Here is a 60,796-nt window from a genome sequence, read left to right on the forward strand (position 1 = left end):
ATTTAAGTATCAGTCATAGACTGATCTTTACGACATTTTACCTCTCACTAAGTACAATAAACTTTGAAAAATGTAAAGGTCTCTAAGAATACTAGAAGTGAAAAACAGACCCCATGAAATTTTCTCACCTTTACAGAATGGTTTTTTTTTTTTTCCCCCTTAAAAGGTTGACTGAAAGTTTTCCTCCTTCCAAATAATTTGAGTTTGGTAATTCTTTACTCTTCAGTATTAGCAATATTTACTAGGTGAGTAGCGAGCAGCCAAAGAGTAGGAGGCCATGAGACCAAAGACCAGTCACTATGTGCCCATTGAGGACATTTTTAAATTTCAAAGCCATTAGCCATTTTCAGTCTTAGAAATTTCTATCACCAGCAATTTCACATAGGATCTGACCTGCTACTTCTACTGAAAAGGTCTGAAAATTTAACAGGAACAATCTGGTAAGCTACATGAGCAGTCCTGGAAGTGTCACAGCATAGGGGTACTTAAGAGAGATGCAGAATATATTCCAAAATTCTTCAGGATGCTCTTATTTTTCATAATAGAGGTCTAGATAGTCCTAGGCTTGAAAAAAGAACAAAGCCAGTGTCCCTAAACTGGAAATATCCACGGGATACTTTCTGTTAATTTTTAATGCATGTCTGTTTCCTTGCAGATCCAATTCTTCTAACAGTTGTGGTGGGTTGACTCTGGCATCCACTGCCAAATGCCCCATGCTCTGTCAGTCTCCTGAACCGGACAGTAGTGACATAATAAAAGGGTCACAGGTAGAGATAAGGACAGGGAGAGAACGCTCACTAGTTAATGACAGGGACAAAACAGATTGAACTTCAGGAAAAAATTATTTTGTTTTATTGCCAGTTAAATCAGAGTGAGAATGAGAAATAAACGCAAAAATCTTAAAACTCCTCCCACCCCTCCCCTTTTCTCAGGCTCTTGATCTTCTCTACCTCCTGCCCACAGCAGCACAGGGGGACAGGGAATGGGAGCTGTAGCCCATGGGGGCTCTGGTCTATTCATCACACATGGGCGCTTCCCACAGGGTCAGCCTCCTTCGGGCACTTCCACCTGGTTTGGAGTGGGATGCTTCGTAGGCTGTAGGCGGATCCTGCCTCCCCATGGTCCTCCATGGGCTGCAGCGGCAGCGCTGCCGATCCACAGGCTGCCCCGCAGGGTGCAGGGGAATCTGAGCTCCGGACCTGCAGCAACGCCTCCTGCACCTCTCTCTCCACTGACCGTGGTGTCTGCAGGGCACTTGCCCTCACATTTTCACTCGTTTCTCCCGGCTGCTGTTTCACAGCCAGTTCTTTTCCCTTCTTAACTCTTTTATCCCAGAGGGGCTGTCACCATTCCTCATGGGCTCAGCCTTGGCCAGCAGTGGGTTCAGCTTGGAGATGCCTGGCATTGGCTTTATTGGACATGGGGGTAGCTTCTCACAGAAACCATCCTCTAGCCCCCACTGCAAAAACCTTGCCACACAAACCAAGTGCAACAATTTTCTAATTTCATTGATATTCATGATACATGACATCTATGAGTACAGTTCATCTGACTAGAATTAGGCATCACAATAAACTGTCCAGTGACATTAACACCATTTACACATACCACAGCTGTCTGTGGAGGAAAAATAATATTTTACAACTTTTTCTGAAGAAATATATTTCACTCTTTTTTCTCCCATTTCCAGAAGAATAAACTTTCCAACCTACTACATTCTAATCTACTTTTCTAATCTAATCTAATCTAATCTAATCTAATCTAATCTAATCTTTGAAAAGTGTCTTCAGCTTCACTTCTTCTTAAATTCAAATATCCTTTGTGTAAATGATGTTTTTTCTCCTTCAGGTGGATCAGTGATTCCCATTCTAAATTTTGCCTTTAAGACAGTATTTAAAATTTGTCTCTCATATTCAAACTTCATATAACATATGCTCTTACTGAGGCTGTTTTATAAGTAACAATAGAACACTTAAGAATACTTCCAAAGTACTCCAAAGTGTAACGAAACAACCATAAGAAGACTATTTTTAGAACATATATTCCACTTACATGCAATTTAAATCCCCACTAAAAAGGGGTAGAGCTATTTATTATTCTCTCTGCATGAATAATCTTCAAGTGCAAAAGGAGTTCCAAGACAGGTTAAATAAGAACTAATTAAATTATCCTAAGACAATTAGAAATGCAGCAAGTAAAAATCTTTCAATGTCAATATAAACACATTTTAAAATTTTTATGTAAGAGAATGAAGTAAAGAAGGCAGAATGAATAACTTTGTAAAATGAGATATAAGAAATGACATGGAGAAAAATTGACACGTCATGTCCATGGAAAACGAAGCTGTGACTGAAAAAAATAATCATGCCAAGAAAAATAATGTAATAATTAAGAACTGTTAAAATTAATAGGCTCTAAATAGAGACAAACATAAAAAGTGTTGATTAAAGCATTTAATAATTGCACTCATAAATTATTAACTCAATAATTAGTTTAACCATTGTCTATATGAGAAAACATTCGTAAATCAAACTTCTTGATATGATTTCATAAGCTGTCTTATAATATGTATTCACCTGAATTAATTATGTTGTTTCCTTAGATGTGGGATAAGTGAAGATAGTAATAAAGTAGAAGACATTGGACAGTTTCTATCATCTTCACAGAAATTTGAGTACAAATTGACAAATTAATACTTTAAGTGCTACAGTTCTAATTCTGTTGCTAAAAGAGAAGCATAATAACATTAGTTTGTTGAAGGTGCATTAAAGGATCAAAAACGGAAAAACACATTAATATAATGTAATAGAAACTGACTGTAGTTGAAACAGTCTGGTTTATGACTTGTTTTCAGTGGATTGGGTTTTTCTACAGGTGTATCTTGGAGGTTTTTAAGTCCATATAATTTCTGATCGATTAAAACAGTCTCAGAAATCAGGAAGAAGTGTGCTGAGTACCAATAATATATAAAATCTTTTTAATACCAGCATTGTCTTTATATTGTTGCATTTAGATGCCATTCCAAGTCTAGTACATTTATTGAAGTGTTGTAATGGTGTGTTTTTTGGTTTTATCAGTTTTCTGTATGTATTTATTCCTTGTTTTATATTGTTTTTTATAAGTTATAATGGTTTGTTCCACATACCCCTATGTTTAACCCTTTATGGTTTACCTGGTTATTGCTTTTAATCAATCATCATTTATGTGATACCTGGTTCCAGTCCATCACCTCAGAGCCTCACCCCGGGTCTAGAAGGTTCCAGTGAGGATGTTGAGTGATTGGACAGGGTCCTGGTTGTCCTCTCCCTTGCGTTATTGATTTGTTATAATACTTGTCATTTATGTTCAGAGTCACACCCTTCACACCCTGCATTGGTCCCAAGCTGTACCCTACCCCCTGCTCCTCTCCTGTTTATAAAGTGCTGTACAGAGAGGAACCCTGCTTTTGTGGGCAAACTCTCTGGGTGTGAAGAACTCCCTCGTGGGCTCAATAAACCCCAGCTGAAGTTCCCCATAAGAGTCCTTCCTTTATTCCCTCGCCACTGTTCAAGCATCTGTGCGGCAAGGACCCACAGGATCAGGGATGTATCCCAGGATACAGAACCGTACCTCTTCTGTGGCTCCAGTGCCAGGGCTGGCCACAATGTGGGACAGGGGCCCCGAGAGACAAACCGGACCACTGCAAAATATGAGAGTCATTAGGCTGTTCTTACTGTTCAGAGTTTTCCTTAGTTTGGAGTTAACAAATGCATTTAGAAAAGGATAAAACAAATTTTAAGAAAGCTTGTTTTACTCTTCAATCACTATTGTCAAGCTCTAGGTAATAGTCAAAATGCTCTGTAACATCTCCACTTCCTAATGAGGCCTCTCTTTTTCTGCTGATTCTAAGTAGCCACTTGTTGCAGCGTTCCAGAATCACGAGTAATCCCACCATTTTCCCACGATTGCTTACACTTGAATTTTTGGGCTTCACAATGTTTTCCATTGGTGTAGATGCATTTTAGTTGGGCTATCAACCCTGCCAACTTTTTAGGGGAAGAAAGCCTAATTCCTGCATGACTGTTCTCAGGTGCTTTCATGGTTTCTAACACTTCAAAACCCACCCCTGCTGCACAAATTAGTACAGGGGCAATTCAAATCTCCTAGTGTCTGTTTGCACACCACACTTGAATATTTTTGATCATCAGACCTGTTTCTGACAAATGGGGTGCACCTGTCTTAAAGGGAGAAAAGGATCTTCACTCAGGAGTTAACAGACCTCACTAAAGGAATTTTAAACTGGATTTGAAGAGGAAAGGGGATAAAAACAGGCTCACTAGAAATAAGCCTGGGAGCACCATGATGATCAACACCCACAAAATTCTGCCAGGGACCAGTCTGATCAGTCTCAGATTCAGATACTGATCTGTTATTCTCTTGATCAGCTTCCTGTTTCTTCCTTCATCATTCCCTGCAACTGGAACAATAGAAGTGAATTTTACATGCTCTCCTGATCTCTTAACCAGTTAGTCTCAAGGTGCTAAATTCCCTTTTTGATTGCATTAAGACTTCTCATTGCAATTTCATCACTGCCTGCTTGAAAAACTATTAATAGTTAATAATCTGAGGGCTGTACCAGAGTAGAACGTGTCCTCCTAATGTCTTTAACACAGGCTTTGCAGGACAGCAAACTTTCTTTAACAAGTGGATCCAGTGTGCGTATTGGGCTTTTCATTCCTCTCAAAAGGTCTCCTATGACACTGACACTTTTTTTTTTTTTTTTTCTCTTTTTCTGTATGGAAGCAGTCTTGACACAGGGGGTAGGCTGACTTAACCTCAGCGACACCTCTGACCTAGTTGGACAATCCTTTAAGCTGCACTTGCAGAGCTTTGTACCTGTTATGCCAGGGCACCTGGGAGGGTGGGTAGTAATGGAGTGAATGCTCTGCTGTGCAAGGCAGAAAGTTGTCACCACTTCCCCCTCTTTCTTAAGTTGTGATGTTCTGCAGATTAAAGATAGGATAGGGAATCCCCTGTATCATACACCCTGTGTGCCTGACAGATTTGTCCCTGGGAAGGCAGGCGGTTTTTCAAGTAGTCTGTCTCTCACTCAGACTCTCTGACATTGCTGAATTTACTCATCTCCTCCCACAGTTCTGTCACTAAGCAGAGGTGTTCCTCTACCTGGGCACACCTCCCACAGGAGTTCTCACTGCCAATGTTCTTGCACAGGGCACATCCTGCATCTGACACCTCGGCAGGCAAATGCACAAGATGAGATACAAGTTAGCAAGACTACCAATAGCATAATAAGAAAACAATCTTTGGGGGTTCTAGGATGAATAGATAAAGACTTGGTGTACTGCAAAGGAAACATAGATGATAAGACCATCCTATTGGTTCTATTGTCTTTTTAATGTCTCTTTTCTCTCCTGTCTCCTTTTATTTAATAAAAATAAAGTCTTTACCGGAAAGAGTTTATAGTGATGAGGCTCTTGGCACAGTTAATACCTGTAACATCAAGATAAAAGTCAGGTTAGAGCCAGGAGAGAACATCAAAGGATAAAGTTCCCTGAGGTAGGTGACCTGATTTAAAGGCTTGCTGTTACCAAAAGAGATTCCAGATGCTTTGCCATGTGCAAACATAAACACCCATAAACCAGGGTTGTTGGTCACATGCTCTCAGTCTTTTGTGCTGGCTCTGGCATCCGTCTGACCCCGTGTTGAACCAGTCCAGCTTGCTAAATAGGCAAAAAGCAAATCCATGAACAGTTACAAGAAGAAGTGATCAACAGTGGTTCACAAGAATATTATTTTCATGAATCACACCCAGAGAAATCAATTTTCAAATAAAAAAGCTGTACAGGTAAAATCTTGGGTTCTATGGTTTTCTCTCTCTGCCTGAGATTCCAAGGCTGGTGGTTCATGTGGGCTCGAGGGAGTGTTTTTCCCTCCTGACCTCTGAAGGATTTGAGTCTGACTCTGTGTCTCTGTGCTTGGCGCAGCGTGAGAAGGATGAGAAGTCTCAAGGTCTTGGTTTTCTTGGTTTCTCACGTTGTTTATTAGTTCTTATCTTACAATTCTCTGTGTCCGGCCAAGATGTTCACAGCAGCTTGGACACGAGGTGACTCCCCCTGTGATGGGAGGTCACTTACTTTTAGTCAGATAACCACATAGCTATTATTTACCATTTCATACCAACGCCTATCACCTATACTAACAGAGGCATTTCTACTTTGACCCAATCCACTGAAACTGCTTTGTGCCCATGTCACTGCAGAAGATGGATGCCAAGGGAGAAGAAGGAGAAGAACCCAGGGCACCGCCCTAAAATCACCATCTTGTCCCTTTGCATCTACATTCTAAAAATCCCAAAACTACAAAATATTCTGCACGATGATAAACTACACTACTCTCTGTTACATATTTGTGACTTGCAATTCTTCTCTGTGTTAGATGATTTTGTCATGGACTAAAATCAAAGTCTGTGTCTTCCTGGGCTCTGTGCCAGGCAAACGCCCCTGCACAGACCCCAGACTCTCTTTCTCGGGTCCCAGGCCTCTCTACCGAGGTCTGTGACCATCCAGGGTGCCCAGAGGGATGCCCTAGAATCCAACAGTAAAATTGTTTCTTTTTGTTATCGTCTGGGATCATGTTCCCTCACTAGTCCAAATGACTCACCTTTCAGAGGTCTGTCTCCAGGTTTTGTGTAAAAAGTATCTGTAAAAAGTATCTGTAAAAAGTACCTACAACCTGGCCTGCAGAAGGTGACAGTGATAGAAATTTAAGAATTCAGACTGTAGAGACAGAAAGTTGCTGTGCTGCCTGCAGTGTTATACACCTGAAGATGCCACAACAAAAAGGAGCAGCCAAAATTGAACTTGGGCAGATTCAACTCAGACACAAGAAAGTGTCTTTTTGTGAAGTGTTACAGAACCAGAATAAAATTCTTGCAAAAAGAAAACAGGTTCTCCCTCTCCTGGTATTCACAAATCGTGACTCAGCAACTCAGCAGAATACATGTGATACTAAAACTCAAGGATTTTATATCTACACAAAGATTTTGCTTGGCCATCTACTAAAAAAATACTGTAAACTTAAAAATAGGGGGGGGTTGCCTCACAGTCAAGACATATATATATATGTTTTACTTGGGATGCCGAGTACAGGGATGAACTATTTCGTGACATTGCTGCTTAACTATTACTTCGTATGGAAAGCGATACTCTAAAACATCAGCTAAGGCGGACAAAGCTGCATTTCACTACGACTGCATTCAAATTCTGCTCTGACGCTCATCACAGTGCGGGAAAAAAAACCGTAAAGAAATTTCCCCGCTTTAGCAGAAGGCACGTCTTTGAAGCAGCTGGCATTACTCCGCTGGCAATGCAGAGCGCTTGTGAAAAACCCTTTTTATTCTTTTATTTGTGAAGTTTTCGACTACAGCTCCCCGCCCGTTTGACACGACGCCCCACAGCCGTGCCGCTGATTCTGTGACCGTGGGGCGAGAGCGGGGCCGGGCCGTGGCCGAGGGGAGGCGGTGTCAGGGCAGTGCCGGGCCCGAGGGGAGGCGGTGTCAGGGCGGTGTCGGGGCGGTGTCGGGGCGGTGTCGGGGCGGTGCCGGGGCAGTGCCGGGCCCGAGGGGAGGCGGTGCCGGGGCGGTGCCGGGGTGGTGCCGGGCCCGAGAGGAGGCGGTGCCGGGGCGGTGTCGGGGCGGTGCCGGGCCCGAGGGGAGGCGGTGCCGGGGCGGTGCCGGGGTGGTGCCGGGCCCGAGGGGAGGCGGTGCCGGGGCGGTGCCAGGCCCGAGAGGAGGCGGTGCCGGGGCGGTGTCGGGGCGGTGCCGGGCCCGAGGGGAGGCGGTGCCGGGGCGGGGCCCGCGGCGGAAGCGGCGGAAGGGCGGGCGGCGTTGCCGGGCGGAAGCGGCGGCGGTTGGTGTTTAAAGGCTCCGCGGCGGCAAAAGGGCGGCGAGTGGCGGCAGCGCGGGCGGGCCGGGCCGGGGTTCGCGGTTTCCTCTGCTCCGCCTCGGGAGCGGCCGCGCTTCACGGCCCCGGTGCGCCCGGGCGGAGCGGGGAGATGGGCTCCAGGGCCGCCGATCGGCTGCTGATTGTCGTCTCCGTGCTGGAAGGTAACCGGGAGGGGCGGGAGGGTCGCGGCCTGCCGGCTGCTGCGGGTCCCCCTGTCCCGACAGGAAGGTGAGGGCTGCTCGCCGTCTCCCAGTGTTTTCTCTGGTGGCCTGAGCGGGGTAGGCCGGGCAGCGTTCTTTAAATCCATCTTATTAATGAAGCTTTGGCCGTACCCATCTTAAGGCCAGGGTTGGCTACATTAGGTTTTGGAGGTATTTATGCAATATGTTGTTTTAAATGAATGAGAAAAATAGCTGTCTTTCCCTGAGGACTTCGGCTTTGTTGAGGTTTTTTTTTTGTGGGTTTGGGTTTTTTTTTAACTAGTAATCCGGTGTCTCTATCCTTTCGTAGCAATCCTCTGTAAGCTTTTTTTGGTGGTGTTGACTCAAACGTATATCTAGTTGTTCATCATGCATTTATTTCTACAGGTTTTCGTTTCTATGGTCTAATTAGTGTGTGTGTGTGAGTTGGGATGTCTTCTTCTGTTTTGGGCTGTTTTGGAGATCAGTGGGGGTTTGGGTTATTTCGGCTGTGTGCTTTCTCTTTGTCAAGTAAATCCTATTATCTCTGTGTCCATTTATGTAGTTTGCAGAGGAGCTTAATAATGAGATCCTGTTGTCTGATACTCCAGTAATATCATCTCCCCACACTGTGATCTAAGTGGATTTTTACTACTTTTTGTCATTTTAAATCATAATATTGGGTGATCTTGAACCCAGGACCAGTCCTATGCTCTTTTAGGCACTCTCTTAATCTGATAATGATTTTTATTTTTTTCCCCCAGCAAGTGGCAGGGAAAACACCTTTTCCTACTTTTATAAGATCGTGTTTTTCTATTTTGTCAGACAGTCAATGTCTTCAATTGATATAAAACATTCACTCTCTTTCTCAGGCCTGCTCCCTTATCTATTGCCAGTCATAGATTTCTCAAGTAATTTTAATTGCTTGCTACTTTGTTCTTTGTTACTTAACATCCTATTTCTTCACAAATAGTCTGTCTCATGTTACCTTCTTTCATATTTCTGCATAATGCAAACACTTGCTTGAAAGAAAAGAGCAAGGAAGGTGATATAGGAAATTAATTTCACGTAACTGATTTGTGGCATAAATCTGAGCTCTTGCATTTCTTTTAGTGATGGTGCATGCAATGCCATTCTTTTACAGGGCGGTATTTCCCAAAGCGACCCAAGCACATGCTTATAGTCGAAGCTAAGTTAGATGGTGAGCAGTTGGCTACTGACCCTGTGGAGCATACTGATCAGCCAGAATTTGCTACAGAATTGGCCTGGGAACTTGATAGAAAAGCACTTCATCAGCACAGGTAATGTTAAAAAGTGAAGTCTAATTTCCAGATAAAATTTAATTTTCTTGTCTTTACAGTTAGTGAAGTACAATTTTTGTGTTACTGTCATCTGAATAGTTTTTTAGAAACTTTTGCAGCATTATGGTAGATAAAAGTAAAAGAAAAATTCTACTAATGTACAAAAAAAAGGCAGTATGTGACAAGATAAGTGATGCTTAAAAAATCTAAAGGGTATATTTTTATTCTATTAAAAAACACCCCACAGGCTCTTAGAGCAAATTAATAACGTTATAATTCAAACATTGCAGTCACATTTCCTTATGTATACCATGACAAAAAATTAACTTAACTTCTAATATGAAAACCTATGTAAATAGTTTTTGAAAATGTCAAGGATATAAGCTGAGAAATTGAATGTTTCCATAAAAGTTATTTGGTTTTCCAGGTCTTACAACTTGCAAGTTATAATATTACGATCATATTATCAAAGAAGTTTAAAAGGCTGTATCATTTTTATTTGACAGAGAAAGATGCCTGCATTTGCCATGTGCTAGACATCTTATCTGTGCTTCAAAGAAGTTATGTGCTTTACCCAACAATCTTCTCTACAAGTCCTGTTTTTAAGAAGCCCCTACATGGCATCTTATTCAAATTCAAATTTAGTGTATTTCTTTTATGTGGATGAGGTATTTATTTGTTGCTGATGTCTTTTTAATCATGCTTGAGGCTCCGAGGCTCCAAAGCACTCTTCTTAAAAAATTAAACCACTTGTTCAGTCTTTCACTTAATGATGACTTTATATGTTGAATAAAAATTCAGTTTCTGACCTAAAGAAATTAGTTATATAACAAATATATATAATTGGCCTGCTGGAAATTTACAAACTGTCTTTGAGAACTAATTGCAGAGATACATTTTATATTTAATATTTCAACTGAGTTACTTTTTCAGGCTGCAGCGTACACCTATCAAGCTACAGTGTTTTGCACTAGATCCTGTATCGTCAGCTAAAGAGAATATAGGGTATATTGTACTGGATTTAAGGTCTGCACAGGAAAAGAAACGGGTAAGTTATAAAGTATAATGGCTTAAAAATTTGTTTTGACAATAATGCTGTTACAGATAATGTAATTTGAATTAAAGTATAGGCTGAACTTTTGAGTCTCATTTTGGAATATGACTGATGATGTATGGAGTTTTGCTGCTTTTCTTATGAGGAGAAACATCTTGGCTCTTAAAATGTGTGCAAATGAAAAAATACTGTTGGTACTAATCTTACTTATTTCTGAATTGGGTAATTGGATCACTAGCAACCAATTAATCTACACAATCTCATTATTTAATCAACTGGAAAATTTTACCTAAGCAATAGGTATAGAGCAATTGGATTGAGTCTCCATCATCAAATCAAGTCTTAAGTTGTTTTTTTCAGTGGGTCTCCATGGAAGATGATGTATGAGGTGATCATTTCTAGCCCTTTAATAAAGTATAGAGTAAGCACAATATATTTCTTTATATTAATATAATTAGCAAGCATCATTGTAGCAAGCTTGAGAAAAACATAACTTCGATATGGGTCATACAAGGAGCCTGATGTCCTATTTTGACATCACTCTTCTAGATAATTTTCGATGCATATGACTTACTGTGCAGTTGAGGAGTTGAAGGTATTCTAAACAAAGATTTATGGTGTATTTCTCTAGCTTTTTCACCGTACAAGTCAGTGGAAAAAAAGAGTATGTTCAGTTAGTCATCCAGTAACCATTCTACAGAATATTTTAGTACAATAGTGTAGTAAATAGACCAAATCTTTAGAAATAAGAAACAAAGTGTATTTCTGTAGATGATGAAATAGAAGTGCTAGATTAAGACTAAGTTTTCTGTCATGGTACTATACTTTTTTTTTTCAAACACTCTTGGGTCTTATTTTTGTTTTTTACTACGTAGGCCCCTAAATGGTATCCTTTGCTTAGTAACAAGTACCCTAAGTTTAAACCTGAAATACAAATTGGTGTTGCATTGGAGACGGATTCAAAAGCACTGGTTGATGATTTTAAAGCAAAGGAGGCACCCCCTAGAGAAGGGAAGGGTGAGTAACATGACATTTCACTTCAAATTAAAAATCTTCCTGTGCCAGATGACATATCATTTTTTGTAAATGTGTTGCTCCACGTCTCAAGAGAATTTTAATTTCACAGCAATTCCAGTGCAAATCCTTTACAGCTGATTGATGTACCTTGTGGTAGTAAGTTTTTACGGATTCTTCACTGGGGACAAGTTGCAAACCAACTGGTATTTAAAATGACGATCAGGTGCTCATAGTTAACTCCCTTGGGTATTTAGTTTTTATTTATGGGCTTTGGAAAGGTATGAAAGAAATAGAAAAGTAAACTTCCAGTACCTTGGGTTTGGAACTGTAAAGTAGAAAAATGTCTAATTTGTTGGGTAGGCTGGCTTCTTTTTTGGTGGCTTCTTCTAATCTTTAGGTACTTAAATTATGTAGTGTTGTGAAGTTTTTCTGTAGTAACATCTGCTTACTGTTGGGACTCATTCCAGTTCTGGATTCTCTTATTCATTTTTCTCAGAAGAAATCAGTAAAATGTGTCAAAAATCTATTGGAAAACTCAAATGTTAACAGGAGTAGGTGCCTTTATGTGCTGTGCCTTTAAGTCACATTTTCATCTGTGAATTTTTTTTTAAATCCAAGTTAATAGTTGTGGAAAAAAAAAAAAACAAAAGCAAGATCTTAGAAACTTGTTTTAAAGAGCCCTAAAACAAAAACGTATTTCCATCTTGCCCTGATCTCTCACCCAAATGCCTATCTACTTAACTTCTGAAAAGTACAACTAGTGGATTTTCTCCTGCATACCTTACAATACTTGGTTCTTGCCCTGAAGATACGCTTTCCCTGACTCTAAATTCATCACCTATCTGCTGATGATCTGTGGATTTTGTAAAAGCAGAGTGGTCAGTGGCAGGAAGTGTTTTACAGGCTTCTGGCCCAGAATTCACTTACTTGGCTGCATTTCAAGATTGGTTAAGACAGTATTCAAGTTTCAGCATAAGATAGCTAACTCCTTTTTTTCAAGTTTACCACAAAACACAGGGAACTTCCCGTATTGTAAAATCTGTAAGGGAGGCAAAGAACCTACTGTAAATGATTCCTTAGTCTGCATTTCTATGTGGTCTTTGTCCCTGCAAGTTCTCCTAACTCTCATGACACTCACAAAAAATAAAAGACCTTTCTGCCTTTACTCAGCACTGTTTCTGATTTCAAGTTTTCTGTGGAATAATTGCTACAAACAAGTTTGCCAGCTTTACCCTTTCTTTCATCATGTCAATGGGGAAAAAAACAAACTTCTGAGTTTTCACAGTTGTACAGTTAATGTTCCAGTTATTGGGTATGACAAAGCTGGATTACCCAGTTCTAGTCTAGTCAGATACTTTTCAATTTAGTATTTCTATACCTTTTTTTCCTTTACTGGCCTAAGTTGTCTAAAGCTTCCAGTATTTGAAACGAAGGTTTTTTGTTCACAAAATACTGTGTCATAATTTGTATTTGGTGTAACCTGGTGTCTGTGTTGAATTACTGGCACAATAGAGCAGAAGCTAGCAAACTTCTTCATGCATTGAAGACTTCAGATGAAAAATCTTTGAATGAAACATTCTAAAGATCTGTGGAACGGCACACCATACTTGTTCCAATAGATTGCAATATGCATTTACTGTCCTGCATTTCCTTTAATGAGCCTGGTAAAGAAACAGGCATGGTTTCAACAGCACTCTAGCCTAGTGAAATAAATTTCCAGTCACTGTAATGTTTCTCATTGTAACACAAAATAAAAATAACAACTGGAATTCTGTCTGGCATGGTGTTCAGCATAACAGTTGTGAATAGAAGTTAATTTCAGAATTTTTTGTGGCTGTTCCGAAGCATACCTAGGGACTTTTGTATTGGCACCAGGCATCAAGATCTTTATTTGTAATTTTCTTTTCCACATGTAATTTCCATGTGTAATGCTTAAAAATAAAATTGCAATTATATATCAGATTGCTGCAGGAATTATGAAGACCACTAATTACTTAAGTTTATTTCTTCTCTCTTAGTACTCAACTTCTTTTCTGCGCTAGACCCTAAAAGTATTGTGCCAGTCTTGAATGAAGAAGAGGGCTATCATCAGATTGGACCAGCAGAATATTGCAGAGATCACTTTGTCATGTCAGTAACCATTGCATTTGCGACACAGTTGGAACAGGTCTGTTTACTTGCTATGTTTAGTTTTTAGAGGTGTTATCCCACATTATTTTCACCCTGCCATTCCTACATTTGTAGTGTTTTCTAACAATACATTTGTATTGTTTTCTAAGTTTATTTCAAGAAATAACCTTAATATAGTCCCAGAGTGAATTTTTATTAATTTTAAAACTTCATAAGGTCCTCAACATCAGACTGCAGATGAAATATAATTTTTTTTGAAGTGCTGAAGCTGTATTTACTTTAAATTATGCATTTTTATGAAATGCATACTTTTCTAATACAATCCAGTGTAAAATGTTAGTGTAGGGATAATACTAGTCTTCAGTATGGTGCCCCATGCACTGGAGTTCAAGCAGGGTGAAATACATTTCAAGTATGTAAGACAGAGTTTGTGTATTGCTGAGTGAAGGACTTACTAGCTTGGAGAAAGTGCCATACTGATGGTTGTTTCAGCTGTAGACCTCAGCTGCTGTGTTTATGCTGTACTGACAGCATGATTTTAATAGGTCTAGAACTCATGGTGTATGATATACTCTCATCAGTCTTGTCATCTTTCTTTTTTTAGGGAAGATACTTTTCTGTGTCAAAATTGTAGGACCTTAAGAAGTAAATTTTATTGTGGTCATTCTAGGGTTGGCTTGTGCCTCTGTAGGCATTGAGGTCACAGTTGCCTACAGGATGGAGTAGCTGTTGGTCTGTTTCAGTTTTTTATTCAATCACATATGTTATATAATAGTATCTAATCTGCATTATTATATTGAAAATATTCTATGAAGGCACAGTTTATTTCTGAGTATTTGTGCAGTACCTGATGCTATTAAATACATGCCAGTTACAGCCCTTGGTGCTGAGGAGTCCTAAAGGTAATTCCAAATATTTTGCAAGTTATTATGCTTGTAAGTTAAAGCTTGCTCTTTTTTATTTCAAAAAAAGAAAACATTTTTAATTCGAGTATTAATATAGTAAGTTATATGTGGAGTACAAGTTAGGGTTTAGGTCAGCTAGTCACTTTAAGCTCTAATTTCCAAACTAGTGCTTCAGAATTACTGTAACTCTGCATCAAGCAAAGATATCATTATTCTCTTCTGCATCTCTTTCAGTTAGTTCCTAGTACTATGAAGCTCCCTGATCGACAACCTGAATTTTTTTTTTACTACTCATTACTGGGTAATGATGTCACAAATGAACCCTTCACTGATTTAATTAATCCAAACTTTGAGCCAGAAAGAGCTTCAGTTCGAATACGTAGTACAGTAGATGTTCTTCAAGTTTATCTTTGTGCACAGTCAAAATTACAGGTAAGCTGTTTCATTTCAAATGTGAATGAAAATAAATAATTAAAATTAAAGAAATAGAATGTCTCAGGCTGTATCCATGAAGCATTTCTGTTTCCAAAGCTAAGATTGTATCATAGTATTCTGGCTCAGATATAAGTTTATTTTCTTGCTGATATGAGGGAAACTATAGCAGCAAGTTTCCTAGCTCAGGTGGAGTGCTGTCTTTTTTAATTAGTTGCTGTTACAGCAAGCTGGTTTACATGTCGTGATAAAAAGTATTGCTGAAATATGATCTTCCCAAAGAGATGATGTAGCACTTTCAAGAGCTCTGAGCTTTGAGCCTGCACTGCAATCAAACCATCTGCAACCCAGAGTCCTGGTTTGTGCTACCTATGGTAATCCCATGTCAGCTGCTCAGGTCACTCTTGACTAAGTTCTAAAATCACTGTCCTTAGCGCTGTTTGTGAATGATAAGGCAGGTCTGGCTTTTTTCCCTGCTCTGTAGCCAAATGCTGTTTCTAAGTACACTACAGACGTAGTTGGGTTGTTATGGGATTGCTTATCTTTAGCCTTGTCTTTAAATGGGGGACATGGTTTAGTGGTGGTTTGGCAGTTAGGTTAGTAGCTGGTCTCAGCAGTCTTAAGGGTCTTTTCCAGACTAAATGAATCTATGATTCTAAATATCAGATAAAACTGAGAGTGTTTGTGGCAGTCTGTGCATGGCTCAAATTAATTACAAAACGAGAGTGCTTTGTTGAGTGTGGGTGGTGTAGGGTTTCTGATAATGTAGCTGGTAGACAGGACAGTATTATTTTTACAAAGTAATTTGTAGATCTGGACCTTTTAAAAGTTATTTTATGCAGGGTGCTTTAGGAATGTTTTTGTTTAAATCTTGTATTGTTTCAGATTTTTTCCCCCTCAATTTTAAGTATTTTTGGTTCAACGTGTGCATTGGTGTGTTTGGAATTTGTTCTTACTCTACAGTCTTAAAATATTTAATATAACATACATGATACATGTGTACAAATATGATACATGTGTACATATCTAGGGAATTATGCATGTTTGCATTGTGTGTAAAGAACAACTTTTTGAGCAAAATTTCTTGTGCAGTCAAAGCCACATTTTGATTTACTTAAATCTTAAATCCTTAAATCTTAGGATATAGGATCAGAGCACTGTGTTTTCATTCTTAATTTTAACATATATTTCCAAAAATGAAGACTTTGGTTGTAAAAGGTACTAGTGGCCAGACTAGAATGTGTGTATATATGTATTGCATGACTGTATTTGTATGTATGTACATATATATACACACCTAGGTATGTCTACTGGCAGCTCACACCTTTCAGCACAACAGTTTTCCTTAAGTGCAAAAAATATTAAGGATGGGGATACAGTGTTCTGATCTGCTAAATCATTACTTAAGTGACTCCTTTTTGGGAAAAAGCAAGTTAGTATTTAAGTTTCAAAAAGTAACTGAGGAAAATAGATTGCCTTAGTGTGTGTTGGTTTTTGTAACATCCATCTTTCACTCATATGTGTAACTATTAAGCTGAGTAAGGAATAAGCAGTTGAGTCAAGCTTTCAAATAATTGTATTTACCAGGAATTAAAACCACAGTTATTTAATTCCAAAAATCCTTGCTACTTAAGTGGTGTCTAAATATATGCCCAAAGCCTTCAAGTAATCTTTTTCATTACTTTGCAGTCATTCATTTTATATGCCTGTACATTAAGGGCAAGAATCTGTGCTGTGTTTAGAAGCCACAGAGTACTGAACCTATCCTATAGAAGGAATGATATGACAGATTGTCAGAAGGGCAGCGCAGTGATTTGCTGCTGCCCTGTCAGTGAGTAAATCCCACCTACTCAAAACTGATGTTTCACAGCTGTTCTTATTCTCAGCATGCAGCGACTAGATTAGGGATGATAACTTGTGTTTATGCTGCCTTTAGTGGAGGGTGCACAGATGGTTCCAGTGCAGATCACACATACCAGTTACTTTCTAGCACCTTTGCATGTGTGCAGATCCATCTTTGTTGTGGGGATCACTCTCTTGGAAGCACTGAAGTTCCTCTGTCTGGACTACTGAAGAAAGGAAATGTGGAAATTGACCAACATCCTGTGGCAATAGAAGGACCATTTGTTCTTGTTCCACCAAATAGAGCTAAACAGAAACTGTCACAACTGCCTTTTGATCTGGCTCCTACTGTTGGGGTATCTGTAATTCTTCAAAGAGAGAGTGTGACTACCCAGGTATGTCTTACACATTCATTGTTGGTTTAGACACTGTTGCACAATTTCACATTTAAAAAATATTGGTATTTCTAGATCATATTTAACTGGGTTTGGTGTTTGAAAAATCCACAAACCAAACCCTGAAAGAATTAATTGCTTTATATGAATAATCCCTTTGTTGGCATTTTTCTATGTCTGAAAAATAATCACATATTATGAAATGTCATAGACAGAATTTTTAAATGCAAGCCATGATCAATAAGAAACTATCATTTCATTCAGCCTTTGACTCCCTTAAATGGTGCAACTGAACCCCAACAGCCACAGGAGAAAGTTCTTTCACCTGTTAGTGGAAAAACAGAGAGCCAGCAGCAGAGATCCCAAAACGTCCCATCTCAAGCTGACCAATGTTCTTCAAAAGAAGATGTAGCAACAGAAAGTGAAGTGGAAAGTCTTAAGTTTGAAAAAGGCATAAAACCAAGGAAAAGGGGTATGTGGTGTATAATTTTTTGCCCAATTGCCAAATGTGGTCTTGGATCATGTGCTGCTCCTTTCTACTGTTTCATGAAGTAGTACTCATTTCTGGTGATAAATTTCAGGCAAGTCAGAATTATTTATATAAAACAACAGAAGGAGGATAAATGTTGTGATTTGAACATGATCATAATTAAGGACACTTGCAAGACCCAGATTAAGGATTTGGGGGTGTGTAGATTACAAGTGATGTGGATGGGTCATCCGCTTGAAAAATCTTAACAAAACTTTTTGGAATTTCCTGAAGTTGGGAATGAGAAGGTTTAGAGCAATGCCTATGAAGAAACTGACTTGCTCAATGAGATTAAGTGATCTAATATTAATTTATTCAATAGAAAAGCAGGAGTAACATGGGATTTTTAAGTTTTCTACGGAATCTACTATGGATTCTACTGTGTAGAATTCCATGTACTACAGATCTAGTATGTGGATAATAATTTGTGAAGACAATTGTTTGTATAGTATAGATTCCTGGACAAAACCAAGCAACTGGGTTGTTTTGTTTGTTTTTACATGGTCCTTTTGTTTGGACTTGGTAGCCTAAGCCCTGTGAAGACTTGTTTCTGATTTGAGATTACTGGGTAGTGGAAAATGGAAGAGGAACAGAGATAAGAAATACCATAGTAACAGAATAAATCTCAAAAAAATGTTGTTCAGCTAAACATTATTGAACATGACTCTTCTTAACAGATGGTTTATGAATAAAGCTGAATGATTATTTTTATAATGATATTTGTATTGCTGGTGCTTTGAGGTGTATCCTAAAGACATCCAGTTCAGTAGAGGAAATTCTGTGTCCTAGAATGGGTTCTCAGGATTTGTCTGCTAATTCAGCCAAATTTTCTTTTAATTCTAACCAATCTTATCTAAGCAAGGATTGAGTTCTTTATATGGAATGTAAAAACAAGGTATTGTGATTCCAGAAGCTGGTTTGAATCTCTGGTTAGGAAATCCAGGATTGTGGTTTTTTATTAATAACAATAGTAATTTTGCTAAGATGTAAAACTTGTCATTTCACATTTGTCTTTCAGGGCTAGTGGCTGGGTGCCCTCAAGAGGTTAACAAACAAACGTGTTTTGAAGAGCTTCCCACTATGAAATCACAGAGCAGAGCAAAATCACCTCCCTTAGATCTGCAAAATCCCAGTAAGGCAAAATTTATTGAATTTAGTACAGTAAATGAAATTTGTTTATAATACCAACTTAAATGACTTTAAACAGCAAGCTATGTGTACTTTTTGTTTTGTGATGACCTTAAAATTCCACTCTGCCACTTCTTCACACCAAAAAATCTCCTGACATTTTACCTGAATCACTTAAAATTGTTTCATTCATACATTATTAGCTAGCTGATGTTGAAGTATTATGGCATTTTTCTTTTTTGTAATGTTAATATTAATGCAAACAAAACACTTAGAAAAAGGAGAAAAGAATAAAGTCAATGCTAGTAATGATGTATTTCTTTAAAAATTACAAAATTAAAATGTTTTAAATAATTATGAAGTAGCACTTACAAAAGGCACTTACAAAAGTTGAGTTCTTATCTGACACTTTCTTTCCCTCTTTTTGTTGGGCTTGGTAGCCCAAATAGCCCTTAAAGACTTGTATAAAATGTCTTGAACATTTTTCTAGAACACCTTTTTCAAGACACAAAACCTGTCTCTGAGACTTACAGTTTGATGTTTTCCTCTCTGGAGGCAGTATTGGGTCTCATTTTAAGGATGTGAGAAGCCTGGATGCAACTGGGCAGGCACTCAATATTGCTTCCACTTCCTAAATTGTAAAATTCATGTCACAGTACATGGGTTCTATGACAGAAGCAGATGTGCTTTGCACATTTTCATTTGCTTCAATAGTTAAACCTCAGCTTGGGGCCAGGGGTGATGCTGCCTCACATAAGCACTGTAATTGACCTGTGTTAATCTGTCTTTGTAATTCCCCTAAAGAGGTTAGTTAATTTTAAAAATGTATAAATTGCTGAAAATATTTTTTCCTATGCATGCCCTCAAGTTGGCTAAGAACAATTACTATAAACTGAAGTATTACATCATCTTTCTGAAGAATTTATTAACTTTGATTGTAGTATAAACTTTTTTCATTGAGTTAAACCTACATAGCTTCAAAGATTAATAAAGAAAGGAAAAATATTATAATCCTGTTAGAAGATTTAAAGTATATTGTTTTTGTGGTTTTTTTTTTTTCTTTGGAAGCAGTAACTTACAGAAGGAGTGGTTATTTTTGACAGTATTCATTTATTTTACAAGGAATAGAAATCTCATAGGGAAGCAACCTATCCACCTGCATTTAAAGTGTGACACTAATTTTTGATATATTTTGTTAGTTTGGGCAGAACAAGTTATAAAAAATGCACATAAATTCTCTTTTGTGTTTTCAGCTGACAGTGGTCCAGTAGCGATATCTCAGCCCAACCCTGTAGGTGCATCCAATTCTTCTGAGCCTGTGTCAGCACAGAAAATTGTCATTCCAGCAGCCTCTCACCATTTTTGCTTTTCAATAGACTTAAGAAGTATATGTGGTCTGGAAGTTGGTTTTCCAATAAATTGCATTTTAAGGTACAATTTATTTTTTTAGTCTTGGTGAATACAAAGCCTTCATAGTTTGAATGATTGCTGGCATTGTTTCTCTGCTTCTTCATGCTTTTTGTGCAACTGATTTTCAGTAGCAAAATATTCTGAAATGTTCATCTGGCATATCACTAAACTAAGCATTAAAGACAGTGTGTAAAACTTTACCTTTTACTGTAATTGATATTAAGTCTTATCTGAATGTCTGAGCTTGGACAACAAGGAATATCAGTCTTTAAAGGAAGAGGAGAATTACTTCTCATATTACTGTCTCGCTACATTTCCAGCAAATCAATTAAGTGACTTTTTTTTCTTTTATTTGTAATTTTCCATGTTTCGCCAAAAACTCTTTATAGTGTTTCAGTAAGAGACAGATCACTGGTTTGTATATGAATCCAAAGGAAGCATATTCTAGTTTTAATGAAGAATCAGTGTAGTTAAATGCATTTCTGAGAGACTTGTAGATACAAGGATGATTTTGCTGGTTTAAATAAGAAATTCTACATTTTTAAAATCAGTTATCGATGGTGTATTTGAAATTAGGGATTAGTTTTTACAATTTCGGATAGTTTTGCAATAGGGATAGTTTTTACAATTTGTCTTCTCATTTCCATCAGGGTGCTTTTGATATTTGTGATAAAATATATCTTTAAATGGGATTCAGTCTGAAACCATTGATAATTTCTGTCTGGGGAGGTGATTCTGCATTTGCTCTGCCTCTTCTCTGACAGAGCTTGATTCATACAGTTTTAACTGGTCACTGGGAAATCTAGTTGTGGTGGTGGTTCTTGGGGTTTAGATTTTATCTGAACTAGTTTGAAAAGGTGTGGATGGGATGTAGGGGTGGAATATTTTAAAACACAGCTAATATATAGTACATTGTTAATGTCTTGCCATATAGGCTACATTACTAAATAGTATGTGGAAAGCAATATACAGTGGATGGAATTTTGCCACATAAAATCTTTTATGTAAAATTTCAATAATAATTTGTTTCAGAACAGTAACAACACATAGGTTTGTTTTATGCACTTGAATTTTTGTAGTCAGTGATGAACATGGCAGGAAGCTGAGGAGGAGAAACATCCAGATACATAAATGTTAAGAAAAGTTGCAGGGTAAAAAATTGCTTATTTGCTGTTAATTGGAAACTTTATTTTATTCCATTCCAAACAAGCTCTTTCAACAGCTCTCTACAAAAGGTGAAGAATGCAATTTTTATATATAGAGGCATCATTTGATGCCGTTTTTATTTTGAGAAACTTAGCTGACGGCTGGCATCATCAGTTTGAACAAAATGAAGTTTGAGTTTCATGGCCTCCCCCTTCTTTACAGTTTATCATACCCTGAAATGTGCCAGTAATTTCATGCCACATTTTAAGTTATATTGGTAAAATGATTTGACTTGCCTTTTAGTCAATTAAACTGTGGAAATGAAAAGCTAATGAAATTTTCTAATGGTTCTGACGCTGTGTATATGCATACCTAGTTATCGGTTATTGCATGTTAGTCTTGTCTAAACTGTAAATATAGTTACAGATGTTCTCAAGTAACAATCTACATGTGAATATAAATTTTTGTTCTGTTTGTCTGCTCAGTTTATATAATAATTGCAGAGTTCTAGTAAAATATGAATTCAACTAGTTGTGAACATACAGGTTATTAAAACTTTTTTTTGTCAAAACAACAGCCAATATAAAGAAGCTGGATCATTCCTGAAGTAAATGAAAACATGAATTCTTGAGAACTAAGTTCTGTTGTTGTATTTACTAATATAAATTTCTCAAACTTTGTATAAGTCACGCTTCAGTAAATGATGTCTAAACTGATTTTCCTGTTGAAGGTATAAGAAAAGTTACCTATCTATAGAATTATTTTTGTTACTGGTTTTATTAGGTACTCGTACCCATTTTTTGGCAGTGCAGCACCTATTATGACAAGTCCACCTGTAGAAGTTAGAAAGAATATGGAAGTCTTTCTTCCAAAGTCATATTGTGCATTTGACTTTGCAACTATACCTCATCAGCTTCAAGATACATTTTTCAGGTAGCAATTTGCATTTTCTTAATTACACTTTTCTAGATTTTGTAAATGTCTAGATGTTGTAAATGCAGTCACTTGAAGATTATCAGTTCTAGAATTTAGTAAACAATTCAAGGGCTAATGCCAGTAAATACTTAATAGCCTACTTTTCCAATTTCTTTATTAGTTTCATTTAAAGTCAGGAATTCTATAGTTCTTGATTTTATCTCTTGCATACTTGGATGTTGTCGCTTACAGAAACAAGTGCAATTGCCATAAATTTTAAAAGTAAAGCTTGATAGCACCGTTTTTGACAAAGTACTTCTTGAAATATCTAACTTTTTTCTTTTTAATATGCAGGGACTATATGATATCTTTGAAAATACAGCAAGTCCCTGGAAAGCAATATGCAGTGTTGAGGGTTGTAAAACAGTTCCCCAGTAGTTTCACCAGCTTTCAATAAACGATTAAGATGTAAAAAGAGAATCATCAAAGTAGCAGTATTTTGAAAGTAGGAGTGGAGGGAGATGTATTTTGAGTGGCAATGGCTAAAATTCATTTGTAGGTATTTTTAAATGAAGATGGTCAAGTTGTGTTAGCTTTATTCTGTCAGTCACTTTCACTGTAACATTGTTAGTCCCTAATAACTGAAGAAAGGAATGATAATCTGACTCAACCAAGTGACTGAGAAGATACAAATCTGCAAGTCTCATTCCTCTAAGTGAAAGGCAGTAAAACCCACTCATTGTTTGACATTTGTAATTATCACTGATTTAAGAAGTTACTTTTCAAATATGAGGTTCTCCTGAATAAGAAGCATCTTCTTTCATTTTGATGCCTGACACTAAGGTCACTTCTTTGTTTCAGATTGCCTCTGCTGGTTGAATTGTGGCACAAGGATAAAACAGCCAAAGACTTACTTCTAGGAGTGGCAAGGCTTCAGCTTTCAAATGTTTTGGCTTCAGAGAAAACCCGCTTCTTGGGTGGGAATGGTGAACAATGCTGGCGTCAGACTTGTAATGAAACAGTCAGTTTCACAGCAGCACAAGGGTAAAACTATTTAAAAACCACTGAACTCTGTAGCAAGTTTTCTAGAGTTGTTTGTTTGCTATTTCTCTGAAAAACAGCAAGCTGTTCCTGCTTAGCTTTTTGAATAGGTAAACAGGCTGCAGAGTACAGCAGTTTGCAGAGGGGAACAGCCATCCAAGAGATGAAAAGCTAAACTGCCACTTTGTATTGGGCTATGTCCACACTACTACCAAAGTCATTGTAATAAACCTTTATATAATCATGATCCTGGGTAAATTAAAATTCACAGACATATTAAGAAAGAAATAATTGAAAAAAATGTTACTGAGGCACTTCTGTAAGTAAGTTAGTCAATTATAGAAAGTGATGATATTCCAGAAAATAGTTAACATTGTTTGTCCGTAGTATGCTTTTAGATACAACTGACTTCAGTGAAAGTTACAAGGGCAGATACACCCAGAGAACAGACACACATCTCCTGTTTCAGGACAGTAGCAGGGGTTTCAGCTTGTGTACATCAGAGGGAGACAAATATTCATTTACACAGAGCAGTGATGGTGCTTTATATATATGTATATTATGTATGTGTGTGTGTGTATATATACATGTGTGTATATTTTTTTAAATTTGTAGTTAATTCTGTCCTGTGTCATTGTTGAAGATGATTAGTGTTCACAATCAGGGTCTAGACCCTCATGTTTTCTGTGTGGTGATGGAACTTGATTATGGTCTTAAAAATAAACGTAGTTGCTTTTAAGACCGAGGTCAGTTTTAAGCTGCTAATGTGACAGATTTTTTTAAAAAGGATGTTATATTTAACTCAGAGGGAATTTCATGTTGGTGACTGGGATCCCCCCTCCTCACAACTTATTAGAAAATTGACCTCTGGCTTTGTATAAATTGCTGTGGGAAAGCCAGCATGACCTGATTCAGTGAAGAGTTACTTTAAGGTCTCATTAAAGTTCATACTTTTACAGTTCGTTAAATGTTTTGCACAAAACATAACCACTAGATGGCATTCTCAAAATGTAATCAGGTCTGTGTTTTGCTGTGCTGACTCCTTCTTATCCTTGTCCTTGTTGGTGTAACCTTCTTTTTACACTGGTATATTCAACAGACTTGTTAAATCAATTACTCAGATTTCTGAGGTCCACTAATATGAATCTTTTTTTCTTTTTAACTCGGTGGCTGATGGAGAGTTTTAAGAATTTAATGCAGCAGTTTATTTTAACTTAAGTGAAGTACAAGCATTTATTGTTTTCTTTTTTCCTTTGCAAATAACTGTAGAAGGCTGCACCCTTGTAAAGAGCATTTTAGTGTTGTCTGTCTATATTTGCTGAAAGTGAGTTTCTTTGGAAACTACAGCTGTGGTTAATTCCTTCAGCATCTTGTCACTTGATGCATTCTGCAGCTTCCAGGTGACAAGTGATTGTGTAATTTGCCTTGCTGAGTGGTTATCACTGAAATGAGAGGTGTTGTGTTGACCAAGGTCTACACTGCATTGGACTTTCCTGTGAGACTTTTGATAATTTCCAGTTACATGACTACTGTGTGTTCCTTCTCTTAATACCTTTCTGTGTGAAAGATTGCCTTTGTTGGCTACGTTTTGACTGTGATTAGAGATGAGCAGTCAGAAACAAACTGTTCTGAAGCAGAAACCACAATTACTTTCAAATTCATTTATTAAATTATCTGTTGTCTAGGCCTTGTTTCACTCTACAAGGTCAGGTAGATTTTTTAACCTCTAAGTGACTTAAAGTTGCCAGTTCCCTCTGCTGAAGCTTCCAGGAATGTTTTTTTAGTAATCCAAGGATATTTTACCACAAATGATGTGCTAAGTTAATTATATGGTGGATAACGAGAAGGTCGCTGTTAAAGTCTAAACAAGGAAAGCTAAGGAAATTTAATTAATATCTTAAGTTGAAGGCAGCAGCAATGCCTGTATCATAATCATCAAGATATATCATTAAGAATATTTAAAACTGTATGTACAATTTTGGATTATTCCCTTGTTGCAGGGATGTGTTGATTATAGTAATCCGTTAGTTAAATAGGTTTCCAATGACAAGTTATCTATTTAAGTCAGAAAGCTTGCCACAGATGCATAAACTAGGCCCTAACTTAATAATGTGCAAAGGAGAGCATGTTTGGGCTCTCACGCAGGCAGCTCTTCACAGATTCTGAGCTTGCACAGAACAACTTCAGCTTTGCTGTTTTGTGTGTTGTATTACAATTCTCTTTATGTATCTTTAGACAGTTTTAATTACAATAACATTCTAATGCCATTTATAGGTCAGGCAGCAGAATAGCAGACCTTTCGTATGCCATCACCCTGGAAGACTACGGACTTGTCAAAGTGCAAGAAGTTGTGGTGTCAGATTCTTCTCAAGTAATTTTATATAAATCTTTTCTTTTTCCTTTGAACATGTCTTTGAAAAGTTGATGTTCCAATTAAAAATCCACTCTTTTTAAAACAGGATATAGGTGCTGGTCAGCAACGGCGTGTCCCTCCCACTCAGCCTTGCTGTGTCCCAGAAGACCGTCCAGAACCTCGAGAAACTCTGGAATACAAAGCAGCACTGGAGTTAGAAATGTGGAAGGAAATGCAGGAGGACATTTTTGAAAATCAGGTTTTTACTCCTTCTTTTTTATTACCTGAATTAAGTAGTTGCCAGAGAAGTTTAGCAGAATTGGTATAGAGAATAACATTAATTGTATTTTATTTTACCGTTTCAAGTAAATTTTACTCATACAGAATATTAAAACTTCAGATGTAAACTACTCCATCCACAAATTCTGTGCTCTTAAGGAAGAAGATTAATTCTTAAGTGAGTGACGAAAATGCTAGGTTTGAACTGCAGAGTACCATCTTCCTGATTTCCCATTAGTCTTTATAAAGTACAATAGAGTCAAGATTCAAACTATGAATGTTAAATAATTATTTTGTATTCCTTTAGTTGCATCTCAAAAACCATTTGCTGTCTACTCTTGAAGTCACTCTAGGTGTTTATATGCTTCTTTTTAAAAGGTAGTGAAAATCCTTTGTTTGAATATTTTTCTCAAACATGCATTTACTTTGCATTTTGTACTTCAGTGTAAGAAATCTTTCACTATCAGAACTATATCTTGATCTATACAAGTCAGCATAAAAACTCTTTCTCCTCAAGACTTATTTCTGCAGGTACTCTAAAGGTGCACTTCCAACAATTTTGATCTGGTTTGGGGGTTTTGTTTCTTGTTTTTTTTTTCCTCTAAAAGCTTAAAAAGAAGGAAATGGTCCATATGCAAGCACTTGCAGAAGAATGGAAGAAAAGAGATAGAGAGAGAGAGGCATTAGTGAAGAAAAAGGTAAGAAAATTCCTCCTTATACTTGCAGAAAGTCTAAATTGTTATAAATTTTACAAGGTGCTTGGTAGCATGTGACAAAGGGTTTGTGATTAGCCTTTGCACCTACTGATAAATATGCATCTAGTCTAAAACAGTGGAAAAGAATTAAAAGTAGCCTTTAATCATAGACTATTTGTTAGAAATTTCCTTAGGCTAGCTTGCTCTTTATGGGAGCTCTTTAATTGCATTTTACTTGCCTGGCCAAAAAGCCCTTCTACAGCCTGGCTGTGCATGGCAACCCTTTAGCCTATGCTGAGTTCAAGTCTCCATTACAAATTCTTAATTAAGAGCTGGAGACTTCTTTCATATGGAAATTTCGAAAGAAAAGCTATCAATATTTTATATCTTCTTTTCCCACCTTTATTTAGGTAGCAGAATATAATGTTTTGGAAGAACAACTTCAGAAAACCCTGAGAGATCTGGATAAGCGAGAGCGACAACTTTTTAGTGCTGAATCAGAGGTAAAAACTGGTCATATTAAATAATGTAATTTCATTAGCTACTTCTATAAGGTTTGAGTTTTTGCATAGTGACAACTGTGCTCTCTATATAAGATATTAAATAGCCACATTCATAGTGATATGTAGAGGAACACTAGTAATTAAGCCAAGTTGTTTACAACTACACTTTTTTACTGAAAGAGAAATTCAGTAAGCTTTTAAATAGGTTGCTAGAATTACGGAACTGTAAACCTTCTATTCTGGACAGAATTAATGTCATTGCAGATGTTTATGTGACATTAGCATGTCTCAGTTTTAACACCGTCAGGTGGGTATTGAACACGTACAGAACAAGAGTGCCTCACTTCAAAAAGTAATTGCTAGATTAATTGTTGCAATAGGAGAGGGTGGCAAGGAGATCTAGGACAAACTTCAGATTTTGTTATCCAACATTTTCAGACTTCCTACTTCTGTTAATATTTTTTTTAATAATGACAGAGTCAAAGAGGATGCAGGAGAAACCAGTAACTACCACTTTACTGAACACTGCCAATCTGAGGAAGCAGGATGTGACTTCAGGGGTGCTGGTCATATGCAAAGACAAAAAACTGCCTATTCTTGTATTTCAGAACAAATTCAAAATTACATAAGTAGAATACTGTGGTGTTTTAGCTGTCCAACAAACTTTCTCTTTCCTCCTTGTAACTTGAATTAATTTTTCTAGCCTAGTAAGCTGTTCTGTAACAAAATTGAGAACTCCCAACACCTGGACTTGACTGGCTGAGCCTGTGTCCTGTTCAGGCTGTGTGTTCCTCAAGAGGCAGTTCATGCTGTAAATAATGTTTTGCCTTTAGGATCTGTGTAAAAAAATCTGATGCTCAGATTTCGCCAAGTGCATTTCCGTCTGAGTAGAAGTAGTTATTTTGACTCTCATGTATATTTCTTGAAAAACTTTCTCAAAGTTTAGTGAGATTCTCTCCTGAGAGCTAGAGATGATAAAAATCAGTGGATTCAAAAAACATCTGGTCCAAATGATGAAGTGTTCAGTTAGCAATTCCGTTAGAACTGATGTACTGTTCCGTTCTCAATTCAGTTTGAGAAATGGGCCATTGGAGAAGTTTCTATTCAGCTAGCAGTTATCTGGGATAGTAGCATCTTTCTAGAAAGTTCAAACATGTCAAGGATTGTTCTTCTGTTTAGCTTGATGAGAAATTAGCTCAATATACTGAGTTTGAACAGTGCAATTTTTCTGTCATTTATAACAGTAACACTTTTAAGAGACTTTTGAAATGAAGCTCTCACTCCTATGGATTGATATAAATACGTGTCTCTTTTTAAGCTTCAAAGAGTAAAGAAGGAGCTGCAAGCAGAACATGAACGAAATCTGCAGGTGCTTCAGGATTCTCTGCGTCGAGCGAGGGAAGAATGTGCACACCAGATAGAGCTAGAACGGTCAAAAATCAAACAACTGGAAGAAGATAAGCATCACTTACATCAGCAGGTATGTAAAAGAAAAGTAATTACCTTTTCTAATAGAAATAAGCATTTTTCTAAGTGTACTTAGTTATGCAGTGGTTTGGAGGCAATTGTATTCTGGCATCTTTGTAACAAACATTTTATTTAAATTGGGGAGCTCTGTGCTGAGATCCATCCATGTCAGTCTTGCTCAGTTGTATGGCCAGTTTGCAGTGTGGTGCTTGTAATTATTTTTTCAACGTTGAAAATCAAATTTCATTTAAAAGCATACATTACATGATGAACCTGCACAGCAGTGTACATTTCAGTAACTTAAAAAAATGTTGGCAATGAACATCTAAGTAGTTTGACTGTGCAGTTAGTTTTATTCTTCTAGGGCAAAAGAATATTTCCATTATCCTTATAGGGACAGAGGAGGAAACTCTCTTGTTATCGCAGTCTTCTATTCTGAGAGTAGTATCTTCTAAACAGAAAATTTAGACCATGTTCTGTTGTCCTGTAAGCTAACTTTGGCTAACAATAACTAACTAATAGCCAGAATAATCTAGATATTTTTCCAAATTGTTAAAGTAAACTGTAAAAGTTAGGACATACTTTTTTTAGCTGTTACAGCATTAGACGCTTAATTTGTTATTAAGTAGATTAAATCTTAAGTGTTCTGAAAAGTACTTCGTTTATGTAGATTAATTGCTTGCTTTGGTGTTTTTCATGTCTGATATGTGATAGTGATTATTCCATGTTAGCTTTCACTGTTTCAAGAGCTGTCAGCCAAAGCCGTATTTTGTACTTAGGAAGAGTTGTGATAGATCTTGAGTTTTTTAGTTCTGTATATATAAACACTGATATTAACATACTGCTTTTCTTGGTAGCATATATTAACTACAGTGCAATGAACTTTTTAAAAAATTAGCTAATACAAAAATGTTGCTAACCTTGAAGATACTCATTTTGACTGTTTTACTTGAGCAGTCACTGAATCGAGATGAACAGTTTCAAACTGCAGAATGCAGTCCTCTTCGAAATTATAGAGTGCACTTTTGCATTTTATATGTTGTTGGCAGCTACGAGTCCAGACAAGACAGACAAGTCTTGCTCAAGTGGCCAAAAGCCACTAGCTAGTATTCTTACTTCTTATTCATTCTTTCAGCTTCCATTGGCCCTTTTTATCTTCAACAGACCTTTTCTAAATAGAAGATTGCAATCGCTTTATTTTTCCTATTCAGGACAGACATACAGTTGTCAGACCAAAGATCATTTAGCTCAATTTTATGGTGCAGCAATGGCTGGATTTAGGTGATCAGAAAATAAGAAGTGAGACTATGAAAAAAATGCAGTTTTCGTATATCCAAAATTGTATATACCACCAAGGGTTATATGTACTCTTCAGCAGAGTGAGTTTCATACTTACTAGCATTTTCTCCATGATGTCCTGTGATTCTTTTTAAAAAGTATTTAGCATTGCAACATCCTATGGCAGTGAGTTCTAACATTTAATTTTGTCCTTTGTATTTTAGAACTTCTTTCTGTTCGTTTTAAGCACATTTTTTCATAATTATGAAGAATCTTTTAGTGCCTGTGCAACATACCGTTCTGATTGCATAAGTGGCTGTCATGTCTCTCTTCCAAACACAAGCTCCACTATATTTTCTCTTGTTTTGCATGGGGGCCATTTTTTCCAGAGCATCCTGGATGTCGTCTGTGCTGTTCCTGCTGTGCTTCAATCTGTGGTGATTGTTGCCACATATTGTTCATGAGACAGACTTTTTTCTTTTGCTTTGTTGGGGGTGGGGTTTTGTTTGCTTACTTTGGAGTTTCACTCAAGGACCCTGTTCTTTGTAATGTGTACAAGCAGAAAGTTTCTGTTGCTACCAGAAAAGTCTCTTTTTTTAAAGATCTTTTTGGGTGTGGAGTTTTGTTTGTGTGGCATTTTTTGTTGCTGTTTTTGGTTTCTTAACGCAGAATGTTCTGGGCGTAAGTGATCTTATTCCATACCTTTTAAAGGGATTTGTCAATACACAATTTCTATACTTAAACACTTAGAGATCTCCAGAATTCAACTTGTTTTGAGGTAAGCCCCTCTATGTACAAGAGAAGATCCTTGAAGCATCCACCTTGTAGAACATCACTGTTACTTTCTGAATAAGGAGGTTGTACTTTATTTGTGGTATTTTTATAGTTTCCTCATGTCCACAGTTCTAAGGTCTCCTGAGAAATGCAATTTTTGAAAGTTTTTCCAGGACCAAACAAGAAATTAAATACTGTTATAGAAGTTCTAGGAAGACCTGATATTTTTAATAGCAAAAGAACTTAGCTATTATCTTTGGCATCATGTCTGTATGTCTGCTTTAAAAATAAATAGGTAAAAAATGAAAGGTGTTAAACAGCAGTATCTTTTGTTCAAGTTCAATAGGCTATTGTAGTTCTGTGAGAAAAACAATGGCAGCAAACTCTGTTTTTGTATGGCTCCCTAGGAAACATATTTGCTTTCTTACATCCATTGTATAACAATTATAAATGCAAAAAGCAGAAATTTGGGAGAAAAATAGAGGTAAACTTATTAGAAGATGCAAAGAATTAAAATATTGTTGTACTAGTAGAAATTGTTGGCTTTGAAACAGAAATGAGTTCTCTAAAGCATTTTCACCCAGTGTTTAAACTGTTGGATACAATTAATGGAAATACTTGCTTTATCTATTTGGACATAAATATAAGATCATCATTGGGATCATATTCTAGTATGGAATACTTCAGTTCCATCAGGTGTTTTAAGGTATTTATAGTTGAATAACATTTAACAGAAGAAGAAAACATTACAGAAAGTTCTTAGGGTTTTTTAATATATTACAAAAAATGCTGTTAAACATATGACTTCTTCACTTTGTCTGTAGCAAGTAATTGTGTATTTGCATCATTTTTCAAATTACCCATTGTGTGTAAAAAGCAAAGCACTCTCTTCCACAGTTTCAAGAAGATTTTTATATACTGGGAGGGCAGAGGTACTCAGCATTAAGTCATTAGTCACTGTAGCCTTTCTTCTCCAGCTTTTCTTCTAAATCATTTGGCTGTACACAGTATTAGTAGTTTCCTTTTGCAGACATTCCTAAAAACATTATGCTGTGAAATTGAGTAAGTAATAAAACTTCATATAGTAGATAACACTAGCTTTCCTTAAAAGATGTGTAAATCTTAGTATTATGCTTTCTGTATTTCTTCAAGTTTTTTAAGTGATGTGAACAAAAATGTGCATAAATCCTGATCTTATGTTTATGAGGACAGACTTGTTTTTTTCTTTCCAGTACTGAGCAAAGATCCTCTTTAAAACTCTTCCTATTAAAACATTGCTGTGTGCCATCATCAAGAAATCATTAATTATGAATTGTAACTTTCAGTGTCTGTTTTATATCAGATAATTGATAGCAAAATGTTTGTTCCAGGGTTTAAGAAGTAACTTCAATTCTAATTCTAAGTAACTTAAGTCTAATTGTTTGTCTGTGAATGGGATTTTCCGCTAACTTGCATCTTGGTTTCTTTATTGTAGCTTTATGAAGCAGAAAATAAGCGTAAGACTTTGGAGAAGGAGTTCCAGCAATACAAAGAACAGCAAAGTAGCAAACCAGAAATCCAGCTACAATCAGAAATAAATCTTCTCACTTTAGAAAAGGTATACTGGATTTTTCTAGTACCTAAAAATTGTCACACAATGGTGTGTTTGCTGATAAAGGGTATGTAGAATAATACTGTGTGATGAAGTGGTTAATTTGTCCAACTTGGTTTACTTTTTCCAGTAATTTCTTAAGAGTTTAAATATTCAGACACAAATAAGGTCAACAGTGGCCTTATTTCTATAGAGGAAGCAGTAATGTTAGAGGCCAAAACAGCAAAAAACCCTAACCTATATATTTTAATCATGATTTATGATGGGGTCTCTGAACATTCTGTTTGAAAAACTAAAGAAAGATAATGATTTTCTTGAGGATTAATTTAAACTGGTTTTCCATTATGGCATTTTCAAAATTAAGTATTTCTGCAAAGAGATTGTGTTACTTTTAAGTTAAATGGAATTGCTATCATAAGTTGATTTTCTTAAAAGCCATATATTCCCACAGTAGAGAATTTAATTAAAACCACGGATATGGGCATTTAATGCTCAAAAATATTGTGAGGTTTGAGTAAATTGTTAGTGAAATAAACTGAAAAAAACTTAGGCCAGGCTTCTTGGCACAAAATATAGTCAGTAATATGGCCAGTCTGCATGTTACTGGCTGTTAGAAGTTTAGTAACTCCTAATAATGCAAGCAGGTGATGCAAAGTATTTTTGTGATTCTACAGACTTTTTAAGCGCTTATATTGTATATTTTTAGGTTTTCTATTTTTGTTAGATGAATTAAACTAATCAGTGTTTTAAGATCTTCACAAATTTAATGAAAATAATTTTTTAAGATTAAAAAAAGCACTTCCTCAGAGATGTTAAATTTTTTTTTTGTTTTGTGTGCTTCGTAAATATTTTCATTTGTCTTTTAATACAAAATTCTTTTTGCACAGATAATAAAATTAATATTTACTGCTAAAAACTTCTAAAGCTTTATTAAGCTAGTAAAATCAAAGGTTCACACTAGATACAGAGATTTTAAAGAATGGCTTGAGCAGATGGGTATTTCAGAGAAAAGAATGTAGGACATATCTTCCTTCAGCAAACTAAAAAAATCTATATACCTTTTTAAGAGAGATTTATCCAGCAGCATTTTTATTAAATTAGTGTTTAGAACCTTACTTTGAATAAAAAAGGCATGAGGGGATGGCTGATTTAAGAATCTTAAATTTAAAAGTTACATCAGCAGATTTAGTGCTAAAAACTAATCCTTTTCTTTTTGTATAGACGGCCATCCAATAAAAATAAGGTTATATTTTAAACAAGAAAATGTTCTTGTGCCATAATATTTATGTTATATTGTATAACAGCTTTAGATGATGTTGTATATTACGCTACATAAACACTTTTCTTAAACCAGACCCTTTGTATATATACATCTTTCAGTGATCGTTACTGCTGTTATTGCTTCAGCTGATATGATTTTAATTGCTTTTAGGTTGAACTTGAAAGAAAGTTAGAGTCAGCTACCAAGTCAAAGCTCCACTACAAACAACAGTGGACAAGGGCTTTGAAAGAACTTGCAAGGTTAAAACAGGTATGCAGGTTTTATTCGGTCATATGAGACAACCAAATTATTGTCATGTTGGAAGCTACTAGGATTACTGTTAACTCCTGTGTTTGTTTGTGCAAAGTAAAGTAGTGTTTGTTTTTGCAAAGTAAAGCTCTCAGCTATGCTTTTAACAAAAAATGAGAACAGAAAAACTGGCTTGTGTTTGACTTCGAACTCAGGAAAGCTCAAAGCTCAGACCTGCAAAGAAGGTTGAAATAGTTAAAAGCAGATGTGATTACAAAAAAAAAAAAAAAAGGTGTAATTTAATTCGAAATAATTCTACATCAGCACTTCCAGGAAAATATTTTGCTACAATCCCTATCATCTCGGTCAGTTACTGTCCTAATAACTATTTTGTATTTTAATTGTATAATGAATGAAGGATAAAGGTGAGATTTTACTGCTAGGTTTTAACAGAGCACTTGTGTGCGTCTGTGGCATCTGTAAAGGTACAGTTATGTACTTTTGACTTGAAATTACTCTGTTAAAATTTGCAGTAGTAGCAGCTTCATCCTTGTTGAATCGGTATGGCATGATGTGTTTTGTCATCATCTGTCTTTCATGAATTCCAGTAAACATTAGCTAAACAATGTGCTTAAGAATGGCTAGCTTTTCTATTGCCCCTGACAAACAAATTAGTAAATCATTAATCCCAATTGATTCATGAACAAACTTTGATGTGAACACGTGAACCCAAAGCTTCAGAGTTCAAGTTTAGTAAAAGGTCTTTATTGCCTATATTCACACCTACTTCCACCTTGAGGAATACTGTTGGGTTTTCTTACAGATTATGGTACCTACTTCATTTCTACTGATAGAATATTTAAGTGTTGGAGAGTAAGAAGTTAAGCCCACACTCTTCTAATTTATAATGCTTCTTTAATCTGTATTTCTGTTTGAAAAGAGTCAATGTACACCATAATCATTATTAGTAAGTTAAAACTAACCTTCATTTACCATCTCTAAATTGTACCTTTTTTGCCGAGCGATAAAAGGAGTCATCTCCAATTTGCGAAACATCTATGCTTGAGAAGGTGATGGGGGAAAAATATAAATCTTATCCCTCTGATTAAGATTTCTTCAGCAGCCACGAAATATCGAGACTGTTTTTTCTTGCCATGTTTTAAAATATCTGTAGAATAAAAACAAAGATTGTCACTTGCCACACTAACACTAATGTATATCACTATCAGGTTCTTGTTACAAATTTCGTCACCATAGAGCTGATGATCTGAATTCAGTAATATATGTTGATGTTTTCAGCTGAAGCTCTTGATGAAAGTCTGAACCATGAAATAAGTTGGCATGTACAGTGAATTATGCTATCTAAAACTTTTACAATAGAATAAACCCTTTCAAAGTAGTTTCTTGTGGTTTTTATAATCCTGTGCTTCATCTATACTTAGCCTATTGATAAAGGTTTTAAGTGACTCTAAAGAGCCAAATAAAAGTTGAAACAAATCTGATTTTTAAAAATTTACTGTATTTTAAATATAAATTTGGAAACTGTAGCTTAAGGAATTCTAGATTTGCTTTAGTTCAGATGATTTGTGCAATTGTGCATAGTCTGACCAATTTCTTGTTTGAATTGGATTAGTACCATGTTAATTTTGCATTGCCTCTGGTGAATAGCCACAGGGCTGTAATCTGTGCCAGTAATTTGTCACACCAAAGCTCTCTAGAGAACTATACAAAACATTTGTGTAGTGAGGATTAGACGCTGAAAGCTGTATCTTAGATTGTTAATAAATGTTAATGACAAAACCCAGCTGGTAAGTCTTGGAAATGAGATCTAATGCTTTGTGCCCATTGCCAAAAAAATGTTTAAACAGAGATTTCCATTACTTAAAGGTGACCTGGTGCAGTCAATTTGTGAATTAAAGAAGCATAATCTACAGGCTAAGCATTTAGTAAAATGCTCTTCTGATTTGCAACCATAAAAGTCAATGTTTCCTTAATTAAAAAGTTTTCTTTTACTTTGGAACTAGTTCTTAGCACACATCTGGGATAGTTTTATATTTTGTAGAATATGAGAGACACAGCACATAACTTAAAATATGAGACTGTTAATAGAATATGATCTAAGCTTCTCCATGGGTAGGATTTTGAATGCTAAACACAGTGCCAGTTTTACTAAAGTACACGAAGGTACACATAAATCATATTTACCTGTACTTAGAAAATACAGAAGTTAATTAAATTTAAACAGTTTGTAAAACTGCGTGACAACAGATTTTACCCAGCTTACTTTTCTCTGTTACTCAGTAGAAGTCTGTATTAATAATTCATTTGTTATAGCCCTATTCAACTTTTAGGGAGACAAAAATGTCATCAAATTAGCTATCTGTGCATATCTGTGCACCCAGGTAAATGTTACCATTTCTAGAGATTTCAAAAGCTCTTTCAATGTTTACTGATTGGGTGGTCTTAATACTATGCAAATGAGATTTTTTTTTTAAACTTATGTGAGCATTATTTATAGGAGAAATCCCAACTATTTACATAAAATTGCAGTCATGCTTACACAGAAATTATATATCAAATTTAGTACCTGTCTGTGTGTAAGAAACATTGTATCAAAACAACAATCAAAAGTGGTAGAAATGTCATTTTCAGAAGTTGATCATTTCAGTTAGATTTAATCTAAATAGACAAAATCTCAAAATATGTGTACATCCAGTGTTCTGGAATAAGTATTTTTATAAGTTTTCTCATTTGTTTGTGTCCTAAAGACCTGTTAGGACCAGCGCTGAGGTATTTGTTTAAAAGACCGTAGTCCATATTGGCTGGTTGACAGTTCATTCTGTCTTATCCAGTATCTTGCTTATCCACTCAGTAATTAATTTGATTAATTTGTAAGTAGTTTAGCCAAGGATAGCATGTAAATCTTTGCTAAAAAAAAAAATAAAAAGGCATACACACACACACACGAAAAAAACACCACAGTTGAAAGTCTAAATCTTGGTTAAAAACTGTGTCTTGAAACCATCCAGGCCCTCCTACTGACTTGTCAGCTCTGGGTTATTTTCAGAAAACTTTACTTGAGTTCCTTAGCTTCAATCGTAGCTTTTTCCCACAGACTTGCATGGTATGTATGAGTGGGAGAGTGAATAGTGGCTGCTATTTAGCCATTGTTTAGTCTAGTGTATGTATGTTTACATCTCCCTTTTGGATTTATAGGCAGCTATGGCAAAATAAAGATTGTGCTTCCTTGATTGAAGAGCCTCTTAACTAAAGTACCTGGTGGCATACAGGGATTCTTTAATGATCTGATTATAATTCACATTTTGATGTGTTTTTTTTTATTATTGGGTAATTTTTATTAAACATTGATATTTCTGTAATATCATAGGTTTCAAAATGTGATTAAAATTTCCACCATACCAGCTTCTAAAACAGTATTCATTTCTCAAGCGCTACATTAGAGATGAAAACTGGTGAAGAAAATTAGTAAAACCTTGAAGGAGACTATCTGATAGCTAGAACACAGACTTGTTTGGTATAGATTTATTTTGTTTGTGAAGGGAAATGGCAAAATATGAAATTAATAAGTGAAAGGAATATTGGTGATGAGTATTATTGAAGGAGGCAGGTGGGAGGCTGAAGGAATAGGAGCAAGAGGAATAGCAGGATTAGCATTGCTAAGAAAGTAGTGCAGGAGAAGGTACCTGGACCGACCAATACATATTGCAGAGATAATCCTTGATATTCTTGCATATGATATTGATTCATCTGTTGCTGCCTTACTGTGGGATAGTGGCTGATGACTTGGTGATGGTGCAAGTGTAATGTATTTCCAAGTGTTCTGAGTTTCTGGTGGGTTTTATATTCTATTCACAATTGTTGCCTTTAATCCAGCAACTCATGATCCTGGAATGTTCCCTTAGATGAAATTTAAAAATGTTTAGAAACAAATTGTAGTACTTCTTACTGAGATCTAAAATAGCCTGACTGTCTAGAATAAGCAGTTGGGAATAAATCTGGAATGTCCCTTATTTTAGAATGTATTATAGGAGTAAATTTTGGAAAGTTAGCCAGAAAGTCTACTGAGAATTTTCAGCATATAGTCTGTATGTTTAAACTTGTGTGCACTGAGATACAGTTGAAGAATACCAAGTATTCAAATATAATTTAATTTTTCAGTATACATAGAATAAAATTATGTTACAAGAGGATTTAGAAATGCTGGACTTAATTTGATATGTAAAGTAAATGTGCAGTTGTGTTTTATTGATACTGGTTCCTTACTTTGAAACATCTCACAATAAATTCTGCTACATTTCAAGTCCTACTATACAGCAGAGATCTGCTCCTTCTCTATTTAAATAAGAAAAGTGCTCATTGCTCAGTGGATTGTTACATTGTCATAGAAAAAGGGGATTTAATATCTGAGTGTCTGATGAAGTGACACTAGTTTCATCACTGAGATGAATAAGAAATCCTTCTTTCTGTCTCACCATAACAAAATATAGTCCTTTTATAGTCCCTCAACATATATTAAAAAAATTGTATATAAATTAATTTAAATGCCTCCCTTCTTATCAAACTGTTGTAAATCCTTTGCCATCTTCTTGTATTGATGGATTATTAGGAAATGGGTTTCTCTTGCTCTGCTATGAATGGTGTACATAGAGCAAGTTTTCTGTTATGCGCCCTATGAATTGTTATGACAGACTTTTTAAAGAAGTCAAAGACTAATGTTGGGAAAAACATTAGAAAATCACAGAATATGAAGTGTGTAATGTAAATTACACACAGGATCCATCATGAAAGAATCCCTTCTCACTTGTTTTAGTGTCTGTTTTCCAAGCTGAACTGTCATGAACTGAACAGTAGGAAAATCTTGCTTCAGCAAATGTTGATTTTTTTAAAATTTCTTAATTTAATATTGTCGTGCTTCAGTGATGCTATATAGAGCCATAGCTTGGTACACCTCTAAAATTCTTGACTTTCTGTGGCTTAAATTAATCTGGGCTTTTCCCTCAACACTCCAAATAATTAAGTGCCAAATATTTGCCATGTTTACATCACAATTGTATTAGTAATCAAATTAAATATTAAATCACATTTATGTGAAAGGAATTCCTACCCAACATTAGCTTGGAGACAGAATGTACTGATAAAGGTGTTTCTCTCCTGTATTGAGAAAACAAGACTTTAGCACACACTGTGTTAAGTTTTTTATACTATATTTAATCTTGCTTCCCTACACATTTGGGAGTATTATTCCTAGCAAAGAGCATGCTCACTAGTGGCACTGGTTTTAGTTTGTTTTATGTTTGCTGGGTTTTTTGGATAGAATTTTTCCTCAGTTAAAAACATCAAAAGGAACAGGAACAAAGGATTCTGCAGAAAAGCTTTGCTTTTCCTTCATCTCTCCTTGGCCTCTTCATCATTCTCTGCCTTTTTCTTGGTTAAATTAAACATTACTAAAGATATTCTTAAAAAGTTACAGTTCTGAAATGAACTTGTTCAGTGAGGGCATAAAGGGCTCATCTGTTAAATAATATCTGATCAATATGAAAGTATTGGGAGTAGTGTGTCCTCTTTCTGATCTGATTGAACTTCAGACATTATTCTATTAACCTTAAGTATATGTACTACTTCTAACTTCTTCTAGACCTCTCCTTTGAGCTAGTCTAAGATGCCTTTTTTGCTCTCAGATTGCCATTATGAGCATGTTGCTGGACAGCAGACAGTAACACATCAGCATGTCACAAAAACCTGTGGTCCTACATACTGCTTCTAGCCAGCATTCAGTTATGCCTTTCTTCTGCAGTGCAGGTGGAAGAACACTGCCAAAGTTTTCCCTCACAGATCTGAGTAGTATACTTCACAACTGAAGGACTGGATTAGAAGGCTTATGTTCAGTGTAGTCACAGCTATGTGATGATTTGTGTTTATGTGAAAGTATTGCTCTCCTAGTAACAAGTACTACTTTGTTTTGCATTAGTTTTGCAATATTTAGATTTTGGTCAACTTTTGCATGATGTACTTTCAAAATTAATTCTCCCATACAATTATTGAAATATATTTCAATAATTACACACATATTTGATAGACTTAGATTAATACCCCAGCTTCCCATGACAGTACCCCTAGTTTAAAATGAGACAGGGAAGCATGAATAAACTGAATTGCAGAACAAGGAGTTTCCTAAAATTTATCCTTATCTCATGATATGCAAAAAAATTTATTGGACTGAAATGAATCATACCACAAAATCAGCATAAGTTGAAAGGCTGATAAAAGAGGTAATGGCAATTAAAAGTCCTCTCTGGTGTAAAAGAGTTAAATTTTTGACATCACCTTAAAAGGAAAATGTCAGTCTCATCCTCCAAGATGGTTTTCCTACAGATGAGTCATTTATTGTAAATGACATTCTATATAATTTATTGTGAGTCCTTCAAGACTCTTACCACTGTTAGATAATGTCAACAGGAAAGCCAGGCTACCCTAGGCAAATTATCTTAAAACCACCACTTGGATATGCAGGGTGTACTGCATCTACTTCAGTTGTATCTGTGTTAAGTTTCTTATACTTGTTTAATCAGGAGAAGTATCTAATCACCAGACTGAATTACTGGATTCCTTACCTGTGAAAACAGATAACTAGAAATTTCTGGATTTATTCTACATGTACAGGTCAACAGCTCCTCCCCTGAGACTAAATAGGACTTCACAAATGAGATTTAGCATACTCAAAATTTTAGGTCTCATGTTTGAATTAAGGTATTAGTTGCAACTTTTTTTTTTCTGTAACAGCAGTATTTTAATTTGCTTAACTTTGTAAAGGATTTAGCTTAGGAAATTGAATGAGGACATTGAGAATAGCAATTGATGATCTGAAAAAGAAGTAGCTTGTCCTCATACTTCTAGATTATATGTAATTGAGGTAAAGAGATTGACTGTCAGTCTATGTACTTGTTCTGTTAGCTGAATTTGAACTGGTTTTTTAGCAACCTACTTAAGACAAGATTATGCTCAGGTTTTTTTTCTTACTGGGTACATTTAGCAGAATGAATAACTCAACACTCTTACAAGTACCGAAATAGTTACGATAATTCCATTCTTTCTCATAGCCCATTTGTTCCATTCTTCTTTGTGACCTGTTTTATACTTGAAATATGGCTTTACTGTCTGTGAACTGTTGCCTGTCTATATATTTGGGAACCAGAGAATGCCATTGTGATATTTGCTGGGTATTTAAGGGAAAAAAACTGACAAAACCCATCTCTGCCTCTTCTTTCAAATACTTCAACAGTACTGTTCTATATGTAGTATTTTTTTAAAGCATAAATGTCTATCTTCATTTAAAACTTTCTGTGATCAAGAAGCTCCTTGCATGGTCAAGTATATTGCTTAAGTTATTAAATTCCACTCTTTTAATAAGTGGAATCATGTCTCTAGTTGGAATATACCTAGTTTTGAGTTTCAGTCATGCTTTTCATTGGATGGGAAAAACCCAGCTAGTGAACTGATGTGAAATATCACGTCAGATCAGCAGTAGATGCACACGATCTAGAAACACAGTTTGGATATCTTTGAACAGCCTTCAGCAGCTCTTAGTTAAGTACATCATGAGCCACCATTTGCATTCAGGCTATTGTCTTTAATGGACATAAGTGAATGCATTCTTTATTATCTGTTTCCTTTTCAAACTGTTTCCTTTTCATATTTGTCTCTGTAATATCGCATTCTTTATGCACCCACATTTTCCCCACTGAATTACATTGTATCAGCAACAAACTTCCATAGTGATTTCCTCATTTATAAATATGTTGAAAAGTAGATTCTTGTGAAATTTCCCTGTTACCTTCTTGCTCTTGTGGAGATGATCAATTTTCTATTCTTTCTCTAGTGTTCTAAATACTGAATCAGCTGAGAGTACTTCTCACTGTGACTGCTTAATTGTATGTTTAGTAGGAGGTTTCTTTAGTGTGGTGTTTGCTTGGATTTTTAAGACTAGTGGGAAGAGTGACTTTTCTATAAAAGCTAGATTCATTCTTCCTGGTGTACATATACACTGTATTATGTTTCGGTTTAGTTGTGGTTTCAACCAGTTTGGTCACTATGTAAGTTAAGTTCTGCTGGTACTTCCTGGGTATTTCTAAGGCCTCTCTTTAATGAAAGAATAAAATAAAAAATGGGAAAATAGTTATTCCTATGGTGTCAACACCAGTTTTGTGATGGATTAAGAGTAACCTCCAGTCAGTGTCACAACTTTTTATTTGAATTTTCTTATAATTCTTAATAATTCTAAACATCAGCAGTCTGTAGTAACCTCTTTTGATATTTGCTGTATGTATTTGTAGATTATTCTTAGGCTAAAGCAGAATAGGTTTTATTACAGTATTCTTCAGCTCTTTCCTGCATTAAAAAAGGGGTTTCTCTCACATGGGAATGTCCTTCTACAGTGAATTCTTGATGGGGAAGGAAAGACTATGGCCTTATCTTTACCAAGTACTTTTTCTATACTTCAGTCATCTATCAGCTGTAGACTCTTTGGCAGGAGTCATGATTCTGTTTTTTTATTAGTATGTATCTCTTTAGCAAGATGTTCTTCAGGATTTATAACCTGTCTCACTGAGGTTCTGACATTTAATTTGGCTGTCTAGTGTATTGAATTTAGTATAAAAACAAAGTTTTTAGAGTCTTTAGGGCTGATTTCTTGTTGAATACTTCTCTATTGCTTTGTCTGTTAACATTAACAGTTAAAGTCTTTTCAATACCATTTGCTTCTGAAATTCAGATTTTCTTGCCCATTATTAATCATCAACAGAGAGTGCTTAAAATGATGGCAACTGGAATTCAAGACTTGATCAAAGCACTTCAGATATTATGAGGTTGACCCTAATATGCTCACACATGTCAAACAAAAAAAATATTTTTTTTACCTATGTAATAGGTATAATACTGGTTGTATTAATAATCAAACACTCCAGATGAAAGCAATGTCAGAATTGCAAAGATAAACTTGCACTTCATGATATGCCTAGATCCAGGATGATTATGTAACCTCTTGTCTTATTTTTTAATTGCCTGAGGTCTTCTGTCTTATTCGGTGTAAGACTGACTGTATTGAGATCGTATGCACAAGGTCGTATGGAAAATGACTGGGAGCAAAACAAGTGGAGAGAGGACTATGTTTACTAAATCACTTTAATGTTATGGAGTAGTGGTAGTGGATTCAAACCTTAGATTTTTAAGTTTCTGTATAGAGTAAAAAAATTAAGCCAGGCAAAATTTTAGAATGGATAGACTGATTTCATTAAATCCACAAAGTAAGTTATCTTTTACATAGTGCTATACAAATGCAAAAGGACATCTTGCCAGAATTTTGTTTCCAAGGCTTATTTTTTAACCACAAATTGTAATTTCAAAAAGCAGTTCTTGAAGCTTTGGTACTAGGCACTATGGGGTTGATGGTGGAAGTTTCCTGTAGCTATTTAGCTTTTATTTTCTCAAACAAATTTATTTCATATACCATATAGTGAAGGAATAAATCTCAGTAGCTTGAGCAGTTCCAGAAGTGTAAATTTTATGTCTACCAACTTAAGCCAGAGTTTGTAAGAGGATTTGTTAATAATTTTGCTGTTTTGTTAATGGGAAGATATCTGTGATTGGGCTGCAGTTGATCCAGCCTGGACAGGTTTATTGTGATGGTGATAGTCCCTGGTCTTACTGCGTTATAAATATCATTAGCTAAGATATTCTGTTAACTCCTACATTCCTAATACACCTGAAGATGTAATTGTCATGACTTCATTCCTGAAGTTCTGCTCTGTTGCTATAATTAGCACTTTTACATGTAATCACATAGGCAACTCAGTTATATCTTCACCCTTTCCCACACAGCGAGAACAAGAAAATGCAATGGCTCACCTTAAAAAGCAGCAACAAGAGCTCGAGCACATGAGGTTGCGCTATTTGGCAGCAGAAGAAAAAGAGCTGGGGAAAACAGACCGACAAGAGCTGGACCATATCAGAAATGAACTTAATAGGTATAAAATATATTTGTAAGATTCTTCCTCAACTGTCCATTTTCCTTCATTGTCTTCCTGTCAGTCTCAAAACAGAAGATTCAATTAAATCAAGATTATAATTGACCGTCAGAAAAAACACAGTTTAGTGTCCCTTGGGTAAAGATTGCACATTTGTAAAATGCAACAGTACATCAGTATAGAAAAATCCTTGTTTAACACTACCTAGTTTATTTTGTTTAAGGTCATAGATGTAGAGCACAAGGCTTTTTTTCTATTTTAATCCTTAAGTTCTAAGCATAGCTGCTGTCTTAAGAAAAGAATAAGGCACATTTTGTTGTTATTTTGAATACATAAAAATTTTAAATTTATCTAATGTTATCCTCCAAAAGCTGTCTGCGCTGGTTTTGTATGTTGAACCCTTTTAATTTGAGTACAGTTTACATTACCAAGCAGGAGCCTTGATAGTGAGTATCATAGTTACATATGCAAACACAAAAGGTTTTGTTAATATTTAAGTAATATACTAACATTTCTTTTTGTTGTTGTTGTTTTCCCCAGAGATGGAATATTTTTTTACCTTTTACTAATTTCTTTATTTTACATAGTAGTTCAGTAGATAAAGAACTTAATGCAAAGATAATCAAAGTGGGGATTAATATTCTCTAATTCTTTCTATTTTATCAGGCTAAAACAACATGAAGAAGAGAGAAAGAAGTCGCAGGATGCTAGAGATAATTCTGCTGGTAGAGTGGATAGTCTTTATTGTAGAAAACTAAATGAGAATACAGATGATTACCTCTCTCGTCTGATAGAAGAGAGGGATACCCTGTTGAGAACAGGAGTCTATAATCATGAAGACCATATTGTAAGTGAACTTGATCGGCAAATCAGAGAAGCTATTGCAAAAAGGAACATTACTATTTAAAAGCATGCAAAAAGGTTTTAGAAAGAGCTAAAATCTGAATAGAGTGACTTTTAGAAGCCTGTAGTACTTCGAGAAATATGTAACATCATGCTTTGTTTTGCACATTATGGTCAGCTCTCTTTGAAGTCAATGTAAATATTTGGAACATGTCAACTGTCAACAACTGTTAAGCACAGTTGTAAGTTTTATGGGGGCAATGACTGATTTTTAATGTTTTTATACTCGTATGTGTATATATAATTGTGTATGTGTAAATATATTTATCTTGTGTATCCTCTTCCAAAATGTTTCCTACCTCTTTTTGCATCACCCTGGGTGATTTGTTTATCACCCTAGATTTATTTGTAACATTTTTAATATTAATTCTAAGAGGTTTTTAGTCAATATTGTTATGAATTCATTCAATTTTTTAAAATATCTCTTTGTCTATACTAGGCCAAAATTATATCAGCTGTTTTCTCTGATAAAACTCTTAATTCTGAACTAAGCACTGACCCAATGTTTGTTTTTTACTAAATGACAAGTAATAAATTTTTGCTTCTCTGCAGCTAACATAGCTAAGTTATGTAGTAAATGAGAGACAAGATTTTGAGTGTGAGGGGGAAAAAATTAAAACCTTATAAAAACCTTATAAAACTGAAACCAAAGTTATTAACTAGACTGATTGTACAGGGTTGCTGTCACAGTTTTGCACAAGTCCTGGTAAGGGTTTATACCCAAGACAGTGAAGATCTTACTCAGAAGTATATATGCATTCTTATATCAATGCCTAATGAAGAAAGATGCTTGAAACATAAAACAAGAACTTTCCTAAGTCTGAAAACAAGATGTTTTCTTTAATCAGGATGTAACCACTTTTAAGTTACTTAACGTGTATTTCAAAACACGTCATCTCATTACCACTTAAATTGTATGTAAAGTTTTGTTTGATTGTGGAAGTATGAACAGCATGCAAGGGAGAAATCCACAATTAGTGGATTGTGCATAATCACAATTGAAAAACTTTTGGTTTCCAGCTTTCATTGCATTTCTGTTGTATTTGTATGGATTTACCTAATAACAGTAACTTACAACACTGTATGTTCAATAGGCATTCTTGTCTGTCCTGTACTCACAAGTTTCTATTTGAATGTCAAGGATAAAAATCATCTTGGGATTTATTACTTTTAAAATGAATGAAGGTACCAGTGGAAAAAATAGTGGTTTGGGTTTCTTGCATAAAATCACTGAACTTTCATTACAGAGAGGATTGTATAGATGTGACCTTCCTCTTTTATGTGGTATTAATTATACAATGGGAGGAGGGGTATTTGTATCTGGCTTCACCTCTCCATGCGTTGTTTGTTCTCCTCCTTACCATGAGTGTAGGTCCTGCTAAATAAACTGTTCATTTAGACTCCTTAGGAAAGTTATAAACAAGCTGTATAAATATTGAGATCATATTCCCTGAGGAGTACTTGAAATACTTATCAATACCAGACTTTGTAAGAAATGCTTTTGCAAATGTATTTTTTTAAGTAGTGTGCTTAGAGATCCCTTTCCACTAAGCAAAGAAAATATCACCTTCTTAAATCCCATAGAAATCCAGGAAATGCAATTTTACAATACTTTTTACATCATGCTATGTCATACCACTGATGCAGACTTATATGCAATTATTGTAAATGATGCAGGGAGCTTCTATCTTGACAGGAAAACTTGTTCATGGATTTTTTTCTTCAAATGCTTGCTCACTTGTGTAGTTTCTTCTCTAGACACTGGAGGGTGCCTGAGACTTAAATATTGCAAAGACAGTGTTGACTAAATTTTCATAGCTGATTGGTTTTTCAACTGGTATTTTATGACTTTTCAGGTGTAGTATTTTATGAAATAAAATTTGATTTTCAAGTCAATATTAAGGACTTTGCATTTATTTTTTAACTATGTACTTGAGTAAATAATTTTGTTTACTATTTCCAGTCATGACATCGTTAGTCCTTGAATCTCTAAAATAATAAACTTGTTAATCAAAGTTAATTTCACTTTTTGGGTTTTTTTTTAAATTAATTTTTTAATTGAGTCTGTAGCATGTAAAAAATTACAGTCGTGTTGCTGTATGTTTTAAAAAGAACTTGAGTTTTCTTTCTAGCAAATCAAAGTACTGAGTAAAATAAAAAATAGAATGTTTCATTTTTAAAAAAACATTTATAAACTTCATAAGTTTTAAGCTGTTTAGGTCCATTTAACCATTTGAAAGATCACAACTTGCAAGGTACAAAGCATAAATTTTGTGATTATTAAAATAACTTACATGGAGTATTCATTTTTTTAATAATCATTACTCTTAGTGTTTACTGTTTGTATTAGAATGAGGAAATTAATGATAATCTAGGCTGTATGTTTCAGTTTAATTTTTTCCGGTACAATTTGTCTCTGCTTCAGTCAGAAGTAGTCCAGAAGCAAAATGTTTGTAGTAGATACATATAGCGGAGCTCAATATTATTGTCTTTCAAAGAATTTTTATGTTTGGTTCCATTTACCTTTTTATTATCTCAAAGGCATTTTAGAGCTTAGAGTCCTTCAGTGGAAACACCAAATAACATTTTTTAATCAGAAATGTCTCAAAAATTTTATCTTAATCTCTCTTCATTGCATGAGAAATGTCATTTCAAGCAGATGCATGGGATAAGAAGCCCATTTTAATTAACCCAGCAAAAAAAAGGCTGCTGGAAGTGAGAACTGTGTTTACTGGTTCAGTCCTGGTTCCATAGGCCAGAGAAAATGTGGTGGGAAGAGGAACAACTGCTAGAGCCTCCTAGAATTCTGGCAAAGTGCTATTGATTTTATTGCACCCAGGTTTCACTAGGGAAGTTGATAGAATTATTTCAAAACAATTACCTTTTGCTGATATGTTTCTGTGACAGAGGTGTCAATTCCGTGTCAAATCATTTCCATCTTTAGCTTCACCTGCCTTAGGATTTGGGCTCAGAACTTGCAGTTCACTTTGAATAGGAAACTTTGATTATAGCCTGTATTTTTACAGTCTATTCTAGCAAAAATATTAGTCCAATTTGAAATTAGGGCATTTAGAAACACTGTTGTTTTTTTTCATTATGATCTTCAGGCAGAGGATCCCTCTCTGTGTCTTTATGTGACAATTTTTCTTCCAGTGGTGAGGACTTGCTGTTGCCTCAAATTACTTACTACAGGTTTAAATGTAGGGCAAGAAGCCTGGATGCAGTGTTTGATTGATACAGAGCACTCACTAAGATTTGAGAAATTTTACAAAGAAAAGGGCCCTTATTTCCCTGATAGTTGTTAGACTATCTAACAGAAAAATGATTTAAAATCTTATAAATTTAAATTTACATATTAAAGCAGTGGAATGCTTATACATACATCTATGAAAAAAATATGACCAATTATTTCAGAAATAAGATAGTGTAGTTATGCTTTGAATCTGAATAATTTAAATGTATAGCTACATTACTGATCTTTATGGTATTTTTTTTATTTTGGAGTGAATCTCTAACCAGTGTTTCTATAATATTTCGGCGATGATCCAACACTTTTAACACTTAGGCACTTTCTAAACTGCTGTTGCAGAAAAGAAGCATTGTTATATCTGGCACTGAGCTTTCAAGTATTCAATCTGCAATTCTCCTTCATCGCAGTTTAAATGCTTCTCCCTTCCATCCACTGAGATAAACCTTAATGCACAGCTAAAAACAGAAGTCCTTTATCATATCTTCTAAGTGCTACTGGAGTATTTATACCAGTTATTACATATTTACACAATTATTTATTTTGCTACTACTGTGCCTAAATGATCATGACCTGTGTCAAGCCTTGGATGAGAAGCACTAGCCTCGCTATTGTTAAAGACAGAGCTGTAGAAAGGCGGCTGCATACTTAGATCTCATTTCATTTGTTTCTCCAGGGGGTTGTATTAGTAGTGTTTTCATTAGAAATGTTTTTACAGATGTCGGCTATCCAGATATGAAATCCCTGTAGTGGAGAAGCAGTCAGGAGTTTGGCATTCAGAACAGAAAGGGAAAAAAAATCATCTTTGAGAGACTAATTTATAGAAAAATAATTTACTGACTTTCTAATGTATAAATGTACAGTAACCCCATGGCAGCTTTAATGCAGAGTAATTGAATTCTTGCAAGTGCAGTTATTTTCTCTTCTGAACTTGAAAAAATGCTACAGCCTGTCGTTCCCAATCACTGAAGACTAAAATAGTCCCCATTAATAACGCTGCTGGAAAAGTGATGTCCTTTGCTTTGTAGTCCTGTATTCTTTATTCCAAGTGAAAGACTTCTGGTAGTATGACCGCATTTTAAACAACTTACGTATTACTACAAAAAGTTTTGTACCAACAACATACATAGCAAGTAGATAATTATGGAAGTGTAGTGTCATAGAGTGTTTGAGCAAAAGGTTTAAATGCAGTTAGTGAGACATGACTGCATTGACAAAATTATATGGCATCAAAACTTAGAATGGGTTTGCTGGGGCAGGTAGAGTCTAGGAGAACAGTCCACAGCCTAATACTCTTTCAGCAGTTACTGTACATTGCTCATAGCTTTAAATGTACTATGAAAAAAGATTGAAATTTGAAATAAATAAATTTTGGTTTACAAAGGTAAATGTAAACAGAGCAGCAAAATTAAATCACCATGGTTCGAGGAGCAGGCAATCTAGCTAATTTTTTTTTTTTTTTGTAAAATTTAAGAGGTAATGGTAAATCTCCAGCATTTGTGTGTTTGCTTGATGGCATAAGTGAGGGTGGTTTTTTTGGTTTGGTTTTCTGATCTGGACTTACAGAAAATAATTTTAGTGATCTCATGTTAAGAGATGTTTGTTGTACAGACACCAGACCATCAGTATGTTTGCCTGAAAAGGCTACTTTTGTCAACAACTTTAATACTGTAATGCAATAGATCATCCAGATCAGGGTCAGAAAGCATCATGATAATAACCAGTTATAATGAAGCGTGGACACAGCCAAAGTTGCGTCTCATTCATGTCAGATAGAAAGTGGATGTGATGTTTCTCATCCAAATGAATAATACAGTTTAGGAGTTTGTTAGAGCCAGCACTGTGGGTATGCTCTCATGAATACCCATGTGTATTTGGTGTAAACCACAGAGCCTACCTGTTGCTCCAGGAACCCTTCAGGCAAGGTATAGAGTATGTTTGCTCTAGATAAGATTTTTGATGTTTCCATAGCAATAATGTTTTCTTTGCTACAGTTTTCCTGACTTAAACCATTGCGGATGCAATGATTTAAGTACTTTAATTTACTGATTTATTCTGACTCCCTGATAATATAAAATTGGACTGAATAAATGGTGTTAATAACCCAAAGTAAAAGGAAAATAAAAGCCCCAAACATAGAATAATAGAAGCAAGAACACACCAGTACCCTAGGGAATTGGTAGGTATATTTCTACAAGAGGGCAGTGCTATTTGTGGGAAAAGTTGCACACCTCAGCTACATGACTAGTTATCTCTGAAGCGAGTTTTACTTCCTGTGCCATCCTAATACATCTTGCAGAACACATGACTTTTTTTTTTTTTTTTCTGGGGGCGGGAAGTGATGGTCTCTGACTATCATCTTGTTGCACATATACAGCAAATCATTAAAATAGTCCTAAAGGTTTACCTGAGGATTCAGATTTTTATGCTACTGATCCCATTTAATTTACTTATATCATCATCAATGCAGCTTGTAACTGCCTAATTAGAAATGGGTAGGCTGAGCAGGAGGGCATCTTAAAAGCCCATTCTCTCTCAAACACTGTGTAAGGGGCTAGCAATGCTTTGCCATCCTGACCAATACCTTGTGTTGCAGTACTTTCTTTGTTCAGCATAGTAACATCTCTCCTGAGTTGCTCCTGAAGGTGATCCCACTGGTAGGCTGAGGGTTGGACGCCAAGTCTGTGGTTTCTCTGCCCATCTTGGTTATAGGGGTGTTGACTGATCCTAAACAGGGCTCTAGGCTTTCACTTCCTATCAGCAAAATGAGAATAATGTGGGAAAAGCTTTTCTGTGTAAGTGGTTCACAAACTGCTTTAAACTCCAGCTATTTGTGTTGTCCTAATGCTCTTAAAGGAGTAGATACTGGGTTCTACTGAGATGCTTCTTCAGCAAATGAGTATGAGCTATTTACTTTGCTCTTTTATAGTAGATAAATCAGTACGTTTTTTCATTCTTCTTGCTAATTACCAATACACCTGAAACCTTTAGAAAAAAGCAAAAATTACTTCAATCATTATGTATAACTCTGATTTCTAGAGAAGTTAAGGGAGTCTAAGGCTGCAGCCTTCCATGCAAGGCTAGGTTAATCATTTTGTTAAGACATTAATTAAATAAAATTATTTGATGAGTGCAGGGAAAAGGACAAAATATCTGAAGTTTTGAGTCTGCCCCAAACAAGACTTTTTTACTGCTATATGATAGTACTACTTTTGTTTCTCTTCTGGTAAGATGAAGGTGATTCCTCATTATACTGATGATTTGATGAATAGCTAGTTAATGCTTGGTTGTTACAGCTATTTGAAAAAGAAAAGGTCAAGCATTTTTTGCCATATCCCATCTATTGAGTAAATAAGTAATTGCAAATATTTTAGTGAAAACTTTTATAGGAAAATCATTTCATGAGTTATTAGTATTGAAATACTAATAAAAGCAAATCCCTATTATGCTAATAAATGTGGCAAATACTTCTGGAAATTAATCTTGAAGATGGAGGGAGGCCAGCTCTTATCTAAGTAACCCAAATGCTGTGGAACCAACAGATCACTGCCCACATATCAAACGTGACTGTGCCCATAAGATGATCACAAACTCATCTGAAGCTCAGTACAAAAACTCAGGGTCTTCTGGGCCACAGTGGGAGGAGGAGGAGGTGACTTTGCATCATTGCACTTTCCATCATATGGGAAAGATACTTTTACTGCCACTCACAATACCTTAGCCTTGCCCAGTATTCCCATTTCTTTGCCCAGAAATTCCCATTTCTTTGCCAGAGTGGACTTCTTTTCCTGTTATCAAATGTACACATGATGATGAGAATAGCAGTTTTCACTAGAAAACAAATTATTGAATTGTTTCTTTTCTGTGAATAATAGAAAAGTTTCATAATTAAACATGCAGAGAAATTATGTGCTACTTTATTACTGTATTTGATCAAGCAACTTTGGTCAATTTTTTTTTTTTTTTTTTTTTGAAGAGCAGTAGGTACATAAGTTTGTTTGCTTTTTAAAGATATTTTTTATGATTACTCAAGCAATCTTTCACAAAGATTGGAGGGTTTCCATGAGTTTTCTTTTTTGCCCTTCCTTTTATGCTCATTGAGTAAGTCATTCACATCATCTGCACCATTATTCCTGGAAGTATCTCACCATTCTAAAAGTACAATATGTTAGCTAAAATAAATGCTTGTAGAATAAAGCAACAACAACAACAACAAAGACACAAAAGCCTGCCCATGTGTTTAATTTAATTGCTGCTTATTTTTCAGCTCAAGTTTCAGATAAAAAGGCATTTCATGCTTTATGGAATGCAGTTTTTTACGGAGTGCAGACAACATGCTAACTTGTGTACCACAAAATAACAAGCTCATATGAGTACAGGCAGGGCTGCTGTTTGTACTGCCAGATCCAAACTTTAAGTTAGATAGTTTTTGGCAGTGTTACTTATACACCAGTTAATCCTGACTTAGAAAAAAAAATGAAAGTCCATCTAGGGCCTTTAAAACCTTAGCTAACTTTTATATTGCACTAAGAGATGATTTAGATGTCACATTAAAGACTATAATTCTTAAAATCTTCCCGCTGTTGTGGGCATTAGATCTTTAGATGCTAACACTTTTTTTTTTAACACAGAAATGTAAGATTAATACTGAGACAAAATACAAAGCAACTTTTAGTGGGCTTAGCTCAAAATTTGTTCTATGCTCACAAGGGGAGAAAGCAGGCATTTAGTGGTATCTGCTTTTTTTAATAGAGGAACAAGGACTGTAATGAGGAGTAACAGTTTGAAGGAAATGTACTACCCCATATGTCTTCAAGAAAGGTATATATGTGTGTGTTTAAATATGCTGATTACAGAAGGAACATAGTAAAAAGAATCCACGAAGGTTTGTTCTGTTTTTTTTTTTTTTTAAGGCAGAGAAACTTGTTTTATCTCATGGTGCCTTCTTGATTTTCTTCTGTAGCCCAGAGCAGTATTTCGATGGCTCAGCAGCCAGATTACATAAAGTCATTTTAGTAAGAAACAAAATTCTCTTTAGGGACACAAGAGGAAATATGTAATCTGGTTCACAATATCTTCCCTTTTTAATTCTCTTCTTATGAAAAAAAACCCAACTAAACCAAATCCAACCATTTGGGAGTTTCCTTACAGAGATTTCTCAGATCTTGTATTTATTCATGTAAGTCTTAATCAATACATTTTTTTTAAAATATCACAACCTTGACTCCCTTTTCTAACTCTATTTTTATTATCACAGTATCTATTTTAATGGGTATTAAGCTACAATGTCCCTACCTTATCTTTGTCAGTTAATGTATCTAATTCCAGCATCCCAGAGGGAATAAACCTGAAGCTAAAGCCTGCAATATATTATAGAATCAAGAACGCTTATGCAGAACAAACAGAGGATTTAGCTTGGATAAACAGCAGAGAGCTCAGTGTCTTTTATGTCCAGAGCTCAGGACTGGATGAAGAAAATGACTATAAATCATCCCTGAGAAACAACATAACATAAATGTTGTATGTTTATTTAAAACTTTATACAATCATTTATCTGGGCTATAGCTCAGGTTCAAAAAGTGGTCTGCTGTAATGAGGTACTGAGACTAGCAGTGATCAAGAGTAAAATGATATATAGTCTTCAACCAGAATTTGCTTATGGGAAGAATGGAAAGCACTTAAGCAGACACCAAGTATCTATAGCTAGTAGATCAAGCGGGAGGATAATGCAATAATAACAAAAACTTTGATAAATTTTTTCCTGTTTCTCTTCAAAATATCACATTTCTTATAATGTGACACTGTTTTGAGAGCTAAGCAGCCAGCAATTTATGCCTAAATTTTCACATTTGAATAAAGACTGATTTGTTGTGAATGTCTGAGGTTTGACACAATGTTCCACCAGACTTAAATTTAAAAAAAGGGCTAAATCTTTGCCTAGCCTTGCATTCCAGGGACAAGCACTTTTTAAAATGTGCTGCTGGGTTTTGTTCTCACAGGAGCAAACACTTCTGTGATTTCATGGCTTGTAATTGTTAATTTTTTTTTTACTTCGGGAAATCTAAGAGTCACTGACAATACATTTACTGGCTAAAGGAGACAGGCAAAAAATATAATGCAGCTTTTATTGCAGAAGGAGATTTTTCCCGCAAGTGCTTTGCTCCATTGAGTATTCCAGAGGAGAGACTATGGTGTCCCAGGAGATGCCAGTGTTTGGCCCCAGGAGTGCCCAAGCAGAGAACCATGAGGTTCCAGGACAGGGTTCAGCCATGACATTCCCAGCAGGACTGGTGTACTTCCCATGGTGTGTGGGCACACTCTGGACACCACAGTCTCTAACACAGCACCTTTTACTTTCCATCTCAGTGTCGTTCCAGCAGATCTTCCTCCATGGGGAAGATCCTGTGCTCTGTGGCACAGTAGGTCCCACCCAACCCTTGGCAAAGTGTTTACGATGGTGGCAGCTTCTGATGTGACTGCAGCCACTGTCCCTCTCCCCAGGTGCTGCATGCAAAGATTTTCAACTCTGCCTGACAAATCTCCCAGCACTTGGCAGTGGTTTTGGGCCCAAAACCCTATAATTTTTTCATTTCCTCAGGAGATGATCTGGTGGCAATTTAAAGCCTGCTCTCTGTTACCAAATTAATGTTAATTTAAGCTCTCTCTGTTACTAAATTAATTTTAATTAAGCTGCTCTTTGTTACTCCTGCAATATTGCAGGAATACAGGTCTATTTGTTAGTCACTGAAGAATTAACCATCCAAAAAAAAAAAAAAAAAGTGAATCAAGTCACACCATTTTCACCTAGATATTTTTATTTATTTTGAGGTCCATGACAATGAGGGCCTGCAGAGATGGGGCTGACTGGAGCACTGTATCTCCTGACAAGAACATCAGAGGTGAAACATTTTCTTCCTCCTGCTTCCCCTCCACAGTTGATAACACCCTGTAAAACAGCACTGTAAAGAGCACAAGCTCATAAATACTTCTATGCCCATGCTGCTCTGGATGTTTTCGAGCAAATATATTTATTATGTCAATAACTAAAAAAAAAAGATTACTTATTCAATAATTCATAATCATTTCAGAGCTGCTGGAGGCTAATATGGCTCACTTTACTTTAGATAACTTATAAATGTAGATTATTTTCATGACAGACTGAAATTACTTTCTGGTGAATATTTACTTGAGCTTTAATTTTCTTATTAACACAACATGTACTAGAAAAGAAGATGATGGTGCTACTGTCCTTCTTGTGCTGATCTCCCAGATGCCAGTAGCAAAATCTCCAAGAAGTGTTTTGTGAAAGCAAGGTCTTAAAAGTTCTTCCATGCCATCAACAGCAGAGCAAACTCATGTAGCTTTGGGTTTTTTTGGTAGCTAAAACTGTTTTGTATTTTTGGCATCTGAGTCTAAACAAACAACTCTACAAGAAATAGGGAGGGCTGGGCCACTGCTCTCCCTTGAGAGCTGCTTCCAAGCCCTGCAGCAGCTCTTGCACAATGCCCAGGTGCACAGCACAGCCCTGGCAGAGCTGGAGCATCCTTTGTGGCCAAGGCACCTGAGGGAGGAATGGGAAGGCCAGAGGCAGTTTGGAGACACGATAATGTGACAAGCACATGATGTGCTCCCATATCCTGATGGATGCAGGACACTGCCACCATCAGACCCCTCCAAACTTCATCCACATGGGATAATGGCCTGATCCTGGTCTGCCCTTTGCTTGCACATGCCACATACTGAAACAGAAAAGGCATCCAAAATCCTAAAAATAGTTTAAATTGCCTCTGGAGTTTCCCTCTTCAGAGTAAATAAAAGCTGGAATATCTTCTGGAGAGGAGAAGCAGAAGTGGGGCAGGAAGCAGCTGTAAGAGGAGGGACTACCACACAGAAAAACCCAGCCCTTGACCCTACGGCAGGCTGACTTCCTCCTCTTTTCCCCTAGGTGAAATAGCTAATTCCAGATATTCTTTTAAGCTTGTGTCTATGTCCCAACAACCACAACATTTTAAGTGAGAGCTGCTGTGATGGTGCTTGAACCATCTGAAGAAAGTATTTATTGTATACATAGGAAAACATACTGGAACCACGTTTAGGATGGCTTTTCTAGTTTGATATTTAAAGTTAAATTGTACAAACAAATAGGTTTTGAATTTATGAAAGTCTTTTCCACAATGACTTTATATCAAACAGGACACACCTAATCTATACTTCTTCAACCTTAAATTGTTTTATTAATTTAATTTTGCACATGCAAGAAATATGCAAGCAGAAGAATCCATAAATAGAGGCACGTTAAAAATAAACCTTGCTCTAACACCAATAAAAGCTAGCAACAAATACTTGAAAACTTGAACTCTGTACAAATATGCAAGAAATCCGCTTGGAGCCTGTTTAGAGCCAGTTTCAGGGCAGAGAAGGGTGACAACAGAGCGTGTCTGAAGCCTTGCACCCCTGGCCAGAGCTGGGATTGTCGCACGTGGCAAACCTGCAGGGGGGTGCACAGGGATCCTCTCCCTTCCCAAAAAGCCGCACTGCCACACCGAGGGCTCCGCTCCCCAGCCCGCCGGCTGCCTGCCCTGCGCCAGCACGGACAGAAAGCACCCTCTCTCTTTAATCACTTAAGAAGTTACTTATGATATGCAACTAAATATTTAGTTGTGCAGAGGACAGCTTGTCACAGACAGCTTTGTTGCTAATGTAAACAAATGCTGGTATGGCACTGGCTTCCTCCCTGCCGCACAGAGCTGCACACACGCTGACCACAGCCTAAATAAGCTGATTTATTTGTTTCAGTTATTTGATAAGTGCATCATACCTCAAACCCTGCGAAACCACTTTAAGAGGATTATAAGTTTTATGATGTGAAAAGATTACCCTGAGTGTGCGGGGCAAAGTTTATATTCAGAAACTGTGCAGGAGGTGAGGCATTCACAGAGGCTGGAGAAAAAGGGCTTGATAGATCAAAAAGGAATTTTCTTTGTTGCTGCACCACTTGCTGGATTTTTTTTTCTTTTGCTTTTCTTCCATTAAAAGAATGGTCCTGGCAAGCCCCAGATTTGCTAACCTTGTGACATTCCTCTGCCTTACACTTAACAATGGTAATTTCAGGAGCTACACTTTTTTAAAAATAAGAAGCCATCCTTTCACTGGCAAATGAAGAGAGGAGAGAGTTGAGTCTGGGAGTTACCTGAAAAGTGTGTCTGTGAGGCTCATCCTGAAGTGGGAGAGTGGGGAGATTGGCTCAGCCCAGTTTCCCTCGGGATTCCATGAGTACACCTTTGCCAAGCACAGTGCCCCGGGGAGTCTGGAGCCAACAGGATATCTATAGAGATGCCAGGTACTCACCCAGTCTTTGGGAAGGCTGTCCTATCACCCTTCCCCATGGCGGGAACCAGTATCCATCAGCCCCAGTGTAGCTGAGAGTCCAGAGTGGTTGAGCAGGTGAGGGGAGAGCTGAGAACAAGTCTTGGCTTTGGCCTGAAACTGACAAAGTTGTGCTCATGTGGCTTTGTTGAGCTTGACACCTGTGTCATGACATGGCAGAGAGAGGAAAAGCATTTAGCCTTTTTACTCTTATTGTTTAATGTTTGGCAGATGCTCAGGGAATAATTGTATATAGGAGGAGGAACAAAATCACTGATGCATGCTTCCACCCATCCTTTTTAAAGGAATGGTCTTGCAGAGCAAATGTTTAATACTGTGCTCTAATGATGTTCTTATATTAACAGGACAGTGTGGATAAAACAGACAATACAAGAAAGAAAACAGGAACAGCAAATGGAGGGAGTGCACACAACACCATAGAGGTCTGCTGTCCTCAGAGGGCTTTGCTCAGGTGCTGGGGCAGCACTCAGGGAGGCTGCCTGGGAGTTTTGCTTTCCCACAAAGTCCTCTGTGTCCTGCCTGACCTCATCCCCTCTGCCCTGGCTGCATAGAAGTGGGGTCCCTATCACTCTTGCCCCTACCTCCTCCATCACATGATTGAGCAGTTCTGCCCCAGAGAGCTCTATTAAAGAGTATGTTTGTGCCCAGTGCTGCATAGTCTACAGTACTCTGCTGTTACTAAAAAAGCATTTATATTATATTCTCTCTCCTGTGTCTTTCATAAGGGAGTTTTTATATGTCACCAGAAAATACTGGGTAACACACTTTATTAGCCTCATGATACTGTGGCCCATCAATACTTGTCGAGGCCTGATGAGATCATGCTATGATTGTTAATCAGAGCTAAGGAAGGAGGTGGAGTAGTGGGAAATACCTTTAGGAAAGAATCAATTAGAGAGAACAGTATTGCAGGTAAGCATGCAGTGTGTTTTCCAGTGTAAAACAGCAGGCAGCTGCTCAGCCCATCACTGAAGTTCAAACATAACTTTTCATTTAATAACAAACATTCCTTTATTCAAGAAGAGAAGAAAACACGCGTTAGCAAACATGCTTGTGATCAGTCTGTGGCTCTTTCAACCATTATCAGCCTCCTTAAGATCCGTTATTTAGGAAAGTACTTAGGTACACAGCTGGCTTTAAACAGATGGAGTGTTGCTGGGACAGTCTCGTTTATTCTTGGTTAGACTAAAAGGTTTCAGCTTAAGAGACTGCCTGGCACAGCTCAGCATTGGTTACTCACTTGGGAGGGTGCTCTTGACTTGGATTTTTCCTCTTCAGTAAGGACTAGTTTCCTGGTGAGGGAGGTGAATGATTTTTACTTCTTTGCATCTTTGTGAAACCTCAGAGCAAAGGCTCAGCATGCTGCCAAAGTGATCTCAGTGTCACACAGGTGATGTGAAGAATGTGGCGAGATCTGTGCCATCACGCAACGATCACCAGGATGTACTTAAGCAGTGTGGCTCGAGGTGATGTTCGGTTTTTGGAGCCTACTACTGTTGCTTGGTACTGTTAGTGCATAATTTCTTTCTGACATATTTTTCATCCTGTCCAGGGCCAGAAGACAGTAAAATTTTTGTGACATAATAGGGAGATTTAGTAGACATATGAGTTTTCTTGGACGACAGCAGAAGTCTGGAGCTCTAGTGCTCACCTCTTGTCCCTCCAAACTCTTGCTTGAGTTCCTAGGAGGACCCTTTAGATTGTGGTCAGAAAAGCCCAAGATACTTGATGACACCTTGGTTGAAAACCACTAAATTTACAGAACTTGTTTTGCACTCCTGGCTAAGAACTAAGCAAAGTGTTCAGTGGTTTCCATCCCCCAAAGTAACGCAGACCAGGCTGATGACAGATGCCAGGCTGACTTCTCAATACCACCAGCCTAGGTAGCACTTTGTCTGGTTTAAGAAGTACCTATCTGTAACCTAAACACTCCTTGCTGATTTGGTGCCATGTGGAGAATTTCAAGAAAAAATGAGGAAAGAATCAGATCAGACCCTGGTGACTCACACTGGCAGAGTGCTTGAAACGCATCTCCTCATACTTTCCCAAGGATACAAATAAGAATGAATTTGGCATGTCTGGGACCAGGCATCCTTTAACAGGAGAAACCTAGAAATCCTATTCCGTTATTAGTACACCAACATCCTACTCTATTAATTTGTGTCCTAGAGAATTCATCTTGAGAAACAAATGGGTGCTTAACAGCCCTAGCAGAAAAAATACAGAGAAATAAACAGTAAGCAATAATATCTACTCAATCAGCTGAATATTTCAGACAGTCCCCAGAGTTACTTAAAGAAGTTCTCATAGGCAACCCTTGAGCTGAGTTGTGTCAGCACTTCTGAGAGATTCCCTAAGGAATTTTGGCAGAAGGAATCTCATCCATGGTTAATAAGGTCTCTATCTTCACAGCACAGTGAATGGGCTCTTATGAATGTTAGACACAGCACCAAACTTGGGGCTTTTATTAGAAAGCAGGAGTAGGTTGGGGTTTTTTAGTGTATTTCTCCAAGTTTAAAATTGATACATGAGCTCAGTAAGTATAAAGAGAGCAAGAAATCTCAAAAAACAAAATTCCAAGTGAAAAAACCTTCACATCACCAAAACAACCAAAACAAAACACAAAACAGAACACAAAACTCACTAGAAACCAGAGGGCAGCAATCATGAATCTGATGCTTTCACAAGCCAAACATATTTAGTTTTACTAAATGGCACCTTCCTGAACTACTGACCAAAGGAATAGAAATAAGTGCAGCTCAATAAGATGAAAATATGTTTCCCTGTGACCCCTAGGAGCTGCTTATCCTCCTCTGTATCTGTATTCTCATATGCCCTAAAAAGAACTGGGACTCTGCATTTAACAACAGCAAATTCATTCCATTGGCTTTTCTGGAGCAGAGGTACTGTCAAAAGTATTTCTGTGCAAGTCTGATGTACGTGATGACTGCATTGGGTACAGGGACAACAAAGCTGTTTGAAAGTGTAAATTTCTTGTCCATTGATTAGCACAATTCCTGCAGGCCTCATGAGTTTTTTGTTGTTTTATTTTTTTGTTTGTTTGTTTGTTTTAAAATGGATATCATGTACAAGAATAAGGCTCTGAACTCAAATACAAATCTTCTTTGCACAGGGTAAAATTTTGTGTTCACAGTTTATTCCTATGCCTTGTAGAACTATTTCAATTAACGATGCATCTGATAAGAGGGAAAAAAAATCCTAAATACTCCAGTTTTGGTGGAATATTTCAGTTCAAAAGGGACCATTAAATCATGCAGCCTCATTTTTTGTTTATCAGGGGCTTTCTATTTAATCTAGCTATACTTGGATGGGCCCCAGTGGTCCCTTTGGCTGCAGAACACTTGCTTTGAATTAACCATATCTTCTAGAAACATTCTCTAG

The 60,796-nt window shown here is 36.5% G+C and overlaps 1 protein-coding gene across 2 annotated transcripts; it reads left to right on the forward strand.

Annotated features, from left to right (window-relative positions):
* Positions 1-9,274: 9,274 nt before the first annotated feature.
* On the forward strand, positions 9,275-46,611 carry CEP120 (centrosomal protein 120). Of its 2 annotated transcripts, XM_083884326.1 has the most exons (20): positions 9,275-9,423; positions 10,357-10,471; positions 11,353-11,494; positions 13,513-13,661; positions 14,764-14,961; positions 16,971-17,198; positions 17,463-17,670; positions 18,746-18,859; positions 20,109-20,286; positions 22,195-22,344; positions 23,188-23,370; positions 25,642-25,738; positions 25,827-25,979; positions 26,608-26,697; positions 27,105-27,197; positions 28,516-28,677; positions 32,191-32,313; positions 33,740-33,838; positions 43,712-43,857; positions 44,524-46,611. In XM_083884326.1, the coding sequence occupies exons 1-20, from the start codon at positions 9,296-9,298 to the stop codon at positions 44,762-44,764; spliced, it is 2,997 nt and encodes a 998-aa protein (XP_083740452.1). In that variant the 5' UTR covers positions 9,275-9,295; the 3' UTR covers positions 44,765-46,611. The 2 variants fall into 2 exon arrangements, with proteins under 2 accessions (XP_083740452.1, XP_083740453.1); XM_083884327.1 differs by lacking the exon at positions 22,195-22,344.
* The last annotated feature ends 14,185 nt before the right edge of the window (positions 46,612-60,796 follow it).

This window comes from Zosterops lateralis (assembly GCF_965231275.1).
Source record: "Zosterops lateralis genome assembly, chromosome: Z".
Classification (NCBI taxonomy): domain Eukaryota; kingdom Metazoa; phylum Chordata; class Aves; order Passeriformes; family Zosteropidae; genus Zosterops; species Zosterops lateralis.

Excerpts from the sequence above, each read along its gene's own strand:
- CEP120 (XM_083884326.1), top strand. The coding sequence starts at position 9,296 with ATGCTTATAGTCGAAGCTAAGTTAGATGGTGAGCAGTTGGCTACTGAC. Across the intron at positions 10,472-11,352 it reads CTGCACAGGAAAAGAAACGG|GCCCCTAAATGGTATCCTTT; the intron begins GTAAGTTATAAA and ends TTTACTACGTAG. Across the intron at positions 11,495-13,512 it reads ACCCCCTAGAGAAGGGAAGG|TACTCAACTTCTTTTCTGCG; the intron begins GTGAGTAACATG and ends CTTCTCTCTTAG.